We start from the raw sequence: 60948 nt of genomic DNA, 5'->3' as shown, positions 1-60948 counted from the left end.
GCTTGTTCCTTGTGTTTTGAATATGTAAGTGATTATTGGATGGTGTAAGGTGAAACAACAATTATCAACTTTTTCTAACTGACTGATTACTTCCCTGCGAGGATTAATTAGCAGCCATTTTCCAAAGAGTTTGGTATGAAGATTAAAAAAATGCTACTAATTGTTTTAAAATTTGAATGAGATTAAGAGTTTTTCAAATGTGATAAAATGCTTAAGGTCAGGCTAGGTAAGCCATATTTTTTAACATTTTTTTAACTTACTCTCTAAAATGGGCAGTTGGCATTTGGGCATGTTAACTTGAAACTGTGTAGTTAGTCAAAGCATAGATCATTAGTAGGTATATATGCATCTTCTCCCCCTCTCCAAGTTTCACGTGTTCATATGTGAGCTAGCATTGCAATGGATTCTCAAAACCCCAGAAAACCCGTACCAAATTAAAAAAAAGGAAAACTTGTTTCGTTGCTGCAACCTTGTTCCTTTTTAGGGCCTAGTTTTGAAAAGAGACAAGATCCCTTAACCTAGTTTTGTCCAAAACAAACGTCATCAAAACAAGACAGGCAGCCCGGCCGCATCTTAGTCAATTTGCCAACTTGAAAGAAAAAAATAAGACAAGGAAATTAAACCCAATACCCTTCATTCATCACCTTAATTTGTTTTTGTTAAATTAGAGAAAGAGAAAAAGAAAGAGAGAATATAGGCCAGAGGGGAAGGCACTATGATCATTATTTTGAATTTAAAAAACAATGATTAAGACATGATAAAAATGTTATATGGGTTAGAAAGGGATTGGTGGTTTTGTGTGGTGTGAAGAGCATAATGTAGAAGAAGAGCTAAGGAGGAGGGAGGATGGTGTGTTCAAAATTTGAAATCAAAATCAAAATCAAAATCTACATACAAAAAAGGGAGGGGGGTTTTCTTTTCTTTCTTTTTTTTTTTTTTTTATAAGGGTAGGTGAACTAAGGAAAAACAACTTTAGGACACTTGGGCCACATGGGGGGGATTGGATGTGAGCCAGCAATAAAAGAAAAGAAAATGATATCCCAAAAGTCATCATCTTATGCCCCCAGTTATCCAACCTGACACATAGTTGGCAAGTATCAAACAAATCTTTACTTTAATTTGGAGGAAGAGAGAGAGAGACGAGAAAAAAGGGAGGGGGGGGTGCTTGCGCTTGGATAAAGAGGAGAATCTACCACATATTTGAATGGGGACAAATGAAACAAATCTTTCACTAAGTACCATCTTTTCTATTGTTATTTAATAAGAACGATAAAGCTTGCTTCCACTTTAACTTTGGGAAACCCAATTTACCAGCCTATACTTGGGTTGGGCCACATTGAACCTTTATTTACCCAAACCCCCAAAAAACCTTCCCCTTTATTTTTCCCTTTTATACATTTTTTTAATGGGTTAAGACGAGTATTTCCTTTTGCCTTATTTCGCTATTCTCCAACGCGCTATGCAGCCATTTGCATTGCTGCGTTAGATTATCCAGCCATCCTTCCATTTTTCTTGAACCTGTTTTATGCATTCATAAAGCATATATATATATATATATATATAGTACTGTAATTTATGTGTAATATTTTGCTTGAGTCATTTTGAGTATGTGGAGAATTATTGAGTGAATAAATACGAAAAATATGCAAAAATTATTAGGGTATAAACTGGGCATGTCAGGCATTATTCATTCAGTTCAGATTGGCGCAGAAACTTGATTGTCATATGAAAATAACAACGTACTACCATTAATTGGACCAGTATGAAAAAGGCCAACATACCATTAATGCTAAGGATATTGTTTGTCACCTCCTCTGAACCAGAATGGGATTTGCTCAGATGATTTGAGCTCCTTTCCGGGTTTTGACTTTGGCCATCGAAATTAGGCAAACCTCTTTTCCACTGTTCTATTATTAAACAGAGTAAAAGAAAACATTGAAATGGAGTCGTAATGAATTCATGTACTATAGGAGATTAATTTATTTTTCATTTTAAAAAACTTTACACGTGGAGAATGTTGGGACATTTTGGTCCTTTCAAAGTGTGGAAAAGTCTCCGGCGTAACAACAACGGACTTTGGACTTTTTTTTTTTTTTATATATTTTTCTCTTTCATTTTTTGATATTTGGGGACGACAAATATCAATGTTTTGACTTTGTGGGACTATGTGTTTGCGTTAAAATATGCAGTGTTTTATGCCACTTCAAACATTAGAAATGCAATGACATTGATCTTCAAGTTTTCTTTGTTTTATGTTTTTAATAATTAAATTTGCTGCATTGAATTATATGGCTTGCATGCATGGGTCAGTACTTAATTACGTACAACTTGTAAAATAAAATATATTATACTACATAACTTAGTTTGATCTTGATATTATCTATAAAAGGAGTGAGGGACTAAGGGATGAGAATCTCACGATGCACATAAAAAGGTTTTGTATTGTTCATAGTAACATTTTGCATGTCATATTAAGCAAGACAAGGGATGAGAAGAAAATTGTGGTGAGAATCTCGACACCTGGAAGCAAAGGTTTAGTACAAGCCCAACAAGGGAAAAGAGGAAAATGAAAGAAAAAACCAAAAAATAAAAAAATAAAAGGAAAAAAATATTGGTGTTTCAACCTTCATGGCATGATAAAAGGAATATGTATACAGTAATATGTCGACAAAATTTGCTGTTTCACGGCAACAAGAAGCAGAGTGAAGTAAGTAAACTCCAACCCAAAGTACACGAAAATACTGTTTTTGTGTTACTTCCCCATTTTCCAAGCGTTATTATATCCCGAAATATCCGTTCGCGGGTCTCCACTCCCCCTTGGAGTACTCTTCAGCTAGCATACCTAATTATGTCCTTGGTGTTCAGAGGTTAAAATGACTTCATACGTATCCCTGCAATATTGTCTTCACAATTATGAAGATGCCTTACAACAGCATCTCTCCATTCGTTCCGATTCTTTTATTTTGAGTAAGTTTTAAATCATGGATTGCTATAGTTTCATATATGAATCTTTGCCCTTTGGTAAATGTTAATCTCATAAGGTAGTAGTTTTCAATATTACCATATACATTAAAATCATTCGTAAAACTTGCAAGGGCTGAATGCCACTGTTGTAGTTTAAGAATTTTACTCAAAGTTCACTTCAGTGGGCACCTTTTGACCACCTTTTTTGGCTGAAAGTTCACTCTGCTGTACTATGATCAACCAAGCGATGCAAATTATAATGAAAAGGAAATAAAATTGAAGGAGAAGTTATAATTGATTGACCGTGAGGTAATAAGCATGTGAACATAAGACAAAGTTAAACAAATTAACATGATGATCAGATTTAAGATTAGGATCAGACAGCCACACAGTACGACTTTCTTTGGTTTTCATGCAATTATATATGGTTATGCTTTCTTACATTTGCAGTGGCAGCCTTTCACATTAGAGTCCAATTCCCATAAATGAGCCTTGTACAACAGTAATGGCTCATGGAGGTACCTGAAATGAAGCTATTTTGGAAGTGTAGTAGTGAAGTTAAATGCAAGTCTCTACTAGTCTTTAAAAGGTTAAAGAAAAGGGGGAGCGCAATGATGAGAATATAACGGTTGGTTGGCTACGGGGTGGGGGACGGCGTTTTCCGTTAGGAATCGAAATCCCACTCGACAAAATAATGCGTTTTGGCATTGACTAAAAAAAAGCACTGTTGATGTTGAACCTACATTTAAAAAATATTTTCTTAGGTACGGGTCCATATAACGGCGTTATTAGCCGTCACTTCACTATATATAGGACTCTCTATATGCTCTAAACACCAATTATTCGACGTTTCTAGTTTTGAACATCTCTTCCCTCCCTCTCTTTCTCTTTTTATATATTCTTCTCCTTTGTGTAAGTTTTTAATGGTTGCGTGAAGGACAAGTTTGGAATATTGGTGGCTTTTTGTTATTAGGGAGAGAGAGAGAGAGAGAGAGAGAGATCAGTTATCGGTGAGTTTGAGTTAAATTTCTTTTTCGGTTTCTCGAAATGGGGAAGAAAGAGTTGAGAGATCAGAAAGTGGACGAAAGGGTTGAAGCTGTTCTTCAACTTGTTAGGAAACAATCTCCATTGACAGTGAAACAGGTAGGTTTTTTCAGCTTACAGATCTCTCTGTCACAAACAAAACAATTATGACGGAGGGTTTTTCTTTTAAGTTTTACTTATTTTTTGTGCATGTAGTGCTTCAACCGCTAAGAACAGTCATCAATGGTTTCATAAGAGAGAACAAAAAAATAGCTAATCATTTTCTCGTACTTGTGAAATAAGATTCCTAGCTAGGGGCTTTTCAATTCTGATGTGATTATTTGTTTCTTCCCAACAGGAGAAGTTCTGCAACTATGCTTGCGTTGAGAGGTTTTTGAGAGCAAAAGGTGATAATGTGAAGAAGGCTGCTAAGCACTTACGAGCTTGTCTTTCTTGGAGAGAGAGTATCGGCACTGGTGAGTAGTTATTGGTACCAAAGTATTCTTCTTGTTCCTTATAGTTTCTAGCTTTAGCTTCTTCTTCTCCAAAAGCTTTGCCTAGCTTCTATAAATTCTTCTCTTTTTATACGCTTCTTCCTTTTCTTTTTGTTTCTTATATATGAAAGAATCTTGCTTTTTCATTTCAATTTGAACGTTAAAAGTATATACTCTCTAATGATTACAGCCACTTACTCAAAGGGTTCTCTTTTTCTTTTTCTTGGGTTTTTTCCTTTTGTTTTTGTATGACATTAATTGCCCTTTTTCTTTTGGACATGTGCAGAAAATTTGATAGCAGATGAGTTCTCAGCTGAGCTAGCTGAGGGAGTTGCTTATGTAGCTGGACATGATGAAGAGTCCAGACCTGTCATGGTAAATCTCATCTCAAGTTTCAACTCCCATTTTTTTTTCCCTCTAAGCTTTTCTCGAGAGTTGAAGCATGGGAAACTCAGTTCTCGTGTATTGTCCTTGTTACAGATTTTCAGGATCAAACAAGATTACCAAAAGTTCCACTCTCAGAAACTGTGAGTAATTAAACACAAATCCTTGTCTTGTTTCGCTTGTTAACTAACGGAAACAAGATCTGAACTTTTTATTATCTTGTTTTTTTCTTTGTCATATTTTTAGGTTGACTCGTTTGCTGGTTTTCACATTGGAGGTTGCTGTAGGAACCATGCCCAAAAACGTCGAACAATTTGTTCTACTCTTCGACGCGAGTAAGTTTCACAGTCCAAATGACTTCATTACCCTTCCAAAATCCAACGAAAAACTCCACAAAGCTTCGAAATTCGTGTTACTTTTGAGTCATTTTGAGTTCTGCAACCTTGCACGCTGCTAAAAGCTGGCAGCTGCCTAGTGTCATAAATGGGAGAGTAAAAAAAAAAAACAAAAACCCAAAGATAGGCAGCTATGTCGAATCACCGGCAGGTTCTGAGACAACCTTCAGATAATGTCCGGAGTGCCCCTTCAAGTGTCGCAATCAATCTTCATTGTTAGTCGGGATTTACAGGGGTATTATCGGGAATTGGAGTTGTTTAACATTATTGTTATTATTCTTTTTCTACAATTGGTCAATTTCTAGCAGTGGAGACTGGGACTTCCTTAAATCCTCTTTTGTGTTTTTTTAAACGATCATCAAACCCGGAAGTACCCAGGATTCTACTTTTTAGAGCTTTATCTCATAATCCTCTGCAAATGTCAGGCTTTAATGTTTTATAATAATAATTAGAAAAAGAAATCAGGGGAAATTTGAATTTGTTTATTTAATTTTTCCTAGGGAATAATTTTCACACTGGGTTTTTTGTTTGACAGGCTTTTTCAGATCAGCATCGGCTTTTATGAACTCATTGCTGGCAGCACTGAAAATTGTGGCCGAGTACTACCCCGGACGACTTTACAAGGCTTGTGTCATCGACCCACCCTCCCTCTTTTCTTACATTTGGAAGGTGATTTTAAAACTCTCTCTGCTCGCTAGTTCTTGTTGTGTACAAAAACTTTTTGATCTTCAAACCAGAACAGAAAAAAATGAAAAGCCTAATGCTGTTGAACCTGCAATGCTTCTGTTTCGATCATCAAGCTTAAGTCAAATCTTGTACACATCTTTTCTCTTGGATGGGTCCTTCTATCCCATCTCGAACGTGGATGATTTTGAAATTATGTGACTATTAGCAAATTGTAGAGCTCAGTAAGTTGGACCGCCATGCCTTTGAAAAACTTGACAAGTCTAGAATAATTAGGTCCAAGTCTAGTGTAAAATTGAACATTATCTTCTTTTAATGGTTTCATTATGCGATAAAAAGAGTGATTATGATTTTGTTTTACATACTAATTGAAATGTATTAAAGGTTGAATGATTGTGACAATGATAACTATATATGGGTCAAATCATGTTATATGGTCTAATTAGCCGTTAACCATTACGGTAATAGAATATTTATTCAAATTCTATTATTATTCGGGTTAAGTTAAACGAGGTTATGATTTAATATCGTGTATTGCTGATGTGATTTTTATAGGGTGTTCGTCCGTTTGTGGAGTTGTCAACTGCTACGATGGTGGTATCATCACTAGATTTTGAAGAATCGTTAGAGTTTAACGACTTTGCATCGTACCCAAGAGCTTCATCTCTCCGGTTTGACCCCTCGTCAATCAAATCAACTGCCAAGATTGGTTCATGCTCTTCCTCCAGATTCTCCTTCACCGTATCACATCATTTCGACTCTCTCAAGCCTTGGTATCTCACCTTGACTGACTCGTCAGCATCCAAAGTTGGACCCACAAGCCCCTCCCCCTTTGGCCCGGCGTTGATCTCCCCGCTCAACGCCAGGTCCCTCTCGTTCGCATCACCAGCTGCCAGGACGCCGCGTGGCAACATCAGCATGAGGAAGAGCTTGTTCCCATCTACACCTCTACCGCAGCGCAGCAAAGGCAGCGAGTCCCTCAAAGCCAACCACCCCCGGACACCACGGCCATCTTTCCTCCAATCACCTGCCATGTTTTTCCGCAGGGATTGCCACGTGAGCACCAAGACAGAAAAGTCTCGAGAATCGTTCTTGCCGTTTTTGAAGTTCTACAGGAGGCCGTACGATGAGATGATCTACAGGTCAATGATGCGGCCCCCATTGGGCGGCCTCATATCCATCGTCAAACGTCGCCACATGTCAGCATCGCAACGGTTCTAGACGAAAATAACAAAAACCCAAAAAACAAAAGAGAGAGGAAGAGTACATAGAGCTACGATATTTACATTGACTTCAAGTGTTAAAGAACACTACAAAATTACTACTAATAATTTGATTAATTATTTGTTTATCTCATGTTCATGCTGCCACTCGTATGATTATTAATATAATTAACACGAGAAAGAGAAAGTGAATTTATTGAGGGAGACTACGTGCGAGGTGGGATGTGAAATCTCGTGCACCATGTCAAAGATTTTGAGGATTGTGGCCTGGAAAAGTGTTTAAAGTCGGCGGGTTCGTGTATTTGGAGGAGAAGCAAAGCATGGGATGAAGACAGCGTGGTCGAAACGTCAAGCATTGCATTGGAAATCATTGTACCAAGAAGAGGACCAAAGCGTTGAAAGGAACACTATATTTTGTATTTAAGTTTTGGGAAGGTCGAGAATCTATGACTTTGATTATGTATGGACTTTTGGCTTTGATATGAATAAATAAAATAAGAAAAAAACCATTTGAGTTTTTGAATCTTCTATTTGGATCGTTATAAACCTGTTCACATCTCATATTATTTGTTTAAGCATTGGTTTCAACGTCAGCAGAGTTGGGTCGGAATATGTGTCGTTTTATGTTGTTGTGAGAAGTCAAACTCAAAAACAAAGAGCTTCTGATTCTTTACTTGTGCAGATGAAGGAAGAGAAAAAATTTTGACAAGGGTTTCTTTGTATTGGCCATTGGGAACTGTAAAAAATGAAAAAGCAGAAGAGAGACTTGATGTTATGGTGCGAGATGTGAGCGGGGGGAGATGGGAGTTTTGTCGTGTAAGAGATGTCGTTAAGGACTCAAGGTCATGTGCAACCGAGGTGACGTAGGGGGAAACTCATTTTGCGTTTGGAATCTGAAAAATCTTTTGGGAGGGGGGACTGTAATTCGTAAATTTACCCTGACAAATGGGTTATTGAAGTGGACGACAAATGGGGTCACCGCCTGTTTGGAGTTTATTCGTTGTTGTTTGCGAGTTTGAAAGTGTCCCTTTCGTTTGGCTTTTAGGGGCATTTCCAGGGAATGGGATTGTCATGGATTTTATTTACTGAGCAGTGTGATGCTGCCTCTGCTTAGTCTCTGTTCCTAAAAAGGACTGTTTCCAGATTCAGAGAGATTTGAGATTTCACATTCTCTGTTTTCTCATTGTTAGGTGGATTTATCTTTTTCAACTTCACACTCATTCGTTCATCTGTTTTTATATCAATACCTGAATTGCCATTGTTCTTTACCAGCATTCATATCGTTTCCCTGTTCTTGTAGGCACCTTGCTTTGTATTTCCATTATTTTTTTTTCCGATCGAATAGCCTGAGACAAAAACAATAATTCATTGACAAATGAAGCCATTGATGTTGTTCTTGATTTTCTTGCTTGATCCTACACTGTCCTCCCATCTTGATTTCTTTTCCATATAAGTAAAGCTAAAGAATCACTATGTTGAAAAGTTAAACATTCACAAACATACAAATTCATTAAATTTGGAAGTCAAGCTAGCACTCACATTGAATAATTACTATAAAAATGGTCTACGACTAAATACTTCAAAAGGATTTAGATACCATCTTAGTTAACCAGTCTAACTTGAAAATCTGAACTTAATAAGTAGGTGAAGAACTCATTGCTAGTTTCAGGGTTTATGTGGGTTAAAAATTTACCAACATTCCTCTAAGGCTATGGTGGTGAAGCAGCCCAAACCTTATGGGTCTGAAGCAAATCCAGCAACTTCATATATCCAGAACTGCAGCCCATTAAATCATATATATAAAATATTTTAATGACAGCAGGCCAAAATAATTTTGTTTTCCTTTTCTTATTTATGGAATTTCTTACATACAAAGTAAATTTCCATTTCCATGGACCAGGTTTCAGATTTGGCCATTGAACTGGCAAAGGCCTGATGCGCTTGCTAGCTATCTCACTTCTTGTAATGTAAAAATAAACTTAATTCATTAGAAAGTCATGTTAAAATATAGGTGTTACCATGTATATATTTAGATTTGTCTGTTTTGATTAAAAGTGTATTTTGAGCCTAATGTATTGCTACAAACATTTATAAGCCTAATATAGTCTAGTTTTGTATTTTTGTATACAAACGATTTGTAACTATAATAATAAAAATTATTCAGATTTCTATTCCAAAAGTTTATCAAAGTCAAATTCAAGAACTACATATATATGTAGTTGGTGAATTCAGAGCCCCTTCATCAAGTTAGAATCAATGCCACAATGGGTATACCTCTCTGAAGTCAGGATAAAAGGACCCAAAATTTCTCTTCACTCCCTCAGCCACGAGGTTCTCATTGAACATTTCATAGATGTAAACCTCCATAATCATGTCAGCCTTTCTTGGTGTTCTCCCTACTCCAACAACATGCTCCCTCAGTTTGCTGTTGTAAATTCTTGCGTTTTCTATGCCTGAATAGGGAGCAAGACCTGCTGTTGGCCAGCCCGTCTCGGACACAACAAGTTTGACATCCTCCCTTCCAACTGCCCTCACCATTGCTGCTAAAAAGGCGTCAACCATGGCATCAAATAGATTATAGTACTCTAAGTTCCCGTCAATAATGACAGGCGTTTGAGACTGGAACAAAACATAGTCTAACGGAATATGGTTGGGCTCCGAGGCAAGGGCAAAGAAAGGGTACACATTGATCAGAAGTGGCGAGCCGATGCTATGTAGAAAGCAAGTCAGATGGCTCATTACCTGGGCTACTCCCGGAGCAAATTGGCCCTGGGAAGGAGGGTATGAGGCTCCTAAGACACTGCCTCCAACAGCAGTCGTGACAAATATGTAATCTATCCCTTCCTTCCTAATTGACTCATGGAGATTTTTTATGGCTCCCAGGACATAGGATGCAACAACAGGTACTTGGGATGGCTTCGTTTCCTACGCAGAGATAACGGAACCTAACACCTTTTCGGATGTATGTGACAATGTAGTCTTGGAACCACTTATCTGCAGCTTCCTGGCTTGATGCTACATAGGCAATTGCCTCATTTGGGACTCCTATGGTCACCACCAGATTTGTTCCACTCAATGGCTCTAAGATTTCAAGGTTGGCATCGTGAACACGTATCAATGAGATTTTGTTGTTCATTTCTCTGGAGATGAAATCAATTGCCCGTCTTGGAGAAGGCAGATTGTCTCCATTTCTTCCGTAGTTGATGCCAGTATCACCACCTGAAAAAGAAAAATGAAGATATCTCAGTGGAATGTAGGAAGAAAATATAATACCACAGAGAATAACGAGAAAAATTACTCACCAAAGACTGTTAAAGGGTGAAAAGCAAGAATTGCAAAGATCATGATACGCATTGCAAATGCAGGGGCCATCTTCTCCATATTGTCTAATCAACACAAACAGAATATAAAAATAGTAAGATATGGAAGAAACATGAAAGAAAATAATGTGGTGTAGTCTGAACCCAAAAAATCCTTTTATATGTAAGCTGAGGGGTTGAAAAGGAAGAAAAAAATGAAAAACCGATGAATGATAATGAACTGAAACCGCAAAATCAAAATGCCATGTCATTTTCAACAATCAAACAACAGCTTCTATGAAGCTAACATAAAAAACCAAAGTGAAGGTAACAAAATCTAAACTCTCCTAAATGTCCAATAATAAAGAAACCTGCATCCCAAATTTAGAAAGATGAACACTTACATGAGAGCCACCCTTGAGAATAAATTACCATCATTGGCAAAAAAAAAAAAAAAAAAGAAAGGAACTCAGGAAGAAAACTACTCACTTAGCTGTTGTATTTGAATTGACAAGCACTTGTTCCTAGCTCCTTTTGAGTTACTAGAACGTAAAGAACTGTGTATATAAATACATTGTATCCCATGTAACGTATACAGGCAGGGTTTAGCTGTTAGGTCCACATGGAGAAACTTTTTCAAAAGTTGAACAGAAAAATAGTTTCTGCCACCTCAGCTCGTTGAATTTCCTTTCCTTTTTCAAGACAAATCATCTACTACATTGGTAGCCCATTAAATTCCTGTAAGATTGAAATGAGTGAACATGAAAATGTTAGGTCCGAAACCATGGTCCTTTTAGTGCAATGTTAAGAAAAGTAACAAGTCTGGAGTAGAGATTTCTAATATTTTCATTGGGGTTTATCAGATATACCTGGCAATGCCAAAGATGAAACATGTTATTAATTCCAGCATAAAGTATTGATTCCTTTTTTTGGAAGAAATACTCACGATCATTCCTTAATTAGATTGGAGGATGATTTTGGAGAATCCAGCTGCTCTGTTTTTCTGAAAGTGATTACTAATGCTCTTCAAGCAGCACTTCTGAGACCATTGTCTGTTTTTTTTTTGCTCAATAAAGAGAGAGACCATTCTCTTGATATTGCTTGTTAACTTCTGTTCACGAGAAAGATATGCTCAGTATCCTTGCACAAGAGTGAATCAGAAAAGTTGATTTCTACTCCGAGGCCACACATTCCTATCAATTTCAACACACAACTTTGATTTTACGAAACATAGCACCAAAATAGCTTTTACATGCTTTATTTCATTACAACAGTCGACATTAATGCAAGTATGAAAACACATTATACAACTGTTCTTGCAGAAACTGATTTTCTCTGGACGAAAAAACATAACATTCAAATCAAACATGCAACAAGAGCTGGCATTTAAGCATCATATTATATCTTCTTCTGTACTGTCACTAAGTCTAGAGTAGAACCGTATGATCTATGCAGAGCTTCAGCACACCAACCATGCCCATCGTCAACAGTTGGCATCCGTACTTCCATTACGGGAACTGCAGGTTGCTGAGAACCTGGCAGTATGACCCCAGCCAAAACTCTCAGCACATTTGATGCATCAATGTCCATGCAAACATTTATCTCTGGAACTCCTTTAGGTACTGGAGGAATTCCCATTATCTTGAAATAGCCCAGCAGATGATTCTCTTCTGCCTTCTCCGTTTCACCTTCATAGACAACAATCAATACCTCAGTCTGGTTATCATTAACAGTTGTGAAGATCAGTTCTTTCCGAGCTGGCATTGTAGTGTTTCTAGGTATAATAGGCACAAATCTATTTCCATTAGCTCGTATCCCGATTCCAAGAGGTGTGGCTTGAATGGTTAACAAGTCCAGGCTGCCAAAAGGATCGCTGATACCTGATGCCACTGCTCCTTCTAGTGCTGCCCCACAGACTGCTGCTTCTAGTGGGTTCATACCTTTGTAAACTTCTATTTTACATACATGCTTGACAAGATCTCTTATTTTTGGAATATATGAACAGCCACCCACAACTATTACATCAGTCAAATCATCTACCTCTACCTTCGCATCATGTAAGCACTGGATTATGAGACTCTCACACTTCTCAAATATGTTCCTGTTTACTTCTTCAAATTCCTCCCGGTTCACCACCTTACATATTCTTGACCCATTACCCAAATCTACATCAATTTGAACATTGTCTTGGGAAGAGAGCTTGTGGATGGCATCCTGAGTTGCAACTCGAAGTAATCCCATTAATTTGATCTCATTAATTCCGTGCCCTAAGAAGAGGTTCTCTGAATCCGGCAAGAGATGGCGCATCATGTTCTGAAGAAGGTCTTCTCCTCCAGTTGCACTTCCAGCTAAAGCTTTTATCTGTGCAACTCCTCCAGCTGTAGCTGTTACAGCAAGATCACAATACCCTGCACCCATATTGAAAATGAGAGCAATCTTTTCACTTCCACTGCCCATATTGTCATGTATCATCTGTTGCTGCTGCTGTGCATATAGTAATGCCACAGCAGTTGGTTCAGGCATCAATCTAAGAACATGAAGACCAGCCATTGCACAAGCTCGTTGAATTCGAGTCAATTGGAAACGACTGAATGAAACCGGGATGGACAAAACAACATTTCTTATAGGCCGCTTCAATTGAACTTCAGCCATAACTCTTAATTCGACCAGAAATATTGCAAGAACTTCTTCAGGTGTGGTGGATCTCCAAACATTGTTCACCAAGGCTGCGATAAATGGACGAACACCAATGTCCAAAGTCTGAACCAGAAAAGGAAGGTTTTTGCTTGCATGAACAACTGGATCAGTGTCAACTCGTCCAACAAGACGTTTCATGTTAAAAATAGCAGCCCCGGAAAATAATTCATGTTCATGGGAAAGTTGATTGCTCACTCCACCTGAAGGAATCTCATCTTTGAAAGTGACATATGACCGCATCAGCTTCTGGTTCCTAGTATTCTTGAGAAGCTCTACTTGTGAACCATTCCAGACAGCGACACTGCATTGTGATGTTCCAATATCAACTCCAATTGCAATTTCTGGAAAGGAAGATGAAGATTTCTCCTCCCCTGTTGTTTCACCGTCAGATGCCACAGTGTATGCTGGTTCAGCCATTCCTGCCTTTTGACAAAACAATTAAACAACAATGGAAATTTATCAATATACTTATGATCAAACAAAAAAGAGCTTGACAATTGTAAACAACTCGAAAAATAGAAAAATGAGAAGTTGAAATTAGACTTTGAGCATTTTTCTCTGATCCTGAAAGATAATTCCTCAAGAACAAAAAAAAATAATTGAGACTTCTTTTCAGTCCTTGTCCGTGTTTAAATATAATGCCACCACCATATCTTTCATTTCTTTTTATCAAAACTCAATTTGGCAGATTCATGAACCATAGATGGCCTCAAAACAGTTTTTTCAAACTTTAACTATTATAAATGTTCTACCCAGTTTCAAAACATAACCATTAACTTTCATTAAAAAAGAAAAACAATTTAACCCCCAAAATTAAAAAGATCATTGTATAAACCTAGCAACTCACAAAATGAGAAAGTAATATCCAATCTCAGTGTCTAGTAAACATCAAGCCTATTTCAAGAACAATTAGAATACCATTTTAGCCTCAAAATGTGCCGGATATCTAGACTATGGAATTAGACAAGCAATCATCCATGTAGGTCATTTCAAAAACACTTCAAATGTACTAATATTCCAAACTAACAGACAACATTTAGCAAGCCTGAGATTTCTAAACTAAAAACACAAAAATCCACCACTAACATAAAACATATATTCACCCAAAAAGGTAGAAAATGAAAAAGAAAAAGAACGGCTGTGTCTTTCCTTACCAAACGGTTGTATCTTTCTTTACCAATTCACAGGCTTAACTTCGACACTTGCAGACAAACTCATTCAAATTAAAGAAACCCAACACTCAAATTGCCTAAGTAGTTAATAACCATCTAAATATGATCATAAAACTGAAAGCTTCAGCCATCAAGAACAAACTGATGGACAACCTAGTTCTTAAATTTCCAACGCAAAACCATAAGTGGACACTAAAAGATCGTCAACTGTAGCAACAAAATATTAAAAACCAAAATCAACCCAGTTCAAGAAACTATATTATTTCTTCGTGGACATTCAAAGAAACAGAAATCAAGAAGCCAAGAACTGATAATCCCAATGCTGCATTGAAAAAGAAATGAAAGACAAAATGTAAAACAGAAAAAGAAAAACAGAGGGAGTTTTACACAATCAATAATGAGAGAAGAGTGAGCAAAGAGAAATGCAAACCTCTTGCAAGCCACTGCAAAACAGTAGTACAAGTAAAATTTGGCCTTTGGAGAATGCTTCTTTTTGAGTTCTTGGTAGAGAGAAAGGAGAAGGTGGCAAAGAATATAGAAAGTAGAAGAGGCGAGAAGAGTTGAGACAGAGATGGGCGAGACACTCTCCTCTTACGCACCGAGAATAATACAAATGGAGCTTTGCTTTACGTTTCTAGAGTTTCCTAGAGAGAGGCAGTTTCTTTGAGAGTCGAGTTTTCTATTAACCAATTCTTTTTGGAGCCATCGTTTAATCTTTTTTTATACTCGTTTAATTTCATCTTAGTTTTTTATAAAAAAAGAAAAAATAATTTATCTATTTATGGTTAACAAAAAATAAATTGAGACATAATATAGTTTAAAGAAAAAATGGAACAAAGGAAATATTTTGTGTTAAATTGGTTGTTTTTTTTATTCAATATCAGTTAAATCATCTCATCAATTACATTTTCCTTTTTACAACATAGTGGTTGAGAAGTCAGAGAAGGCTCGAGAAAAAGAAAAACGAAAGGCCTGGCTCTGTTATGAGCCCTAGGCTCCTCTTTGGGCTCTATAATTTACATGGGCTTAATCTTGTAATTACCAGAAGACAAAAAACAAAAACCAGGTCAATGCAAATTTTGGGTTTTTTCTCTTTATTTTTAAAAAGTAAAATGAAAATTAGGTATGAATGTATTTATCGTGTTAGACGTGTTATTAATCGTATCGTATCGTACATTAATATATTTAATAAATATATTAATTATATCGTATCGTGTTATATGTATATTAAACGTATATATATTTTAAATCTAAGATATAAATATTAAACGTGTCGTATTTATATTTAATTTTAATATATTTTATATCTAATCATATCAGATATATTTACAACACGTTAACACCAATTATAAAATCTAATTATCTGAATCCAGATAATGACCTTTTGTCCTTGGTAAAACTCATTGGATATAAAGATCACTAGGCGTTAGCTATCCAGCACCAAGGAAAAACTAATGGCCCATTCCTTCAAAGTCTTCCTCTTCTTTTCCTTCTTCACCCTCTCCATTATTCCCTTCTCTCACCAACTTCAACACCCTCTAGACTCTTTGACTCCAAACGAGTTCATCCAGGTTCAATCCATTGTTAACCGATCGTACCCTGGCTCCAGCCACAACTTAACCTTTCAATACGTGGGCTTAGAAGAGCCAAATAAACAGGTTGTCGTTTCATGGCTGGAAAACTCTTCCACCACACCCCCGCCTCGCCAAGCCTTGGTCATTGCGCGTATAAACCATAGGACTCATGAAATCAGCGTTGATTTATCAAGTGTCGGAATCATTTCAGATCGAATTTACGATGGTTATGGCTACCCATTACTCACTTTTGAAGAACAAACAGCTGCAAACCAGCTGCCGTTTAAGTATGCACCGTTTTTGGCGTCCATAAGTAAGAGAGGGCTAAAGATTGAGGAGGTCGTGTGCGGAAGTTTTACTGTAGGATGGCATGGGGAGGAGAAAAAGAATAGAAGGATAGTTAAGGTGATGTGTTATTATCTGGATGGGACAGTTAATTTGTACATGAGGCCGATAGAGGCCATCACCGTGACAGTTGATCTCGAAGAAATGAAGATTATACACTTTCAGGATAGATTCATGATCCCTGTGCCAAAGGCTGCCGGGACGGATTACAGAGAATCGGAGCAAAGGGCCCCTTTTGGACCACAGTTGAAAGGAATCACGGTTATGCAGCCAGACGGGCCTAGTTTCACCATTGATGGGAACAGAGTTAGGTAAGTACAGTAATGAGGGCGGGCCATTGCTATTTATTTCTCTTTTCCTGTCTTTATAGTCGTTGGAAATTAGCCAAGTAGAAATGCTGTGTGACCTCATTACTGAATAGACGCAAATATTAATGATAAGGATAATATTAGTATCACAAAATAGGAAGGAAATAAAATATCTTATAAATACACTCTTGGAATGACTGGTGGACTTCTAGACTAGGAATGACAAAAGGCTTTCTGTCTGTGTGTTCTGCTATCAATTTTCCTTTACTTTTTCCTAGTAAGTTTCTATAAGTTTCCTTGGTTTGATTTTATTTAACATTATTGTCCATTTGTGATATTAATCAGGTGGGCTAATTGGGATTTTCATCTGAGTTTCGATGCTCGGGTAGGTCCAATCATATCTCTAGCATCGATATATGACATTGAGAGGCAAAAATTTCGTAGGGTGATGTATAGAGGATATCTATCAGAGCTCTTTGTTCCCTACATGGATTTAACTGAAGAATGGTACTATAGAACATTTTTTGATGCCGGGGAATATGGATATGGTCTATGTGCAGTGCCTCTCGAACCGCTTAGAGACTGCCCGGCCAATGCAGTTTTTATGGGGGCATTTGTTGCTGGGCAGGATGGGATGCCGATTGAGATGCCTAATGTTTTCTGCATCTTTGAACGAAATGCTGGAGATGTAATGTGGCGACACACTGAGACTATGATTCCGGAAACATTGGTAGGTCAACTTTTCATTAAGGTCTTGCTGGTTCGTAATGTAACTTTAGGTGAAGATTTGGAAGGTTTAATGGAGTGGGATTTTAATGGTTTTGTTTGCAGGTAACAGAGGTTAGACCAGAAGTGAGCCTGGTAGTTAGGATGGTATCAACTGTGGGCAACTATGACTACATAAATGACTGGGAATTCAAGCGGATTGGATCTATCAAAGTCACAGTAAAGTCACCTTAATTAGTTAATTTTCACCTCACAAATGCCATGAAGCATTTTTAGGTGCATTAATTCTATTGAATTTTTTTTGAAAAGCAATTAATTCTATTGATTTTCTCTGGAATGATCATTCTTAACAGGTTGGCTTAACTGGATTACTAGAAGTAAGGGGATCAAAATACACCCACAAAGACCAAATAAATGAGGAAGCCTATGGCACATTATTGGCAGAAAACACATTGGGTGCACGCCATGATCATTTCCTCACCTACTACCTTGATCTGGATGTGGATGGTGATTCCAACTCCTTTGTCAAGTCCAAATTGAAAACAACCAGAGTTACTGACCAAAGCTCACCAAGAAAAAGTTATTGGAAGGTTGTCAGTGAGACAGCTAAGACTGAGTCAGATGCAAAAATTAAACTTGGCTTGGAGTCAGCTGATCTCTTATTTGTGAATCCTAACAAGAAAACTAAAATGGGTAACCTTGTTGGCTACCGTCTAATCCCAGGATCAGTTACTGGTCCCCTTTTAACAGACGACGATTATTCACAGGTACGGGCGGCCTTCACCAAGTACAATGTGTGGGTTACACCATATAACAGGTCCGAAAAATGGGCAGGGGGATTATATACTGATCAAAGCAGAGGAGATGACACTTTAGCTACATGGAGCAGCAGGTATAATCTTATTGAAAGTTATTTTTATTATAGTTCGAGGCCTTATTTTATCCTTATGCCTTGTTATAATGTTGATTATTGTTTAAATGTTTTACAGGAATAGGAAAATAGAGAACAAGGACATTGTATTATGGTACACATTGGGTTTTCATCATGTACCTTACCAAGAAGATTTCCCTTTGATGCCAACATTAAGCAGTGGATTTGAGCTCCGGCCGGCCAACTTTTTCGAGTACAATCCGGTGCTGAAAGTGAAGGCTCCTAACAATGTCAAGTGGCTTAATTGCTCCACATAAGTCATGGGTCGAAAACTTTGAATTTGGTGGATTAATTCTGTATTTGAAGAACACTAACAATCACTAACTATAACTTTCTTTGCATAATTTTTCACTCTCTAGTTTCAAAGAGACAATCTTGATTTTCCCCTATTATAGCGAAGCAAGGAAATGGAAGTTGTGGTGTTTTACCATTGAAACCAACTCAACAGTGGCTCATAACTCAATGCAGTGCAAATTATTGAAACCAAATTACCAACAGAGTACTGCTTCATAATTCAACTCAGCTCTGTCGGCCCAATGGAATAAATTCACTTTGGACCAAAGAAAATGGGGCTTTTAGACCCCACCATCACTAAAAGCATAAAAATCACTTGACTATTAGATTAATAAATCAAAATGGTCTAATCAATTCCAACATGTGTATCTGTTTTGTAATGCTGGTTATCAATGTAGGAGCAGGGGAATAGTATTTCTACACGTTATGTTTTACTGCTTTCAATTAGCCGCAGCTTACAAGTTTCGATTTGGTTGAATTCTGCTTGAAGAACACTAAAGATCATCAGTGATTACCTTCTTTGCTCCCCTTTTACTCGTTCAAGGGAGTAGCTTAATTTTAAGCTGATCAATTCAAAGCTTTACATTTCAAATTTGGCAACTTGTTTGCACTTTACAGTTGTTTTGATTGGGATAGCTTCACTGGTTTCAATTGAGTAAAGTCTCAACAGTTAATATTAGTGGAAACGCCAACAATTTGGCTTCAAGACTTTTGACTAATTAATTGTTGAAATTCTGCATCATAACTTTGACTGGAATATTCAAATGATGAATTTTGATATTCATATGAAATCAATTGTCCATAGTTTTTGAAATTTGAGATGTTAATAATCAATGAATTAGTAGTCTCAAAATTTGGATTGAAATTATGCTAAGGACATTATTGTATCCATTCCTCTATTAGTAAACAAATGGATGTTTCGAGTAAATGACCTTCTAAAGTGAGATATAACAAGATTGAGTATGAAGAAGAGGAATTTGATTGTGTACTTATTGCATACATAAGATTCTCTAAAAACCATTCTGTTCTTCTTCAACATATGGTCAGGTTAAGACCCATTTTGTTGAAAGAAAGGAAGAGAAGCAAGGAGGGAAAATAGTGAAACTTGAAAGAAAGGAAAGGAAGGAAAGGAGAAGCTGAGAAGGAAAGCAAAGGAAAATAAGTTTGAGAGGAAAGAAATGAGTTGAGAGTTTTTAGCAAGTAAATCATTATACAACTTAATACAATATATATACAGGGTTTCCTTTTCCAAGTAAAAAAAGAACTTATATCTTCATGAAAAGTAAAGATGGTAAAAAAAGAAAAAGAAAAAAACGCATTTTCTCTTCCTATTCCCCGGATACCAAACCACTTGTTCACCAAATTTTCTTCGTTCTCCTTTTCCCTTTTTATAACAAACTAATGTTTGAAAGTCAGTTGCTGAATAGTACATGACCTTTTCAATCTTAACAAGTCCAGGATTACCCAGGGTGAGCAACTTCTGGAACTTATACAGCACGTGGTTCACTCACCAAGTCTGAGTTTATAAAAAAGGTAGCATGTTCAAGGATGACATCCCCTCATTTAATATCTAAAAGCAAAGCAAGTCAATTATTCTTGCTCTTAGTGCAAGTAAAGGACCTAGGACCATTTCAGCAATGTGCAATGTCCGCTTAGAAGGAACATTTATACATTACAATTTAATACAACATTAAAAACAACTTGATCCCTGTACAATATTATACGATGTCATCAGGCAAGGGACGTGTGGATACAATAAATAATTAAGTTTCTTATATATAATCCCAAACAGTGAGTTGTCTTAAAGCATGACAACTTGGTCAGCTTTTTTGTTTGGAGATAACCAATTCGGAATCCATGTCTATTCCATTGTTTGTTCTAGCTTTTCTGCTCCAATGTTGCTTAAGTCTTACCCTTTATCATCCCTTAGATCCTCTCACCCCAGCTGAAATCAACCAGGCAAAGCTCATAATTGATAAGTCTAAGCTTGGTTCTCTTCCTAACCTGACATTTCACTTCGTGGATCTCGAAGAACCGGATAAAAAAGATGTTCTTAATTGGATATCTTCGAACAAGCAAACGAGGAATGCTCTTCCTCGACAGGCCAAGGTGGTTGTTCGAGCGGGAGGTGAGACTCGGGAGCTGCTTGTTGACCTGGCCTATGGTTCAATCAGATCGAACCATGTCTACACTGGTCAGGGTTACCCTCCATTCACTTTTAACGAGCTTTTCCAAGCTAGCAGATTGCCTCTGCAATACCCCAAGTTCAAGAATTCAATTCTGAAGAGGGGTTTAAACTTGTCTGAAGTTTCCTGTGTACCACTCACTGTTGGCTGGTATGGGGAAAATGTCACAAAAAGAGCTCTCAGAGTTACATGTTACTACAGAGGAGGCTCGGTTAATGTCTACGCAAGGCCCATTGAAGGAATTAGTATTTTTGTTGATGTTGACTCAATGCAAATCACAATGTACCTTGATAGATTCAGAGTCCCCTTGCCTAAAGCTGAGGGAACCGATTTTCGATCAAACCAGAAGACTGACTCTGTCACCTGTAATCTGAAAGGAGAAGGGTTCAAAATCGAAGGAAACAATGTCAACTGGGCTAACTGGAAATTCCATGTCGGATTTGATCCTCAGGCGGGGATCGTGATATCAACAGCTTCTATCTTCGACGCAAAAACAAAGAAGACCCGTCAGGTTCTGTATAGAGGGCATGTGTCTGAAACCTTTGTCCCGTACATGGATCCTGAAAGTGAATGGTATTTCAGGACGTTTATGGATATCGGGGAATTCGGGTTCGGACGATCAGCCAGCAGTCTCCAGCCATTGATTGATTGTCCACAGAATGCTGTGTATTTAGACGGGTATTGGGCTGGGGCAGACGGACAGGCACAGAAAATGCAAAGGGTTATCTGTATTTTCGAAAGGTACTCCGGTGACATTGCCTGGAGACATGCTGAAATCAATGTTCCTGGAAAAGTGGTACGGTAGTCGACAAGGTTACAGTTAGGATTATTAAATTTGGCGTTAATTGGCATCCTTTTTTGAGTTAATTTTGGTTTGAATTGACTTGTCATTGTCTGGTAGATAAGGAGTGGGCAGACGGAAAAGAGTTTGGTTGCTAGAATGGTGGCTACCGTGGGAAATTATGATTACGTCCTCGACTGGGAGTTCACGAACAGTGGAACCATCAAAGTTGGGGTAAGATTAGCTTAACATTTTTAACATCTTTAATAGGTATATTATCATTTGATAATCTTTAGGTACATATTTCAAATTTTAATATTAGTGTTTATTCTTGTATAAAAAAGATTTTATGTTTAAGTAATGAAATAGTATAAATTATTCCTTTCAAGAGTTAAATATAATTAATCATTGCTACTATTTTGGTATTGTTAAACTTACATAACAATTTGATGAAAAGATTTGGCAAATAATATTAATTTGTAATTATATATGTGGGTTTTGCTTCCCAGGTTTGTTTAACCGGAATACTATTGATGAAAGGAACTCCTTACATTAACAACGACCATATAAAGTCAAACGTTTACGGCACGTTAGTGGCGGTCAACACCGTCGCCGTTAATCACGACCATTTCCTCACATATTACTTGGATCTTGATGTTGACGGTCAAGGCAACTCCTTTGTCAAGGCCAAACTACAAACGGCAAGAGTAACGGACTTTAACGTTTCTCCAAGAAAAAGTTACTGGAAGGTCGTTAGGGAGACCGCCAAAAAGGAAGCAGATGCTCGGGTTCAACTCGGTTCGGAGCCGGCTGACTTGTTGATTGTGAATCCGAACAAGGAAACAAAGCTTGGGAATCAAGTGGGTTACCGGCTAATACCTGGACAGCCGGTGACTTCTCTATTGGATGATGATGATTATCCTCAAATAAGGGCAGCTTATACGAAGTACCAAGTCTGGGTGACTGCCTATAATAAATCAGAGAGGTGGGCTGGTGGGTTTTACGCTGATAGAAGCCATGGAGATGATGGCTTAGCCGTATGGAGCAAGAGGTAACAAATATTTACCTGGTCACAAGTGTTTTATTTATTTCTTTGGATATTTTCTTTCTTTTATCTTTTGTTTTTTTCAAGAATCAATTAAAATATAGAAATTGTTGTTACAAAGTTCAAACATGTTAGCTACACAGGCGTTAATTCTCATATGGTAAATGTTCTTGCAGGAATAGAGTGATTGAAAACAAAGATTTAGTTCTATGGTACACCGTAGGCTTCCATCACATTCCATATCAAGAAGAATTCCCAGTGATGCCAACCTTCCACGGTGGATTTGAGCTCCGGCCTGCAAACTTTTTCGAAAGCAATCCATTGCTTTAACAGGACTCTTCTATAACATGTCGTGTAAGCTATTATTAACAGGACTCAATCACAGCAGATTTCTTTTACCTCCAGATTAACATGCATCCTTTGCATGTGATGTACTTTAATTCTTTTACGACTAAATAAATTTGAGTATATCTTAAATTCTTAATCATAGCCTTAGTAATGTATTGAACCAATGTGTTATTTATTAGGCCATGAACATTGCTTCTGTGGTTGATTTGTCTTTGAAGAAATCTTTTGGAGACTGTTTCATTAACCGAAAATTCATGCTAATCAAGGGCCAAAGTTAGCAAGCTTTGCTTTTAATATAGATCCAATTGGAATGCTGCAGCTACATTTCTTCTGCTAAAAGTGAGGGAGGCCTAGGCACCTAGCTGGGAGACATTATTTAAGGCATTTTAATTTGAGTTTTAGTTGTTTAACATATTCTTTACTTTATGTTTGCAGTTGGTGAGTTTATGCTAATGTTAGCAGTACTGGATTTTCTAATTACTATTGCTTTTTGTAGTTTCTGGTTGTTGTTTTGTTGTTTTGGGTATTAATTAGCAGCCTCTTCTGTATGTACTTGTTGTCTTGGATCAATAAAGTATGATATTTTTTTTACAGAAATAAATTAACAGAAAAACAATATAAACTAGTAGGGAAACGACAGACTATGGCATGATTCTGGTTGACCTAGTGTTAGATCTTTATGAGAAGCCAATATCATAATTTGTTAATTTGTTGATGTCTGGTACCAGTTGCAGGAGCCTACACAAACTTGACTCAACAGCATTTTTTTATTAGACTTCTTGGTTGCATAATCCTTTTATCAATTTCCAGTAGTTCAAGCTTTTGATTTTTCACTGCCCTTCCCTGCTGCTTATTTTGACTTGGATACAAATTTATTAATGATATTATAATAATTGTATAGATTATGCAGTAAATCAGTCTGATTCTACTAATATACGATATTATCATATGCATTATGATTACAATTTATTAACTTGATTCTATCTTAAATTATTAATCACTTTGTAAAACACACATTGCAATTCTACAATTGTTATAATCTGTTAATAAACAACTTTCACAAAAAATCACATTAATTTAACTTATAATCAGTACAATGTTATAATTATGTTATCAAAAGCCTAAAGAAAATTTCGTACATTTTTTTAGAGATTTTGAGAGATTTCACAAGAAAAACACTTTGAAAAAATTTTCAAAGAGAAAGAACGGAAAATAGAGAAAAAGAAGAAGAAATTATGGGGAATTAGCTCGTTCATATTTCTAACACTTTTCAATATATATACCTCCTGAAAATATGAAAAATATTTCTAGACTTAGATGTAGTCTTGAGATTGTCAAAAACTAACTGAGTACAGAGAAACAAAACGTAGATATCTGTATTAAGTAACAACTGGGAAAAAGATAATAAAAGGAGAAAATGACTTAAAAGCTTACAAAACAACCAAAACGACAAAAACCAGATGCGTATAAGGTAAGGAGACCAGAGCACTTGCTGAACAACACTATAGACAACCATTTCACACTTCAAAATAATATACAAAATATAAAACTACATCATTTTGCCACCTGTCAGCTGCTTTCTTCGAACACATTTTTTTTTTCCGACAAAGCTTTAATCAGTTAACCGTATTACTTAACTAATTAAAGATTTTTTATTTTCCACCACTTTAGATCATTTTTCAACAGTTTTTTCTATTAGTTGTGCCATATTAGTTGACATATTCACATAGACTTTGGTACAAAAAATATTTCTTGCAAAAAATTGTGAAAAATGGTAATCTTCATAAGTTTTTTTCAAAAATAGTCTTCAATATAAAGTTAACTTTTTTCCTCCAATTTTAACCATTAGATGACAAAAATGCTCTTAAAATCATTTCAGATAAATTAAATGCTTTTAATTTTTTTCTCTTGTCTGCTATGTTTCGTATTTTTCTCTCTCGTCATTTAGCTCTCACTAATGTTACCATCATCATCATCTCTTTATTTATCTTTTGTCATCTTGTCATATTACCGTTAATCTACAGACCAAAAAACATAATATGGAAGGTAATAATATATTTTTGAATTTATTAATTTACATTTACAAAACTCTCTTTTTGTTTATCTCTTATCATCTTACCATATCATAATCGATTTACAGACAAAAAAACATGACATGGAGTGTAATAACATATTTTTTGATTTATTGGTGTTAAGTTTTTTAGTAATTCAAGTTTGGTGGAATATATTTTGGCGTGTAACAAAGTGATTTATGCTTTAGCATGTAACATCAGTAGGAAAAAAGAAGTTTTGGCGTGTAATATTTGGTGCTAACATTTAGCATGTAAAGCTTTGGCCTTGACGTGTAATATCTGTGATTTATGTCTTGGCGTTTAATATAAGTAAGAAGAAAGAAGCTTTAGCGTGTAATATCTGGTGCTAACATCTGATGTGTAAAGCTTTAGCCTTGATTTGTGACATCTGGTGTTGAAGCTTTGGTCTTGCCATGTAAAATCTAGTGTTGAAACTTTAATCTTGACGTACAACAACTATTGCAGAAGTTTTTGTATGTAATATCTTTTGCTGAAGTGTGTAACATTTGCTTAGACTTACAATGTTGTTTTGTCTTTATTTTCTGTTAACTTGTTCATTTGTATTTCACTACAATATAAATTCTTAAAGTTAAAACGTATAACAATTTTTTTCAATTTTAAAAAAACAGAGTATGTAATAATAATATTTTTGAACATAACTTGTAATTTGTTTTCTATATTTGTACTTCAGTGAGACATAACTCTTTGAGTTAAATAGAGATAAAATTCAAAATAAAAAAAAATTGACACAAAAATAATATGTATTGAAAAATTATTCAAGTTACTATTAAAATGAAATGAAATTAGATATAAATATATTATCTAAAAATTTTTAATTTAGATAATTAATTTTTAGATTATTGTATTTATTATATTTCATATAATCGTGAAAAATATAGACACCTGGTGACTAACGAGCAACGGCCAATGACGACATTCGGTGATTGGCAACCAGTCTTTATGGGGAAGGTGAGAGGAAAGAGAGAAAAAAAGGAAAAAAATGAAAGAAAAGAAGAAAACAATAAAAGCAATATCTATAACATATTTAAAAGGGTGCTGTACTGGGGCTTTCAAAGTTGACTACGTGGAAGGTAGAGAGAGTGAAATATAATAGACGTTGAAGCACAGAGAGAGAAAGAGAGGGGTGCAAAGACGTCGGAGTTTATCACGTGGAGAACAGATAGAGAGAAGGAGAACAGATGTTGAAGCAAAGAGAGGGAGTGCGCAGTGGGCCTTGTGTTGAACACGGATCATACTTTAGTATAAATAAAGGTTAGGGTTTAGAGTAACGTGTAGCGAATTTGTTGTGCCATTCGAAACTCAGGGAGCTTAGGTATTTTGAAAAAAAAGAAAAAGTCGACCCTGTCAGTTCAGTATGGCTGAGATATTTTGACAAAAAAATTGTCTTTGTCGTGTAGTGCAGGATCCAGTCACCAGCTCAGTACAGAACTGTTGAGATATTTTGATAAAAAAAATTCGTCCCTATTTATAGTCCTCTGTCTTTATCGTGTAGTGCAATTTCAAGTAAATGAGGCCATAACTATTTGGCTGTCGAAGTCCAGCCATCCAGCCAACCAGTAGTTGCTTGCCTTCTGTTCTCGCAAAAATCATCTAAATTTCCTTTTGGGACATTTGTGCTCTTGAGGAAGGCGGTGGGTGGATTTCCTAATAATATATGCATCTTGCATCTGTCAAGGAAACTTTAAAGCTCTTTAGACAGTGCTTTTATACTTTTATAGTTCTTATAAGAGTTTGTGATGTCTGCTAAAATCGTTCTTCCTTGGTTTCTAATGTTCTCTGTCAATTTCTGTGGCTTACATGCCCAGAATTCTTCAACCATAACCTTGGGATCTAGCATCACTGCAGGAACAAATGCATCCTGGCACTCCCCTTCTGGCGACTTTGCATTCGGCTTCTACTCAATCTCCGGAGGACTCTACCTTGTTGGCGTCTGGTTTGATAAAATCCCTGAGAGGACACTAGTCTGGTCTGCTAACCGAGACTCTCCAGCAGAAGCGGGATCCACTATCCAACTAACAGCTGGCCAGCTTTTGCTGACATACTCTAATGGTACTCAACAGTCAATAAATAGTGGAGGAGCTCCCGCAAGTTTAGGCTTAATGCAAGATGACGGTAATTTTGTCTTGAGAGATGTGAATTCATCAACTGTCTGGAGGAGCTTTAGTTTCCCAACAGACACACTCTTGCCAGGACAAGCTCTATTAAGTCTCCAAGCGCTCTATTCAAACGCCAAAGGAACAACAGACTATTCAACAGGAGATATCAGGTTGCAAATGCAATATGATGGAAATCTGGTCCTCTCAACCTATCACTTCTCGGAACCTGGTTACTGGTGGACCGGAACTACAGACATCGGATCTACAGAGAAAAATGCGAGCCTGGTATTCAATCAGACTGCTTTCATGTACCTTGTCAATAGCACCGGTCAAATCATTTTTTCTTTGACAAGAAACATCCCAAACCCTGTTGAAGACTACTACCATCGAGCAACAATCGATGATCATGGCAATTTCCAGCAATATGTTTACCATAAAAGAAATGGTAGCAGATGGACAAGGGTGTGGAGAGCACTCGAAGACCCATGTCTTGTGACTTCTCTTTGTGGTGTCAATGGCATGTGCACTTCAGTTGATAATGAAACCATAAGCTGTGGTTGCATTCCAGGTCATACTAATTTAGATCCAAGTGATCTAAATTTGGGTTGCCGCCCAGAAACTCCAGTAAACTATTGTATAGGTCCCTCCATGAGGAACTTTACTGTAGAGGTAATTGATAATGCTGATTTCCCTAGTGAAGATAACGGAGAGTTGGCTAAAATAGAAAATGTTGATCTAGAGGGCTGCAAGAATGCTGTCATGGAAGATTGCTACACCTTGGCTGCTTCCCTGGAGTTTTCAACATGTTACAAAAAGAGGATGCCTTTGTTGAAAGCTAGAAAAAGTGCTTCTAGCATCGGAATTAAGGCACTAATCAAGGTGCCAATGAAGTTAACAAATGCAGGTATTCCAAAAGGTGAAAGGAAAAGGAATTTTAACGTCCGGCTTTTCCTTAAGATTGGCCTTATAGTTAATGCCATACTTGCTTTCTAGTTGGGAGCCTCTGCCATTTATAATCTTCCTATATTTAGAAGATTACTAAGAAGGAAAAGTTATTTAAGTTTAGATGCCATTGGAGTTGGTTTTAGAGAATTCACATTTCAAGAGCTTTATCGAGCAACAAATGGGTTTAGTAAAATCCTTGGTCGAGGATCTTCTGCCAAAGTGTACAGAGGACTTCTAAGTTTAAAGGGTGCCCATATTGAGATTGCAGTAAAGAAGCTGGAGAAAGAGACAGGCAAAAGTCAGAATGAATTCATGACAGAGCTCAAGATAATTGGCCGGACACATCACAAGAATCTAGTAAGACTGGTGGGATTTTGCGTTGAGAATGATCAACAGCTTTTAGTTTATGAGCTAATGGCAAATGGGCCCTTGTCAAGGTCTCTATTTGGAGAAGAAGATAAAAGACCTAGTTGGTTTCAAAGAGCTGAGATGGCACTTGGAATAGCAAGAGGCTTACTCTACTTGCACGAAGAATGTGAGACTCAAATCATCCACTGTGACATAAAGCCTCAGAATGTACTACTGGATGAAAATTATACTGCTAAGATTGCTGATTTTGGGCTTTCCAAGCTTTTGAATAAGGACCAAACTAGAACTGATACCAATGTAAGGGGAACGATGGGGTATTTGGCACCTGAATGGCTAAAGCATGCGCCAATAACTGCTAAAGTAGATGTTTTCAGTTATGGTGTGATGTTACTTGAGATTATATGCTGCAGAAGGCACATAGAAGTGAGCAGGGTTGAGGAAGAGAGTGAGGTGGATGACCTTCTTCTCTCAGAGTGGATTATAAGTTGTATAGTATCTGGAAAGCTTGAGATGGTGGTGGGGCATGACGCGGATGTATTGAGTGACTTTAAGAGGTTTGAGAGAATGGCCATGGTGGGATTATGGTGCATTTGTCCAGATCCAACTCTTAGACCTTCAATGAAGAAGGTTGTACAAATGCTGGAAGGAACTATGGAAGTAGGAGTTCCGCCATTGCTTCATTACCATCAATTGTAAAATGAATACTAGTTTATTAGCTAAGTGGCCAAGGGTTGAAATTGTCGTACCGGGTGAACTCTCTAGCTGTAATAACTGAGTTTTATGCAAGAATTAGGACAATACCAAGCAAAAAGATGCGATTCGGATCCTCTCTCTCTATATATAATTCACTTGACTGTGTTTTCTTTTCTTTTTTCTTCGTTGATGTTATCGTACATTAAATCACACACTCAAATGTAAATTTTGGTAATGTGACCTTGATCAACTAAACTGCACTCGGCAATTCTCAATATCTTCAAAAGCTATACTGCCCCTTATATCCTTATGAAATATGAAAACAAGAAATCTTTCTACAAGATGTGAATGGTATATTAATTTGCAGCAATACGAATTTTCAGATTAATCATTTATATTGTCTCCATTTCTTCATTGCCAGGATATACAAAGGAAGAGAATCAGATTAGGAATTAGTGGGTCAACGTCCTTGTTGTCTTTGGTTTGACTTTTTTTTCTCACATTTCACTGTGCAAGTCTTGAAAACAGTCTGTGAGGGACAAAACTTCCCTCCTTGCAATATCAGATGAACTTTCGTTGCTTGTGCGAGTTGACTGCAGCAATGGTTGCGGTGGCCTAAAGAACTCTAAATGATAGGATGCCGATGCCATCTTAGCATGGAAAGCCGTGTTAACAAAAAACTTGAAAATTCCAGGATTTAGCTTATTCAAAAATTAGGTTGGTGTAACAGAGCAAGTACTTGAAAACTTAGCTATTGAAACCTCTATGAGGTCAATGAAAATGGTATACCTTATGTGGTATCAGGATGGTCTTTGAGATTGATTTGACTCGGACTCAAGCCAGCAACACAAAAGGACATTATTCATATGATGAATTTTCAAAATCTTATGTTTATCTCAATGTCCTGATATAGATAATTTTTCTCTTATTTTTCCTTTGTTCATTTCTGTCAAAGCTACTATGGCAGCTACTAGAATTCTTGTCTGGACTTTACTGCTCTTGTGCTTCATACTTGGCTCTTCTGCTCAAACGACTAATAACACTATCAACTTGGGTTCAAGCATCACTGCTGGTAGTAATTCTTCATGGCGGTCCACCTCTGGCGATTTTGCTTTTGGGTTCTATCTTCTTCCTAGAGGCCTATTTCTCGTTGGAATTTGGTTCGATAAAATCCCAGAGAAAACACTAGTTTGGTCGGCAAACCGAGATGATCCATCTCGAAATGGATCAACCATTGATCTGACAGATAATGGCCAACTCGTGCTCACACATTCAAACGGCACCAAATTCACAATATTCAACGGTACATCCACCAGTTCAGCTTTGATGCAAGATGATGGCAATTTTGTCTTGCGGGAATCTTCCTCCAGAGTCATCTGGCGGAGCTTTGATTTTCCTACAGACACGATTTTATTAGGCCAGAATCTCGTTATGGGCCAAAAACTCTATTCCAATGCCAATGGAACTGTTGACTACTCAACTGGCAGGTATATGTTAGAGGTTCAAGGCCTGGATGGCAATGTTGTTCTGTCTGCATTTAAATTTGCTGATGCTGGTTACTGGAACACTGCAACCAATGGAAGGAAAAACGTCAGCCTAACTTTCAACCAGAGTGCAGCTTTAATGTCTGTTGTAAGCGATGGTTCCATCATACAACCCTTGAGTACAACTTCACAAGTTCCCTCACCAACAAGAGAATACTACCACCGAGCAACTATTAACGACCTTGGAAATTTCAACAGTTGGTTTACCATAAAGAAAATGGCACCCAATGGACAATGGTCTGGGAAGCTATTACAGAACCTTGCACAGTTGTTAGCATTTGCGGGGTGTTTGGTTTTTGCACTTTACCTGATAATAGAACTGTTAGCTGCGAATGCTTGCGTGGTTATTTACCATGGGATCCGAACAATCCCTCCAAAGGATGTTATCCTGATGTCACCATGGATTTCTGTGCTCCAGAGTCTTCAGCTTCTGATTTCAAAATTGAACAGATAGATGATGCTGATTTCCCAAGTCATCGATTTGCAGATTTGGAGAGAATCAAATCAATGGATGTAAATGAGTGCAAGAACAAAGTGATGGAAGATTGTTTCTGTATGGCTGCTGTTTTGGATGGAACTGATTGTATCAAGAAGAGAATGCCTTTACTAAATGGTAGAAGAAGCAATCCTTCCACCAATAACAAAGTAGCGTTCATCAAAGTTCCCAACATGAATACCTCTTCACCAGACAAAGACAAAAAGGACTCTCCATCCACAGTTTCTCTTCTAGCAGGCCTTATATTGTGCTTGGTATTAGTTGTTCTATTTGCAGCAATTGTCATCTATTATCACCCATTGACACAACCTTACATACGAAAACAATCACCTTCAAATCCTAAGCCTGTGGAGATAAATTTGAAGGCATTTTCATTTCAGGAGTTGCGTGAAGCTACTAATGGATTCAAGAACAAACTTGGCCAATGAGCTTTTGGTACTGTTTACAGTGGGGTTTTAACATCAGAGAACGAAAATATTGAGGTTGCTGTGAAACAGCTAGAGAAGGTCGTTGAACAAGGTGAGAAGGAATTCTTGACAGAAGTTCGAGTTATAGGCCTTACGCATCATAAGAATCTTGTTCGACTGGTGGGGTTTTGTAATGAGAAGAACCACCGACTTCTGGTTTATGAGTTAATGAAGAACGGCACACTGTACAGTTTCCTGTTTGGGGAAGAAAAACCCAGTTGGGATCAGAGAGCTGATATTGTGCTTGGAATTTCAAGAGGCTTACTGTATTTGCATGAAGAATGCGAGACTCAAATTATCCACTGTGATATAAAGCCACAAAATGTTCTTCTTGATGACAGTTTCACTGCCAAAATCGCTGATTTCGGCCTTGCAAAGCTTATGATGAAGGATCAAACTAAAACAAGTACCAATGTAAGGGGAACAATGGGATATGTGGCACCTGAATGGCTCAAGAATGCACCTGTAACCACCAAAGTAGATGTCTACAGCTTTGGGGTCTTGTTGCTTGAGATTGTCTTTTGCAGAAAGCATATTGAGTTACATCAAGTTGATGGAGAAACAACAGGCGATGAGATGATTCTAATAGATTGGGTCCTATGTAGCGTGAGAACTAACAATTTAGGCGCCATTGTGAGCCATGACTCTGAAGTTTTGAGTAATTTGTTAGTACATTGCCTTTCCAGTTAGTCAAAGTTGTCATGCTGCTCCACTTACTTGCCGTGACTGGTTTCGCATTTGTTCTGTTAATCTTTGATGCATGTTCAGTAGAATCCAAGCAGTTCCTTCTTTATCTCCTTTTCTTTATCTTTACTTCTTTACTTCAAATTACAAAAATGGGATTGACCGTTATCTTATTGTTACTTAAACAGTATACCTATTGACTAATGAGGCAAAAGCGTAGACCAGATGGTTTGTCCTTTCCCCTCATTTTGAAATGAGAAGCCGTGGAGCAAAGGAAAGAAATTTTTTTGAACAAAGGGCATTCGGCGTTTACGGACCCAGATGATCTAAACAAAATCAAACTGGATTGTTGATGAGACCATGAAAATTCAACCTTGGCTGGGCTTTAGTTTCTGTCAAATGAAGCTGCCATTATGTCTAAACTCTTCAGCTTTTTTTTTCAGTTTTTCTCTTTTTCTGGATGTACCAACCAAAATATTACATAGCTTGCGTTCCCTGCTTTTGGTGGCAGTATTCCTTTTTGGTGTATACCGCTTTATTTCTCTCCAAATTGTGAGGGTCTAATTTTCACAATTGCCAAATTACGATGCATGTTAAAATCACTTTTCCTCTGTTTTTGATAGTGCTCTCAAAATTCTGTCGCCTACATGCACGAATTCATGCTTCCTGGCGCTCCCTTGCTGATGTTTTTGATGAACCTTGCTGTTTAAATTCAGTTTGTGGTGTGAATAGTTTATGCAATTCCGCAAACAATGAAACCAGCAGATGCAGTTGTTTGCCAGGGTTTATCCCAGTTGATGAAACAAATCTGTCAAAGGGATGGCACCCGGAAACCTTGATAAACTATTGTGAAGATCATTCCCTGGAGAACTTTATGGTTCAAGTTATGGATGATACCGGCTTCCCAGCCCGAGATTTCGAAGACTTGTCCCGAATTTTGAATACTGAGCTAGAGGGCTGCAAGAAGGCTGTTATGGAAGATTGTTACACAATGGCAGCTTCCTTGGAAGATTCAACGTGTCACCGGAAGAGGTATCCCTTGTTGAATGCTAGAAAAACTGCTTCAACAATAGGAATAAAAGCAATAATCAAGGTGCCAAGGAGTACTGGCAATCCAGATTTTCGAAGAGATAAAAGGACGAAGAAAATCAGTTCTCAGGTAGTTTTAAAGATTGGTCTTATTGTTATTGCGACACTTGCTTTCCTGCTTGCTGCCACAGCCGTTTACTACCATCCAGCGGTTCGAAGATTAATGAAACGGAAGAGTTCTTTGAATGTAGATGCCATTGGAGTTGGCTTTCGAGAATTCACATTTCAAGAATTACATGATGCAACTAATGGTTTTGGTAAGGCCCTTGGAAGAGGATCTTCAGGGAAAGTTTATAGTGGACGTTTAAGGCTGAAAGATGTAGCGATTGAGATTGCTGTGAAAATACTAGAGAAGGAGATTGAAAAAAGTGAGAAGGAATTTATGACAGAGCTCAAGATTATAGGCCGGACTTATCACAAGAATTTGGTAAGATTGTTGGGATTCTGTGTTGAGAATGATCAACATCTTTTAGTTTATGGCAAATGGGGCTTTATCAAAGTTCCTATTTGGTGAAGGAGATAGACCCAATTGGTCAAAAAGGGCTGAAATAGCAATAGGAATTGCAAGAGGCTTGCTCTACTTACATGAGAAATGTGAAACTCAAATTATTCACTGTGACATTAAGCCTGAGAATGTCCTATCTTGACATGAATTACACTCCTAAGATAGCGGATTTTGGGTTGTCCAAGCTTTTGAATAGAGATCAAACCAGAACTGACACTAATATAAGAGGAACAATGGGATATATGGCTCCTGAATGGCTGAGGTTTGCACCAGTTACCAGCAAAGTAGATGTGTTCAGCTTTGGTGTGATGTTGTTTGAGATTATATGTGGCAGAAGGCACATAGAATTGAGCCGGGTTGAGGAAGAGAGTGAAGCAGATGATCTTGTCCTTTCAGATTGGATTCTAAGTTGTTTAACGTCTGGGAAGCTGGAGAAGGTGGTGGAGCATGGCCCTGATCTGTTGGCTGATTTCAAGAGGTTTGAAAGAATGTGCTTGGTGGGATTGTGGTGCATTAGTCGTGAACCCCTTTTAAGACCTTCAATGAAGAAGGGTACACAAATGCTTGAAGGAACAATTGAGGTTAGGGTTCCACCCTTGCTTTACGACAACTAATGGTAATTTCTTTTTCTTTTTTAATTTTCTTCTTTTGCTCATTATAGGGAACAGGTTTACTAGTTTGATAATTGCATATCTGTAAGTTTATCAGATAACAGAAGTAAAATGAAGAGAAAACGAGGAAGTCAGCTGCAAATTGATTCTGTGCTTCATTCATTCAACTGCTAATTTATATACAAGGCTGAAGTTAATATCTTCAGACTTTGGTGGATAAATCTGCATGGAGTATGCCGACACTGTTAGTGGAATGATTTTAAGAACAAATGGCTGCTATAAAATGACTCTGTTATACAACAATAAAACAGAGATGAACAGAGGATGCAAAGCTCACACACATCTTCATTAAAGAAAGCTGATAAATATTACATATAGCTTAGAATTAAAAAAAAAAAAAACATAACCACCTGCTGAACGTGGTTTACAAATATCAGTTAATAAACTAAACATAAAACATCCATTATCCCATGACTTAGTTACGGTTTAGAGAAAGACACAACAGACACAATAACTGTATATATCTAAACTGAAAAAACATGTCACTTGGTCAAGCATTATCTTCAACACCCTTCCTTAATGCTTGCATCTTTAACCATCAGCATTCCTCGGTTGAGTTCAAACTTTGCTCTGTGAAGTACCTTGGTCATGATATCTACAACTTGATCAACCGAGCAGCAATATTGAACCAGAATTTCACCTTTTTTCTGTGCGTCTCTCAAGGCATGATATTTCATGTGAATGTGTTTAGTTCTTTCGTGAAAAATAGGATTTTGAGAGATGGATATTGCTGACTGATTATCCACGAACAGCTTGGTTGGTTTAGTCTGAGGTATGCCAAGATCAATCAGCACCTTTCTTAACCAAAGAGCTTGATTTGCAGCATTAGCAGCTGCCACATACTCAGCTTCAGCTGATGATTGGGCTACAGATTCTTGCTTGTGTGAATTCCATGAGAAAACACCATTAACAAGAGTGAATATGTACCCAGAAGTACTCTTAGCATCATCAATACAGCTTCCCCAATCGCTATCTGAGAATGCTACAAGATCAACAACATCGGATCGTGTAAACTTGACACAATAACTTGAAGTGCCCTTTAGATACCTCAGTAATCTTTTTGCAGCAGTGAAGTATGACTTGCATGGCTGTTGCATAAACCTTGACAAATAACTAACCGAGAACATGATCTCAGGTCTAGTTGAACATATATACAAAAGACAGCCAATAAGACTTCTATATTCAGTAGGATTACTGAGTTTATCACCTGCATCAGTAGGTAATTTTTCATTGGCGACAAGAGGAGTAGCTATTGCCTTGCAGTTGTTCATTTTGAATCTTTTCAGGACATCAAGAATATATTTCTGCTATGTTAAGTGAATACCATTCCTGTTCTGTGATACTTCAAGTCCCAAAAAATACCTCATCAACCCCAAATCAGACATATCAAACTCTTTCTGCAAATCTGCTTTGAATTTTTCAACTTCATGACAATAAGCACCAGTTATCAGAATATCATCTACATATAATGATACAATTAAAGAGACACCATTACCTCCTTTTAAGACATACAAAGTTGCATCATTCAAGCTTTTCTGAAATCCTTGACTTTGCAGATAAGAGTCGATTCTAGCATTCCAGGCACGTGGTGCTTGCTTTAAGCCATATAAGGCTTTATGAAGCCTATACACTTTGTCTTTGCCAGCTTCAGCTTCAAACCCCTTAAGTTGTTCAACATAAATCTCCTCTGTTAGTCTACCATTTAAGAAGGTAGACTTAATATCAAGACGGAATATTTTCCAGCCAAATGCTGCAGAAAGTGCTATGAGTAGCCCGATTGTATCTAACCTTGCCACTGGAGCAAAAGTGTCAAAATAATCCACCCCTGGCAATTGAGAAAACCCCTTAGCAACGAGCCTTGCTTTATACTTATTCAAAGACCCATCGGAATTTAATTTTTTCTTGAAGACCCATTTGACTCCTATCATTTGTCTGTGTTTCGGTCTATCCATAAGTGTCCACGTCTTGTTCTTCTCAATCATAGTAATCTTTTCCTTCATAACAGCTTTCCATTCATCATAGAGTACAGCTTCATCAAAACAGTCAGGTTCGGAGATAGCAACTTGACATCTTTTATAAATATCTTGAATAGGACGTGTACCTCTTACTAGTGCTTCATCAATAATCTCGTCAAGATCAAGTTTCACTTGGAACAGCATTTTGGTCATCAAATTTTTTTAGTTGCGGTTTTTCCCAATCCCACTTGTGATCTTCATAAAAAATAACATCTCTGCTTATGAAAATCTTACCAGAATCGGTCAGATAAACTCTGTAGGCTTTTGACTCCAAGCTGTAGCCGACAAATATTCCTTTTTGTGCTTTAGGCTGCAATTTATTTCTCAGTTCTACAGGAACATGCACATAACACAAACATCCAAAAATACGTAAATGACTTACTGATGGCCTGTTCTCGAACCAAGCTTTATGTGGAGTCACATCTTTCAAGGCTTTTGTAGGAAGAAGATTTAGTAGATACACAGCAGTGTTGGCTGCTTCTGCCCAGAAGTTCTTGGGCAATCCCTTCCCCATCAATAAGCACCAGGTCATCTCCATTATAGTTCGGTTTTTCCTCTCACTAACTCCATTTTTGCTGAGGAGAGTATGGAGCAGTGAGCTGATGTTGAATGCCTTCCTTTTCAAGATATTTAGAAAATGCCAAAGACTTGTATTCTCCACCGTTGTCTGATCTAAGAATTTTAATTCTTCTTCCTGATTCTTTTTCAACTCTTGCCTTGAATTTCAGAAAACAGTCAAACACTTCTGATTTATTTTTGAGGAAGAAAATCCAGCACATTCTGGTAACATCATCAATAAAAATTAAGAAGAATTTACTTCCATTGAGTGATAATTCACTCATAGGTTCCACAATGTCAATATGAACCAGATATAGTTTCTCAATGGTTCTGCTCGAACCAGTTACAGGAAAGGGTTTTTTAGTTGACTCCCCAAATTGACAAATGCCGCACAATTTATTTGATTCAGTCAAAGATGGTAGATTTTCCATTAAACTCAACTTGCTAGCATGAATCAATGAAGAGAAATTGCAGTGTCCTAAACGTTTATGCCACAGAGAGGTAGAGTTCAAACCATTTTCATATGCTTGACAACATACATCATTCCAATTCAAAGGAAAACACCTTTTTTTTTTTTCATAAGAACAGTCATAACAAACTCTCCTTTGGGATCAACTATAGTGTAGGATTTGTCTTTAAGTAATAAGACATAACCATCATCAACCATTTGCCCAACGCTAAGCAAATTTTGGGAAATTTCAAGCACAAGTAGAACTCCAAAAACAAACTTGTTACTAGATGTAGTTTGAATTCCCACAGTTCCTTTCCCTATTGCATGAAGAAAATCTCCATTGCCTATTTCAACATTTGATCTATGTTGATGATCAAGTTCAGTGAAGAGTTCTACATTTGGAGTCATATGGCTTGAACATCCATTGTCCAACAAGCACTGGCTTGGATCAGCAACCTTGGTCCTACTCAATGCCATAAACAATTGTTCTTCTGCCACCTCAGCCTTCTCAATTTTTTGGGGTGAATTGTCTCGCTTTTCTGATTTGTTTTTACAAACCTTCTCAATATAACCATACTGATTGCAAGCATGACATCTCACACTTGGTCTGAACCAACAGTATGCCTCTGTATGGTTTCTTTTTTTACAATGTGGACATATTGAAAATTTTCTCCTTTGGTTGGGTGTTTTGTTGTGATGAGTGCCTCCTTTTTCTTTTGGCTGGTTGTGTCCCTTCTTTTCAGTATCTGCAATTATTTTTCCCTTGAACTTAGCCACCAAAGCATGCTCAGTGTTATCATCCAAACGTATTGCCCTCCTATGTTTTGAAGCCTGGAGAGCATTTACAAGTTCTGTAAGGGAAAGTTTGGACAAATCCTTAGACTCTTCCAAGAAAGAAATCTTTGATTCAAAGCGTTTAGGTATGCTAACCAAAACTTTTTCAACCACCCGTTTGTCAGGCATGGTTTCATCCAATAACCTCAATTGATTCACCACCTTCATTACCCTATCAAAATAGTCTTTGACAGAGTCAGCATCTTTCATCGTTAAAACCTCAAATTCTCTTAGTAAATTGAGAACTTGCATCTGCCTGATACGATCAGACCCTCAAAACTCTTTCTCCAACTTGCTCCATGCTTCTTTTGCCGTGTCACAGGCCATGATCCTGGTAAACACCACTTCTGTTACAGCAGAATGCAGATATGACAAAGCTCTGTAATGTTTTGCCACCTCTTCATCATGCTGTTTGATTTGAGCCAATGTAGCATTTTCTCTTAACTGTGGAGGTAAAGTACCATTTTGAATAACATCCCACAAACTATTAACCCTCAAATAAGCCTTCATTTTGATGGCCCAAATGGGATAATTACTCCCATCAAATATAGGAGGTGCCTGGTGAGAAAAAGAAGAACTTGTAACCATTTTAATGGTGTTGGCAACAAGTAGAAAGAAATTTATGAGTTTGTAGGATTTTTAAACAAGGTTTATAAGTGATGAAGCCTTATTGTAATCCCTTAAGATCTTAATGGAGCTCTGATACCATGTTAGTGGAATGATTTTAAGAACAAATGGCTGCTATAAAATGACTCTGTTATACAACAATAAAACAAAGATGAACAGAGGATGCAAAGCTCACATACATCTTCATTAAAGAAAGCTGATAAATATTACATATAGCTTAGAACTTAAAAAAAAAAACATAACCACTTGCTGAAACGTGGTTTACAAATATCAGTTAATAAACTAAACATAAAACATCCATTATCCCATGACTTAGTTACGATTTAGAGAAAGACATAGCAGACACAATAACTGTATATATCTAAACTGAAAAAACATGTCACTTGGTCAAGCATTATCTTCAACAGACACTAAGCTACATCAACAAACTACCAATTACATCAACATTTGTCGACATAAGCAAGTAAAATGAGTCGGCCTAAGCATTCCTAATTGTCTGCCAGTAAACTGCAGAAGGGTGAAGTAAGTCTTCAAGCAAAAATTCTAGCAAGACTTAAAGGAAAATCTCAATTCTAACAATGTGCTTGCCTTGAAAATATGTACTCTAGAAAACTATACCAATATAGAAAACACACATTTCAATTAAAAATCTGATACTGTACAGTAAAACTGTAAAAGTTACATATTCTGATGACCAAAACCAGCAGATATCTCAACTTTGAGATCTTAACACATCAGTCAGTTATCCTTCTTGTTTTTTCTCCATTACTAGTGGAGGTTTCAGTTCATATGATATCTGCAGTGTATATTCTACTTCGAAAGAAATTTCTAGAGTCAAAGAAACCAAGCAGTTGTTTACAATTTTATGTCATCTTCAAAGTTGGGAAGAATGAAGATGCTTTCAGGGGGATTGGCTAGCTATTGTCAATTATCATCTCATTACAAATAAATGATTTTTTTTTAAAGTTGATATCTATTAGAAAAGGGGAGTGGTCTCCCTATGTACAAAAGAGCAGGTTTGAGATTTTTATGCTTCCGTTTGAAGCATACTCAACTCAAATCCGCAAGCCTAGAAACAGAAACCAGGTGACAATCATCAACACCTTCCACAAAAATCACTCAAAATTCAAATCCTATATCACTCGTCCAAAGAAAATCAGAAAAAACACAATAACCCCACCAGTCAGCAACAAGGATCCCAACATTACCCCCTAGACATATTGCACAAAAACACCAAAGGAGCATGAATCATTAGAGATCTCTGGTGTTGTAAAAAATACGAAATTATCTTTAAAAAATTACTTAAGATCTTACCCAATCAATAAAATAAAAAAAATTAAACACACTCACAAGAACATAAGAATTTACGTAGCTCAGTCGTTTGATGAGTTATGTCAACGGGCACAGTAATAGAGAAAAATTCATTAAGAGAAAAATTAAGAGATTACAAAAATAATTTCAAATTAAGATATTACAAAAAAAGTTTCAAATTCACAATCCTAATCCCACGTATACTTAAATCACTCTCTCTAAATTAAAGTAATGGCTATTCTTCAACTCTATAAAATCCTTTTATAGTGTCAAATATAATAATTTTATTCTAATACAATTAAAATATGTTATACTAATCTAACTAGATTTAAAGATTATCTTAAAAAAAGTATACTAGTACAATTACTACAATTCAAGACTATCCTAACATTTGGGATACATTTCCTCACATAACCAGCAATCTGTCCCAAGCAGCATGGACCAGAGCATCCGTTTCCCAGGTTGCTTATCCCCCTGCACACGATACCAAAAGATCACCTACCGTTCTCTTGAACCTGCATATGGCACAGAACAACCGCTTTCAAACACAAGACCATTTAGTCAAGGATGCAAATAAAGTCTTCATGTCTTCTAACTCCCTCTTTGGTCAAGCTATCAGCGAATTGATTTACTTGTCTAAAGACATGTTTGATTTCGCATCCAATGCCCTCTTTCTTCAGCATCTCAACGTGGAGAATCCACTTTTTCAATCTCCAAGACACCCCATTAGGCTCAATACTCCATTTCACAACATTACAAGAATCACTTTCAACGACAAGTCATAGTTTGAGTCACCAATCCCGATAGAGTTGGAGAACTTTATTTTTACCAGCCTATCAAATTTTGATATGGCCATCGATAAAGGCAATTTATCTTCCCCTTTTCAAGGGTTCCCTTGAGGTTGAAATCTACAGCTTGGCATGGGTCAAAAACTTTTGCAGTGGGTGTTTCACATATCTTTGGAAAACAGCAACAAAATCCTGTTGCTCCTAATCTGACAGGGCGAAGAAAACATATCGGTATTAATAATTGAGACATGCATATGCATACCTACGTGTGAGCATACATTTTGCCCAACTTTAATAAATGAGGAACACACCCTTTGTTTTCTTTTTCTCAATAATTGATCGGAGGCTGTTGAGCGAGTTATAAAGTTTTGGGGTATAACAATGAATCCAGAACAGAAACAAATCTTTTTGCCCATATTAATCACATGGGCTGATGAAACAAATATTTACATCCCTATGGAAAATCATTTTATTAAGAAACATGTGATGGGTTGGAAACTTAACTTCAAATATGGAAATTTTTTGTTTGTCCCCTCCTAATTGATCCTAAACAAGTGGAATTTTTTTAAATGAGAATATGTAATTACAAAGCAACAATTTAGTATTGTTTAAATTAAAATAAATAATCAAATAAAATTCATAATTAAAATTTATTAATATTTTTAATAAATTATAAGAAATAAATATTTTAAATTAAAAATTATAAATTATAATAATGAGATCTTTTGTCTTTTTATTATCTATTACTTTATTATTTCAAAATTATTTTTACCAATCAAATATTGAAAAAATATCATAATGTCAATTACATTTCATAAACCAAACTACATAATAATTATTTATACCTTAAACTATTCTCATAAAATAGTTATTTCATTATCTTTTTATTCCAATCCCCGAACTAAACATGTCCTTAAGAGACTAATTACTTCATTACTCCGTCCTTTCCACAGCTTTTATATGAGTTTAATTTTCCTAACACCAATTGTTGGATTTGGTATACATATAGATTTGTTGTATATTATTTCTAATTTAATATTCTAGTGATATATTTGTATAAATTAGTTTCAAAATTCTTTTAAGTACAAAAATTACTTTGAAATTTGATGTGCATCGTATTAATAATGTATAAGTATGAATAACTACTAAGCCAAATAATTAATTTTATCAAATAATTTTAGTTAAATTTTAAAAGTTATTATTTTTTATGAGAATTTCATAATAGTCAAAACCAAACAAGCTTTTAGTCGACAACGTAGCCAAAAGAAAATTTTGGTTACACTAAATAGACTTTCAACCATAATTTATTACAAAGATCGACATACTTTATTACACCAAAAGGATAGACTTTTAATATTGGAACATTTATATTCCATTAGACTCATGTTTCTGACATGGACCCAGACAGAGTATCACGCAGTGCAATTAGGCCAACTTAAATGCTGAGGAGGTTTGGTTTTGAGCACAGGACTATACTCAAAGAAATTAGTTGGTCTCAGCTCAAATCCACCGCTCAATGTTGGCATCATTGGAAAATCTTCCTGGCAAGGGACATGGTGAAAGCCCATTGTATACCATAGGACTATATCCTTGTTCTCAATGCCCCTATTCCTGCAAACACATTGAAATTTTCATTTCAATGAAAATTTAATAATGCTTCTTTGCGATAGAGAACCGATAGATGAATCATCGGAAATTGTACCTGTTGCTCCAGACAGCTAAGGTATCATCTCCTCGACTTTGATCAACATATCGTCCGCCGGCCCATTTTTCAGATTTGTTATATGGGGTTACCCATACATTATGATTTGTGAAGGCAGCCCTGATTTGTGGGTAGTCATCTGCTGCTAGAAGTGGCCCTGCTGCAGATCCTGGAATCAAACGATACCCAACTTTGTTTCCAGGTTTAGTTCTCTTGTTCGGGTTCACTACCACCAGCTCTGCTGGTTTCAAGCCAAGTTTAATCCTTGCATCAGCTTCAGTCTTAGCTGTTTCATGTTCAACCGTCCAATAACTTTTTCTTGGTATGCTCTTGTCAGTGACTCGTTTGGTAACCAAATTAGTCTTGACAAGAGAATTGGCATCCCCATCAATATCAAGATCCAGATGGTAGGTTAGAAAGTGATCGTGGTGTACACCAATGGTATTGTCTGCTACGAGAGTACCATAGACTTCCTCTTTTATTTGATCTGTGTGCTTGTATGGTACAGCCTTCACTTCTAGCACTCCTGTTAGCCCAACCTGAGGAAGAGAGCAAGAGAAATATTTTAGAAAATTTAAATAACCATTAATTATTTAGGAGAGGAATTAGAATTTTAGATTAGGAACAAGAACAACACTTAGAGCTCTGGAGAAGGATAAGCAATTTGTTTGCTATGTAAAACAGGTCGTAAAGTCAAACAGGAGCTGGTCGAGTCTAGAGGGGAATCCCGAAATTGGTTGGCAGGTTTTACTTGCTTCCTTGGAGATTGTTCAATTCACCTTGTTGAACTTTGGGGAATTAACCATGGAATTAAAATGGCCAAGAGCATGAACCCTACATAGAGTGGAACTTGAGACTGACTTATTGATCTCAGTGCTCCTGATCAAACAACCCTCTATCTCATATCATCAAAGCCATCAAAAACCACCAACTTGACTTGGAGACTTTCCCACATCCCTAAGCAAAAGAATTTCATTGCCGACTGGCTTGCCATTGAAACTCAACACCCAGGAATCCAGAGTCGCCAACAAGCTCCAGAATGATCTGAAGCCTCTCTTACTTGCGGACATCAAGGGAGTTGAATATCCTAGACTTGTTTTAATTGTTTTCGTTCAGGGCCATTGATCCTCCTTTGTATCCAAAAAAAGAAAAGTCAAACACGTGTTTGTCCTTGTGTGAAAGTATCAGTGGCGGACCAAAGTAAGTAGAATGAAACACGTGTCTATCCTTGTGCGGTATATATAGAGGTATCTAGGAGGAAGAGATATAATAAGGATTCTTCCTTCTCGGCAATGCCCTAATTTTGTATACGAGGCAGAGATACAGATCGACTAAATCTATCCATCGCTGATTGCTCCTGGTGGATATATTTATCATGGACCACTGACCTCTGGACTTTTCTTTTCGTGTAGGCCCAAAAGCTAACCCACACTGCTGGTAGTCATCAATCAACTTCGTTGTTTTTACTTTTTCAATTTTTATCGCTCAGGCGGGCCATATCAAAACGGGATTTGTTTTTCAAAATTTATCAATATTTTATCAACTAGATCGTGAGAAAACGGTGATCCCAAGGTCCTGACTGCTGCACTAAGCCAATTGTCAGAACACTAGCATGGACATGGAAGTTTTAGCAACGCTAAGCATTCATCGTATTAAGGGAAAAAAAAGTGAAAAAGCTAAGTAGTTGATATTATTACTATACCCCAAATTTGATGGATCCACTTGGCTTGAATTCCCAATCAAGTATATAATCATAGTTGCCCACAGTCGCCACCATTCTCACCACAAGACTAACCTCTGGTCTCACCTCCCTGATCTGCACACATCACAATTATTTATAATAGCATCAAGATCAATGATAAGTCAATTTTCAATGGAAAAAAAAAATTAACCATTATTACAAACCTCTTGATCTCGAAGCTCAGCCTCTGTATGTCGCCACATTACATCCCCTGAATGTCTTTCAAATATGCACATTACATCGGATACCTTGACAGGATTGCCATCTTGGCCTGCATAGTAACCATCAACGAAAACTGCATTGGCTGGACAATCGTTGAGGGGTTCCAATGGAACTGCAGAAATACCGAACCCGAATTCGCCACAGTCGAAAAATGTTACGTGGTACCATTCCTCGGTTGGATCCTGGTATGGAACGAAAAGCTCGGAGATGAATGATCTATACAACACCTGACGGTATGTTCTCTTTTCAGCATCGTAGATGGAGGCTAGAGAGATAACTGGACCAACTCGAGCATCAAATCCTAGATGGAACTTCCAGTTTGCCCAACTGATATCGAATAGAAAATTTTAATCTTTTAAACAATGTCAATGGAAAAAAAAAATTTCCCGAAGATAAGGATCGACAAGATTTTGGTGTCGATGATACAATTGGCAATTGGCCAGGAATTAGATAAATAAATAGTATATATTTATTTATTTATTTAATGAACAGATTTAATATAAGTATGATCAGTACGTAGAATAAAAATTGAAATAAAATGCATCCCCTTGCGTTAACAAAATAAGATTATTCTTCATCTACAACCTTTGCTGACAATTAAAAATATTCAAGATTATTATTATTTTTTCATATCATATGGATAATTCATATAATTTTTACTATTGAAGAAAAATTTTACACCAATTCAAATGAAAAGGATAATATTAGACCATCCTTTAATTATAAAAAAAAAAAAAAGCAAAAACCTATTCAGTATATTGACAACTAGATTTAGAAATATAGCCAGCCAATCCTCAGTCATCCAATAAATAAATAATTCTAACACCTAATTAGATTTACCTTATTATTCACTAGAACGTTATCTTGTTGCCACAAGTGTTTAAATCAGTACCTAAACAAAAGTTACAAAAGTCCTTCCTGTTACATTAAATCTTCTAACCAAATTAAATTAGTAAAAAAACCTGGCTGAGTCCAGTAAATCTGTCTAGTACTCTCTAAGTAATTTCATGGACAATAACAGCATGTTTGGTTCAAATGAAATAAAGTGAGATTTGAATATAATTATTCTAAGAGAATAGAATAAGGGAGAAATAGTAATTATATAATTTGATTCATGAGAATAAAATAAAACAAAAATTGTTATTATAATTTATTCTAATACTTAGCAGGAATAATTTTCGAAATAACAAAAAAATAAGTAATAAATGATAAAAATATTTTTTATTATAATATATAATTATTTTATTTTTAAAAATTAAAATATTAAAAATTTATAATTAAAATTTTAAAATATTTTTTAATAATTAAAATTTTAATTTAATTTTAAAAAATAAAGTATTAATTTTTAGTTTGTTTTTTTTTTTTTTCTATTCTAGTATTTTGTTTTTATTTTTCCTTTCTTCTCACCAGACAGTCACCAAAGATATGGTCGAAATGCCAATCTAGCATTGCTTGTGGTCGAATCTAGCTGCTAGAGCACCAGATTGGCACTTCTCGTGATTAGATCTAATCAGGTGTCACAAGATTGGCGCTTCCTACAGTCGGATATGGTGAGGGAACATCAATCGGTGGTTCCTGCAATCGACATGGTGCCATTGTCGCCCTCTAGTGAAGGACTATAAAGAGAAAAAGAAAGAGGTAGAAGATGGGTAGAAAGAGAAAAAATGTGAAAATTATAGAAAATATCTTATCTAAAGTTTCAACGTATTCCTCACTCGTGAAATAATTATTATGAAGTTTTTTTTAATGACTATTTAAGTTATTTTAAGAATGACTATTCCAAAAAATGACAATTTCTGTTGAGCAAACAAGTTATTAGAGGTTTAGGAATTAGGGGAATGGCTACTCCATACCTCAGCCCAACCAATCACGCTGTAACGGTATCATTTTGTAGCATAACGCATAAAGTTTTGATCTAGCTAGTCTCACCTGACAATATTTCCATCAATCTTGAACCCCGTTTGGCCCGGTGGTGTTGGGGGAGCACCATTGAAACGTGGACCGAGAGGCGGTGTTAGCTTGGAAGCTCGGTACTCAGTTCCCTCAGCTTTTGGCATCGAAGCAACAGCTCTGTCAATGTATTGAGATATCTTCATTTCTTCGAGGTCCACAGCCATGGTTATCCCTTCTATTGGCCTCAAATACATATTAACCGTCCCATCCAAATAGTAACATACGACTTTCAGCTCTCTTTTGGTCTTCTCTTCTCCGTACCAGCCAATTGTTTGAGTAGAGCAAATAACTTCAGATATATTTAGCCCTCTTTTGCTAAGTGATGCTAAAAATGGCTCATGTTTAAGTGCTAAATCGGCTGCAGCTTCTTGTTCCTCAATGGTAAGTAAAGGGTACCCAAATCCATTGTAGATTTTATCAGAGATGACGGAACGTTTTGACAAATCTACTATGATTTCATGAGTTTGTTCATTGAGCCGGATAACGACCAAAGCTTGGCGAGGTGGGGGTTTGGTGGTGGGTTTTGATAGCCATGATTTGACAAGTTGTTTCTCTGGCTCATCTAAGCCAACATACTGGAAGGTTAGTTTGTGGTTCGAGCTAGGGTAGGACTGGTTCACAACGGCTCGAACCAGGAGGAGCTCGGATGCAGTGAGGGAATCTAGTGGATGGGGCTTAGAGCTTGTGATTGGTGAGAGACGGAAGATGCAGAAGATGGAGAAAAACAGTGCTATTTTCAATGTTGAAGCCATTGTTCTGTGTGGAAAGCCTAGAGCTTCTTTGCCCTTAAATGGCCAAATAAGCAATTAATTATGCAACATGGACCAAGTTAATATAACATTAAAGAAATAAGTAGATTTACTCCTCCGGAAATTGTTTTACATTACAAAGATTACCGTCTCTCATGGTGAATGAACTTATTTTTTTCTATCATGGTGAATAATTTTCTTTCACTAAAAGGGTAAAATGAGTGACGTTTTCAATTTGCATATGACCTACTAACTTCATCTCTAAATTAAAACGAATAATTTTCAAATTGATTGTTCACTTTTGATTAAACACGGAAATTAAGGGTAACACTTTACTTATAGTAGTATTTGGCATATATAAACTTTAAATTTTGTTTTAATATTGAGAAGATAAGATAATAGATTCCGTGGAGAGTGAGACACACTGTACGAAGATTGTGGGGGCTCAAATTAAAGATTGCAAGCTGGAGTCTGAGGAAAAGTGTCACTTTCTGCAAATGAGGTGGCTGACGACCTCGCAAGGCCACGTATTGGCAGGCACAGTGAGTTGATGTGGCATATTGCAGCTGGTGATTAGTCAAATTTAGATTTGATAATTTGTATTTTTATGATCAAATATGATAAGAAGAAACTCGAATACGATTAAAATAATTATTTATATTAATATTTAAATATATATATATATTTAATAATTATATAATACAATACAATAATATATTTATTAAACATGTCAAGATTTTTTATATAACACGACACGATTACAATTAAGCATAATTTTTTTAGTACAATTAACACATTTAACATGTTTAACACAGTTAAATTAAAATATTTATAATTAAATATAATTTTATTTTTTAAATTTAAATAAATAATTATAAAAATAATAATAACATCAAATATAAAAAAATTTAACATAAATAATATATATATAGTTCATTCTCATACTAATAAAATCCATAATTAACATCTAACCTTAAAATACTAATAATATTTAAAATCATCCATAATTTTGAACCATAATTAATACATACATATAATTAACCAAATCATCAACCATGAATAATTCTTTATAAAATTCCAAAAACTGTTTAAAATAATTGTTTGAAACTATTTAAGTAAGATTAAAATAGTATTTGATTATTAATTTTAATGAGTTGATAAACGAGTCATGTAAACACGTTTAAATACGATAACACGATAAATTAAATATGTTTAAACGTGTTTCAAATATATTATTCGAGTCTGACATGACAAAGACACGAAACACAATAAAATTAAGTTCAAATTTGTTTAATCTCATATCTTCTAGTATTGTGTTATCGTGTAGTGTCCAAAATTGTTAAGTCTAGTCAAATCCCTTTTTTATTCACATGCATGTTTTTGACCACCAAGAGAAGGCCATCTGCCTTGCAAAAAAAAAAAAAAAAAAAAAAAGAAGGCCATCTAGGTACTTTTTTTGTAATCTTCTATATATTTTTGAAATCAATACAAAGTGTTTATTTTTTAAAAAAAAATATTGAGATAAGATAGTATTTAAGGCAAAAAAGTAAACAAGAAATTAAACTAAATTAAAATGGGATATAGAAAATGTAAGAATTGTGTGCATCCGAAAACAAAATATGTTTCCATCAGAAAACGAAAAAGAAGGATCGAGTACATAATATAAAGCAATTTAATTAGCTGCAGCTTAGCTTTGGCAACCGCCTGGCAACACCGAGTGCAGTATGGATCATGACAAGCCTGCCAATCCCATCAAGTAGGGATGTCAATGGGTATAATATCTGTTAATTTTAAAATACTCAAATCTGAATATGATTAATAAATGAAATACCTGAATTTTATAATTATCTGAATATTTTTTAAATTTATTATTCTAACCCGAACCTTAATATATACTCACTATCCGATAATTATTCGAACTTGATTAAAAACCCGATTAAATAAAAAAATGATGAAAATACACTTCATAGATACTAAATCACCCTAACTTAAACCCATACCCATATTTATATACAATAATATTTTTATTCATATTCCATATAATTCACTAATAATTAAATTTATAAAAGCATACAAACAATAAAATTTAAATTTAAATAATCAAAAATAAATATCTCAAATATCAACTTAAATAACTAAAAACAAATATCCAAACAACAACTTAAACAACATTACAAGTTTAATTAACTATATGGGTTTGTTATTAATTACATGAAATTAAAAAAAAAACTAAGTTCCAAAACTATTCTAAACTCATAACTTCTTTTTAAGTATATATTTTATAAGTTTATATAAATAAGGTATACATATTAAAATTAATAATTTTATAAGTTATAATTTTTGAAACGTTAATGCAAAATAGAAAGTAAATATATTTATATATTTAAAGTATATATACTAAAAGCATATCAAATAGTAATTATATTCTTTATAAATTAACACAATATATAGAGTATATGTATTAAAAGATATTACAAATTAATTAATAAAAATAGTTTCATGAATTAATTTAATTAACAATATAAATTTGTATTTAATTACATAAAATTAAAAAAATATATAATCGGGTTTCGGTATCGGGTATCCAAGGGGTGGTACCCAAACCCTTCATGAACTCGCTATGAGTAGTAAAATTACTACCCGAACCTAAATATACAGTATCATAATCTTATATAATCAGATCGAGTACTCACGGATACCTTGTAATAGGATACCTATTGCCAACCCTACCATCAGGTAGTGATGTGATCTTACGGTGAGCATGGTTTGACTTTAATGATTTTTATTGTCCAAGAAAAAATCGTGAGCAATTAATATAAATATAAAAATAAGTATAGTAGGTATTCAAAATTAAAAAATAATATAATTTGAAGATGTCAAAAATAGAGTATATACAAAGTAAATAGGATAGTAAAAGTAATATTTATATAATATTATATTAGTAATTTAAAATTACATATTCAATTGATTTGATTATTATGCCGCAATATTCTAGAAAATAATATGTAGCAAGCAATAATAAAGAAGGGACTCGAAATTAAAAGTGGACCATATTACCATCTCATGTCATAATCGAAAGAAAAGCAACAATTCCATGGACTGTTGTAAGTCCAATAATATGATCCCCTGATGATTTTTTTTTTTTAAAAAAAAATCAAAGCTATAGGGTCAAGGGCGGAGCTAGTCAACTTTTGTTAGGGGGTCAAAAACAAATAGGAATAAGGGGTAAAATTTTTTAAAACTAATATGTTAAATTTAACCAATAATAAAAAAAATTTATAATAGACAATAATTTTAAATAATATATAAATTAAAAGAAACAATAAAAGAAATACTTACTGTAGTCTTTTAAGAAAGTTACGCTCGAAGCTGTTTTTTATATTCAAATTTATCAATTATTGACTTTATATTGACAAGGTCAATAATATTTTTTTCAATATAAACAATTAAATTATTTACAAGAAACTCATCATTTATTTTGTTTCGAAATCTTATTTTTACAATTTTCAGTACTAAAAAGGCTCTCTTCGTACTTGCTATAAAAATTGAAAAAGTAAAAACAATGAGTGGTAATTTCTTTACTTTCTTGGTTCTGCTAATCTTTGATACAATTGAAAAAGTATCATTTTCAAAACCTTTGTGATGAGGTATATCAAGCTCGTAATGCCTTAATTGTAACCTCAAAAGAAGTCTTTATTACTTTGTGAAATCCTAAGAATAAAAATGCTTTGCTAACTTGCAAATATGGTTAATATTGAATGATTTGTAATTGTTAAAATAAAAGGATAAAACTTAAATTAGGATAAAATTAAGTGAATTTGTAAAGTCATTTTATTATTTTTTATTTATATTAATTATAAAATAAAAAAGTTATTTTGAGGAGGCCAAAATAAAAAATTTCAAAAATTTTGTGGGGATCATTGAAAAATATATATAATTAAATAAAAAAATTTTAAAATTTTTGGAGATTTACAATTTAAGACCCCATTGAGAGAACTAACGTAATAGGTGACCAATTAAATTTAGATAAAAAAAATTGATGGCGACTCTTCTTTCATGTCTAGCGGTTTAGTTTCCGGACTCGCACGTTACTACACGTGACCCCCACATTGATCCACCACTCTCCATCTTAAAGGGTGGTATACAAATTGTATTTTTTTTTTTATAGATGAGAACCCTCGAAGTTGGAATTTATAATTTATATCCAAATATCCACTATCTTTATCAATTAAGTTAAGCCTAAATGACAGCATATTAATGTAGTAGTAATCCATTCCTAGCTTCATTCCTTTGAAATCATTACACAAATAATTGCAAAGAAAAAAAAAAGAAAGAAAGTAAGAGAGATCAAGAGAAAATTTTTCCTTCTGTTTAATAAGAAAAATAATAGTATCACGTTTTTTTTTGAAAAGAAGGTAGAAGCATATTCATAAACAATAATAGTATCATGTTAATCATGTGACTTACATTTTAATATTGGATGTACACGGTATAATTTGAAATCCACCATATATGATCATCAAAAAAATAACGGAGTTGGTACTTTCAAAACGGGGCAAATGCATGGCTCATGGAACTCCATATGAAATTTTCAAATTATTGTTCAATTTTAACGGGTCTTGGCATGGTTTTAGCCCGAATTTAGCTTTGGAAAATAAAGAAATGAAAGGAACCATTTTTATATGAAATATAGAATATAAGAATTAAAATAGTTAGTTATAAAATACCTTTCAGTGGAATAAAAATTAAAAAAGATGGGATAGTTAGTCATGAAATATATTTAGGTAGAAAAACAAAATTATAAAAGTATAAAATATTTAGTGCTAAAAAAAATACATATTTAAGTAGAATAAGAGTTATAAAAGGATAAAAACAAGTACGTTTAGATATAATAGAAAATATAAAAATTATAAAAAGATAAAATATCTGTTCATATGCAATATGTTTGGGTGGAATATAAAAAATCGAGGAGCTAAAATAGCAGGTTGTATAAAATACATATAGATAGAAAATAATAGATAAATACTTAATTGAAAAATAAGTAAAATATCTAGTAAACAATTGTATAGATTTAGATAGATAAAAATATATATATATATAAATAATGGAAAAATGTTAGTAGTAAAAATAATATGCATAGATTTAGTTAGGTTAATAATAATAATACACATATAGCAAGTAAATAATATCCATAATTATTTAAGACAATGGTAATATTAATGATTAGGAAAGTAGAATATTTAGGTAAAGAAAATATGTAGCACAAATAGTGAGGATAATTTCCTATTACTTGGATGAGACTGATGATGGAATATTCGTTTGGAATGCGAGAAGTCCCAATCCTGAATGAGTTTTCCTAAGTTATGGATTTCGATTAAGACTCTACCAGTATGTTAGGAGGGTTTTAATTCCTGTCGTGACGTGCGGGTCCGGGAACTCGTCCGCCGGACGCGGGCAAAAATTAAAATCGTGTGGGTGTGGGAGTCGCCACCAATCTTTTTTATCTAAGGTGTGATTGGTCACCTATTAACCCGATTCTTAATCGACGGAGTCCTAAATTAATTTTAGGTCCGTCGAAAGAACGAGAAATGGTCCACGTTTTTTAGAGATGGGTTCGGGAGTGCGGTTACGCACGGAGAAGGGTTAGCACCTCCGTGACGCCCGTTCTACGAACGGTACCATGTAATCTTAAGTTATCTTAACATAGCCTTTTCTTAGTTTAATCCCTATTTTATTAATTATATTTTTATTGAATTGATAGACTGAGTTTTTTATTTGGTTTTACGTATGCACATGATGCAAGCGTAAAATGATGTTATGACTTGTTTATTTTAAATGATGGAGTCGGTAATCTTTTATTGAAAAATTATTCGAAGACCATCCCAACGCTTTGGTGAAGTCTCGAAATTCTCCTCACCTAGAGATATCCCCGGAAGAACTCGTCTCTACAAGCTCATCGGGGAAATCCCATCATCGGGATTCCCGCGCCATTTGCAAAATAAGAGTGGCATGCAATGACAGTATAAAATGATGGTATCTACATGCACGCGTTTATTGATTATTTAAAAATTTTGATTATTTGTTATTTATTATTATTTTTTATTTATATATATACTTTATTTTTTGGTTTTCTATTTAAATCCATGTTTGTTGTTGGTCAATTTTTTTACTTGATTACAAAGCTTATCTAATAAATAATTAATTAATTTTTAAACGATTGGATTAACTTTATTTATTAATATTTATTTAAATTAACAAAATTTTCCTACATACATTGTTTTTTAACAATGACTATTTGACTTAATGGGTTTTGAAATCTAGAGTTCAGATTTATCCCGACGCTTCGGTGAAAATCCGTCTCGAAATTCGCACCCGAAAAACATCCACCTGAAAGAGGCAACTCTTTGCCCTTTTTGGTGGTAATACTCAAATATTTGTTCCAATTATCTTTTATTTATTATTATTTATTTATTTTTCACTTATTATTATTATTATTATTTATTTTATTATTTTATTTTTTATCTTTCATTATTTTTTTATTTTTCTTTTTCTAAAAAAATATAATATAATATATACATATATATATATACATTTGCATCATGCATTATTATTATTATTATTATTATTATTATTACTTTATTTTTTGCAAACCTCCAAATATATTTATAATATTAATATTTTTTGTTATTATTTACATATTTTTATTAAAGATAAGCAAACAATTAAGATAAGCTAGGTAAGCCCAAAGCAATAAGCCCACATTCACAAGCAATGGGTAAGGCCTCACCTTGCTTGGGCTAGAAAGATGGCCCAAGTTGTGTGGGCTGCACGGAGGTCTCCCTGGCCCGCTTCCTTGGTCCGCTTGGCCCTCTCCTAAACGCACCATTTTGGGGCTCTGGGGACTCTCTCAAACGACGTCGTTTTGGCGTCGACCTTTTGAATTCTTCCCTCTACCGAAACGACGCCGTTTTAGGCCCTAAACTCGGGTATATAAATCCCGTTTTCGTCCTTTCCTCTCATTTTCAGCCTTTCAGTTTCTCTCTCTAGCCGTACCCTCTCCCTTCTCTCTAAAAAGTTTTCTTTCTTCTTTTCGCCGGCACCGGCATCTTCCCTTCTCTTCCCATCTACTTCTCTCTCTCTTCTCTCTCTCCCGGCGGATCTCTTCGCCTCCTGTCGGCCGATCCCTCTTTTTCGTCGGCCTCTCTCTCTCTTCTCTCTCTCCCAACGGATCTCTTCGCCTTCTGTCGGTCGATCCCTCTCTTTCGTCGGTCTCTCTCTCTCTTCTCAGATCTCACCCCCTATTCTTTTTGTTTTTTGTTTTGTTTCTTTCTTTTGTTTTTCTTTTTTGTGGCTAACTGCTGGTAGATCTCTTTGGTCCTCTCCCTTTTTCCTTTTGCAGGTTGCAGGGTCTTTAAAGAGTCGGGTTGTCCAAAAATTTGGACAACCCGGTGATGGGGTTCTGGCACCCCCTAGAGTTGGTGGCCAGAACCCCCCATCCTGCGTAGTGGGTGGGGGAAATGATGGCGAAGGGATGGCTGGGCGTACGCCCAGCCATCCCCCTTTTTTTTTAAATTTTTTAATATAATTTTTTATATTTCTGTTTATTTTATTATTTATTGTATATATATATATATATATATATATATATATATTTTAGGGTGTCTACAATTCCAAGTTTCGATGTTTATGATCCTAAAAAAATGAAAAATGTATTAATTTAATTACCAATCAAACAAAATATAAAAACAAAAAAATAATGAAATAATGATAATAATAACTATAATAATAAATGCAAGAGAACAATGGCATATATATTCTTAAAGTTTCAAAAAATATATAATATCGTGACGTATAAGGATACTCATGATAATAAATAAATAAATAAATAATGATAACAAAACTTTTTTGAAGATGATAAGACTATAATAATAATAATAATGAATATAGAGAATAATTCATAGTGGACATAGAGGTTTGTAGCACGTTGCACATTATTATTGCATTATTTAATGTCATGGCATGTAGACATATTGTGTGCACGAGTCGAAGCCTCGATGAATGGACATTTCAAGAGATCTTGCGAAAGCAAATTCCTTCAGAAAATTTCTTAAGTGAAAAAAAAATCTTTGAGTCTCATCAGTACAATGGGAGGGCTCGAAAAATGCTTTTAATAAAAAGCTTTTGCTTGTTTTAGGATTTGCATTCATAAAAATATTATTTTTTCCATGCAAATAACTATCTCGATGATGAGATTTACCCGTTACCCTTACAAAGGCGAGTTTCCCAGGTACTTCCTTAGGTAACAGAATATCTTTGCATCTCACTAATATGATAGGCGGATTAAGGAAATATTCTCAATAAAAAATTTTCATTTGACATTACCCGGATTTTATGTCATGCATTTCATAATTGCATCATGTGCACGTCTCACCCATAAAATCGAATAAAATATTTTAATTTGTTAACAAAATAGAGAATAAAATAAATAAACAATAATTAGGTAAACATAAAAATAAAATTAACGGTTTAGGTTATAATAGGATAACATATGATTAAATGGTATCATTCGTAGAACGGGCGTCATAGGGGTGCTAACCATTCCCTGTGTGTAACCGTACTCTCGAACCCAACTCTAGAAATTCGTAGACCAAGTCATTGTTCTTTATACGGACTAAAATCAATTCAGGATTTCGTTAAATAGAACAAATTTAACAGGTGACCAATCTTACCTAGACAAAAAAGATTAGTGGCGACTCTTTAGTTTTCCATGTCCAGCGAACTGGTTCCTAGATCCGCATGTTACGACACTTTTGTATCAACTTTTTAAATGTTGCACTAAGAAGGACTTTAGTGAATAAATCTATTAGATTATCACTTGAACGAACTTGTTGATCACTAATACCACATATTTTTTGGAGATCATAAATGAAGAAAATTTTTGATAAAATGTATTTTGTTCTATCACCTTTAATGTATCATTCCTTTTCATATAACACTGTTGAAATTTCCTTATTGATTGACAAGCTACATATTCCTCAACTAGACATTTTGAAATTTTTTTGAAGCTTATAGATAATGAAAACTAAATAACAACTAGACACATTGAAAATTTTTTAAAGCCTATGGATAATGAAAACTAAATAATACCAAAACTTGAGAGATTAGAGAATCGTGTTGATAATGAGAAAGTATTTAGAGGAGTAAGAATATCTTATTTAAGAGTATGTTTACAAATGAAGTGAAGGGCCTATTTATAAGCTAATAACATTTTATCTAGATAGAATTTACAAGATAAAGATAATGATTAAGGGATTTGATTTGGATGAATTAAATCTTAATCTTAATCCAATCTAATTTATATTCAAATCTAAATATACATAATCAAATATAAAAGTTTATATAAGATAACACTCCTGTATCTGGCCTGCTGGACTGTTTGGCTTATCTTGATTGCTTAGCTTGGTCTAAACTTTTGGCTCATGACATAATAGATATTCACACATATATTTATAATACAAAAGTACGTGTGGATATTCAATTTAAGAATTAGGGTCTGTTTAGTCCAAATAGAACTTTTGTTAAAAGTGTTATTCAAGTAGAGCTATTTTGAAAGAGTTTGGCTGACTTAATGTATAAGTGTTGCAGGATATTGAAAATTATTTTTTTTTTAATAAATAGAAACCATAAGATTCAATTTTTTATTAAATCAAATAATAAGTTTTAAAGTGAAAGAAAAAATAAAATAAAATAATCTTTTCTTAAATAGAAATAGAAAATAATGTGTTAAAATATAATTTTATAAATTATCGAAAGATAAAAGTGAGAATGTAAAAAAATTTCATTCAATATATGTTATTACAAATTAGCACTTTTTGAAAAAACTTTGATTTATAATTTCGCTTAAAAATTCAAATGAACTTTTCATTTAAATTAAAATTTTTAAAATTTTAAAAATCAAATATGTACCTCATTTATACTTTTTACCGTAAAAAAAACTCTTTCATGAACACCCACCCAGTACTTTTTGTTATTTGGCATGATTGGTTTATATTTGGCTGCCAATCAGCTACATCAAATGTCCTTTTTTGTTCAATTAACCTATTAGGCTGGATTTAGCATATTAAGTGAATTACATAAAAAAAAAAAATTTCAATTGAAACGAATAGAACAAGTAAAATCCTAAATTGAAATACAATATACATATATATATATATATATATATATATATATATATATATATGCGACTTAAGAGAAGCAGCATTCTGGGTCCCCACTATAAATAAAGATCTTATTTCATTTATCAAACAAGTCTGTTAGGTTAGAAACGTGAACTTATAACATAGAAACTAATAGGATTAGAGAAACAATAACCAAACATCTAACCTAGCTCTAGGAATAAGTAATTTTTCTTTAAAATTGAATTAATCAAATTAATTGAAAAAGTTTGATTGAAATGGTTTGGGTAATTAAGTTATTTGGTTAATTCGAAAATAAATTCAATCAATTTTGATTTTGAATTTTTTTTCAAATTAATCAATTTTTTATATGAATCATTTTAAGTTATAACGCATAAAATGATATAACATATTATAACATATATGCAAATATAATAATATAAACATATTATATTATTATAACATATATGTCTGTAAAATAATATAAAAATTTCAGTTAAGTTGATTAGTAATAGAATTAACCGATTTAATTCAATTAATCGGTTAAAACTTCATCTTCAATCAACTCAATTAATTTTCACAACACGTTTGGTTAATTCAAGTAAGAATGATTATTCGGTAAAAGAATTTTTTAATTGAATTAACCATTTGTACACTCTTATCTACCTCACAAGAAAGAATACATATATTCATAATATAGATGTTCATATATTCAATATTAATTAATCGCCAACTCCTTTTTCATAATACAAGTTAACTCTTATTAATAATGACTAGTGATAGATTCAGGATTTTGTTTGAGGGGTGGCTAAATAGTAATCATACAAGATTATGGATCAGGTCAATGATTCGATTCTGGATAAAAATTTAATCACCTTTGATATAAAATTGAATTATAAATAAAATTTCATTAACAATTTAAATTTTTATAAGTTTTCAGATTCATCAATATAAATAGATATAAAATAAAAGAAAAATTAATATTAGATTTTCATATTAGGCATCGTAATAAACATAAAGTAAAAAGAAAAATTAACATTAGATTTTTACATTAGACATCGTAAATTGTGCTCGACGTGCTTTCATGTTGAAAAAGAAAAAAAAGGGTTTAGTATATTTATAAAAGAGAAAAAAAAAAGGTTAATAGATATAAAGTAAAAAGAAAAATTACCATTAAATTTTCATATTAAGTATCATAATTTAGAGTTAAAAGAAATTGAACCCAAACCATTAAAGATTAACTTAAATTTCTTACCACTACTCCAAAACAACACATATAATTTGTGTACGGTTGGCAAATCTACATATTTTAAATTTTATATATATAAAAATAAAAAAATTAACACCACCCCTCTCCCTCCACCCCTAAAAATGACATGGTATGTTTTATTATTAAGGTTTAATAAATGATTAGTTATAATTTGGATGTTCATCGTATACCAACGATTTTTTTTATCAGATCAATTTACAATTTAAAACTTTCAAAATAAAATTTTTAAAATTTGAATTCTGGGTGAAAGTTAGGTTTATAGTATAAAAGCATAAATAGCTTTCATTATGTATCTCAAAATTTAATAATGGAGTTTACATATATATCTACAACTATAACCTTCAAATTAATTAATCTTGAAACTAAAGACAAGCTGATTTATGAATTTCATTTGCGAGATCAACATTATGAAGAAAATCATATATATAAATATAACACAAATTCAGAATAAACTCGAATAGTTTAAAACCATTATGAAATATTTAATTACACCAAAGACACTGAACCTTACCTAATATAGAACATGTGAACTGTTAGAGATAAAGAGCATCCTTTATTGCTTCAAAAAAAGTGTTTTCTCCATTTATGGGCTAATAAAAAACCATTACAACTTAAATTTAAAATTTTTACTCAAATTACGCCTCCATCCCTTGTAACTTGATTGAAGTCCAAGTGATTGGTTAAAACTTAAAACAACAATCTTTTGTATTCTGAAATTTTAGTTCCATTAATTCAACTCAACATTTCTGAAGTGGATTTCAAAACTTGAGAGGGGATCATGTGGTGCAATTAGGCCAACTTGCATGGAGAGGAGGTCTGGTTTTAAGTACAGGATTGTACTCAAAGAAATTAGTTGGTCTGAGCTCAAATCCGCCGCTCAATGTTGGCATCACTGGAAAATCTTCCTGGCAAGGTACATGGTGAAAGCCCATGGTGTACCACAGCACAATATCCTTATTCTCAATGTTCCTATTCCTGCTGCTCCATACCGCTAAGGTATCATCCCCTCGACTCTGATCAGCAAATAGCCCTCCAGCCCATTTCTCAGATTTGTTATATGGAGTCACCCACACATTATAATTTGTGAAGGCAGCTCGGATTTGCGGGTAATCATCTAGGGTTAAAAGTGGCCCTGCTGCTGATCCTGGAAGCAAACGATACCCAACTTTGTTTCCAGGTTTAGTTCTCTTGTTTGGGTTCACCACTACCAGCTCTTCTGGTTTCAAGCCAAGTTTGATCCTTGCATCAGCTTCGGTCTTAGCTGTTTCATGTTCAACTGTCCAATAACTTTTTCTAGGCATGCTTTTGTCTGTGACTCGTTTAGTGACCAAATTAGTCTTCACAAGAGAATTGGCATCACCATCAATATCTAGATCAAGATGGTATGTTATGAAGTGATCGTGGTGTACACCAATGGTATTGTCCGCTAAAAGCGTACCATAGGCTTCCTCTTTTATCTGATCTGTGTGGGTGTATGGTGCAGCCTTCACTTCTAGCACTCCTGTGAGCCCAACCTGCGAAGCAGAAATAATGGAATTTTAAGAAAAGACAGCAATAAATAAAAATTTATGGATAGGTGTTCCAGACAAGTAAAACTTTTTTACAGTAGTAAGCACGTGCCCATATTTTTTAACTAGTCCTATGATGGACAATTCATGAGCCCACATTAGTACTTATGTTTAATTTTTTTCTCCCTTATTTTTTATATTTAAATTTTTATAATAAATAGTTCAAATTAGAGTCAGAACATCGTTAGGAAGAAGGCTATTAATTCATGTTATACCCCAAATTTGATGGATCCACTTGGCTTGAATTCCCAATCAAGTATATAATCATAGTTGCCCACAGTTGCCACCATTCTCACCACAAGACTGACTTCTGGTCTCACTTCTCTGATCTGCAAACATAATAATTTAATATATTATTATTTAAATTAAATCTAATTATGAGTATAATTCTCATTTGACACTAGTCAAAATAATCAATTCAAAACCCAATTTTTTTTTTAAAAAGTAAGAAATAGAATA

The 60948-nt window shown here is 34.9% G+C and overlaps 9 protein-coding genes and 1 pseudogene across 11 annotated transcripts in view; 6 read left to right on the top strand and 4 right to left on the bottom strand.

The window, feature by feature from the left end:
• Window positions 1–3822: 3822 nt before the first annotated feature.
• LOC18602972 (Sec14p-like phosphatidylinositol transfer family protein) lies at window positions 3823–7300 on the top strand. The gene is made up of 7 exons (XM_007034676.3): window positions 3823–4107; window positions 4346–4463; window positions 4768–4856; window positions 4962–5008; window positions 5112–5200; window positions 5796–5929; window positions 6500–7300. The coding sequence occupies exons 1-7, from the start codon at window positions 4012–4014 to the stop codon at window positions 7163–7165; spliced, it is 1239 nt and encodes a 412-aa protein (XP_007034738.3). The 5' UTR covers window positions 3823–4011; the 3' UTR covers window positions 7166–7300.
• A 2015-nt stretch (window positions 7301–9315) lies between these two features.
• On the bottom strand, window positions 9316–11239 carry LOC18602976 (putative glucan endo-1,3-beta-glucosidase GVI; annotated as a pseudogene). Its single transcript, XR_016025933.1, has 3 exons — window positions 10956–11239; window positions 10470–10553; window positions 9316–10386 (listed from the first exon to the last, which is right to left on the bottom strand). The product of XR_016025933.1 is annotated as a putative glucan endo-1,3-beta-glucosidase GVI (transcript).
• A 441-nt stretch (window positions 11240–11680) lies between these two features.
• HSP70T-2 (heat-shock protein 70T-2) lies at window positions 11681–15027 on the bottom strand. Of its 2 annotated transcripts, none has more exons than XM_007034680.3 (2): window positions 14766–15027; window positions 11681–13586 (listed from the first exon to the last, which is right to left on the bottom strand). In XM_007034680.3, the coding sequence occupies exon 2, from the start codon at window positions 13578–13580 to the stop codon at window positions 11865–11867; it is 1716 nt and encodes a 571-aa protein (XP_007034742.3). In that variant the 5' UTR covers window positions 13581–13586; window positions 14766–15027; the 3' UTR covers window positions 11681–11864. The 2 variants fall into 2 exon arrangements, with proteins under 2 accessions (XP_007034742.3, XP_017974656.2); XM_018119167.2 differs by having other exon boundaries at window positions 11681–13582.
• A 747-nt stretch (window positions 15028–15774) lies between these two features.
• On the top strand, window positions 15775–18655 carry LOC18602974 (homospermidine oxidase-like). The gene is made up of 5 exons (XM_018119163.2): window positions 15775–16565; window positions 16908–17292; window positions 17394–17507; window positions 17642–18180; window positions 18278–18655. The coding sequence occupies exons 1-5, from the start codon at window positions 15790–15792 to the stop codon at window positions 18474–18476; spliced, it is 2013 nt and encodes a 670-aa protein (XP_017974652.2). The 5' UTR covers window positions 15775–15789; the 3' UTR covers window positions 18477–18655.
• Window positions 18656–20046: 1391 nt separating this feature from the next.
• Window positions 20047–23069, top strand: LOC18602973 (primary amine oxidase 1-like). Its single transcript, XM_007034678.3, has 4 exons — window positions 20047–21495; window positions 21601–21714; window positions 21990–22531; window positions 22702–23069. Exons 1-4 carry the CDS (start codon window positions 20371–20373, stop codon window positions 22853–22855), a joined length of 1935 nt encoding a protein of 644 aa, XP_007034740.3. The 5' UTR covers window positions 20047–20370; the 3' UTR covers window positions 22856–23069.
• A 3438-nt stretch (window positions 23070–26507) lies between these two features.
• LOC18602971 (G-type lectin S-receptor-like serine/threonine-protein kinase LECRK2) lies at window positions 26508–29203 on the top strand. Its single transcript, XM_088806000.1, has one exon. It carries the CDS (start codon window positions 26703–26705, stop codon window positions 28053–28055), a length of 1353 nt encoding a protein of 450 aa, XP_088662126.1. The 5' UTR covers window positions 26508–26702; the 3' UTR covers window positions 28056–29203.
• LOC148763363 (G-type lectin S-receptor-like serine/threonine-protein kinase LECRK1) lies at window positions 28320–29072 on the top strand. Its single transcript, XM_088805794.1, has one exon. It carries the CDS (start codon window positions 28320–28322, stop codon window positions 29070–29072), a length of 753 nt encoding a protein of 250 aa, XP_088661920.1.
• Window positions 29204–30029: 826 nt separating the features above from the next.
• Window positions 30030–34686, top strand: LOC18602970 (G-type lectin S-receptor-like serine/threonine-protein kinase LECRK4). Its single transcript, XM_088805793.1, is given in 5 exon segments — window positions 30030–31034; window positions 31037–32261; window positions 32818–33826; window positions 33828–33990; window positions 33992–34686. Coding segments are annotated over 5 exon segments (3879 nt in total). The 3' UTR covers window positions 34469–34686.
• Window positions 34687–42365: 7679 nt separating this feature from the next.
• On the bottom strand, window positions 42366–47529 carry LOC18602968 (amine oxidase [copper-containing] alpha 3, peroxisomal-like). The gene is made up of 5 exons (XM_018119162.2): window positions 46704–47529; window positions 44717–45101; window positions 44514–44627; window positions 42812–43350; window positions 42366–42720 (listed from the first exon to the last, which is right to left on the bottom strand). Exons 1-5 carry the CDS (start codon window positions 47477–47479, stop codon window positions 42522–42524), a joined length of 2013 nt encoding a protein of 670 aa, XP_017974651.1. The 5' UTR covers window positions 47480–47529; the 3' UTR covers window positions 42366–42521.
• An 11922-nt stretch (window positions 47530–59451) lies between these two features.
• LOC18602967 (amine oxidase [copper-containing] alpha 3, peroxisomal-like) overlaps window positions 59452–60948 on the bottom strand; it is a 3664-nt gene continuing 2167 nt past the window's right edge. The window contains exons 3-4 of the mRNA XM_018119164.2: window positions 60705–60818; window positions 59452–60435 (exon numbers count right to left, since the gene is read on the bottom strand). Coding sequence (XP_017974653.2) covers window positions 59698–60435; window positions 60705–60818 — 852 coding nt within the window. The 3' untranslated portion in view covers window positions 59452–59697. The remainder of the gene's footprint in view (window positions 60436–60704; window positions 60819–60948) is intronic.

This window comes from Theobroma cacao, chromosome 4 (assembly GCF_053813885.1).
Source record: "Theobroma cacao isolate CCN51 chromosome 4, ASM5381388v1, whole genome shotgun sequence".
Lineage (NCBI taxonomy): Eukaryota > Viridiplantae > Streptophyta > Magnoliopsida > Malvales > Malvaceae > Theobroma > Theobroma cacao.
The sequence above is the reverse complement of the archived record's forward strand: the minus strand, read 5'-3'. Positions and strand labels throughout refer to the sequence as shown.

Excerpts from the sequence above, each read along its gene's own strand:
- LOC148763363 (XM_088805794.1), top strand. The coding sequence starts at position 28,320 with ATGACAGAGCTCAAGATAATTGGCCGGACACATCACAAGAATCTAGTA.
- LOC18602968 (XM_018119162.2), bottom strand. The coding sequence starts at position 47,479 with ATGGCTTCAACATTGAAAATAGCACTGTTTTTCTCCATCTTCTGCATC. Across the intron at positions 43,351-44,513 it reads GTGGATCCATCAAATTTGGG|GTTGGGCTAACAGGAGTGCT; the intron begins GTATAGTAATAA and ends TCTCTTCCTCAG. Across the intron at positions 42,721-42,811 it reads TTAGCTGTCTGGAGCAACAG|GAATAGGGGCATTGAGAACA; the intron begins GTACAATTTCCG and ends ATGTGTTTGCAG.
- LOC18602972 (XM_007034676.3), top strand. The coding sequence starts at position 4,012 with ATGGGGAAGAAAGAGTTGAGAGATCAGAAAGTGGACGAAAGGGTTGAA. Across the intron at positions 4,464-4,767 it reads GAGAGAGAGTATCGGCACTG|AAAATTTGATAGCAGATGAG; the intron begins GTGAGTAGTTAT and ends GGACATGTGCAG. Across the intron at positions 5,009-5,111 it reads AAGTTCCACTCTCAGAAACT|GTTGACTCGTTTGCTGGTTT; the intron begins GTGAGTAATTAA and ends TCATATTTTTAG.
- HSP70T-2 (XM_007034680.3), bottom strand. The coding sequence starts at position 13,580 with ATGGCTGAACCAGCATACACTGTGGCATCTGACGGTGAAACAACAGGG.
- LOC18602973 (XM_007034678.3), top strand. The coding sequence starts at position 20,371 with ATGTCTATTCCATTGTTTGTTCTAGCTTTTCTGCTCCAATGTTGCTTA. Across the intron at positions 21,496-21,600 it reads TCAATGTTCCTGGAAAAGTG|ATAAGGAGTGGGCAGACGGA; the intron begins GTACGGTAGTCG and ends ATTGTCTGGTAG. Across the intron at positions 21,715-21,989 it reads GTGGAACCATCAAAGTTGGG|GTTTGTTTAACCGGAATACT; the intron begins GTAAGATTAGCT and ends TTTGCTTCCCAG.
- LOC18602971 (XM_088806000.1), top strand. The coding sequence starts at position 26,703 with ATGTCTGCTAAAATCGTTCTTCCTTGGTTTCTAATGTTCTCTGTCAAT.
- LOC18602974 (XM_018119163.2), top strand. The coding sequence starts at position 15,790 with ATGGCCCATTCCTTCAAAGTCTTCCTCTTCTTTTCCTTCTTCACCCTC. Across the intron at positions 17,293-17,393 it reads CTATGATTCCGGAAACATTG|GTAACAGAGGTTAGACCAGA; the intron begins GTAGGTCAACTT and ends TTTTGTTTGCAG. Across the intron at positions 17,508-17,641 it reads TTGGATCTATCAAAGTCACA|GTTGGCTTAACTGGATTACT; the intron begins GTAAAGTCACCT and ends CATTCTTAACAG.